Genomic DNA, 71735 nt, shown 5'->3' with positions numbered 1-71735 from the left:
CTACCCTTATCCCTAACTGCTCCCATTCAAAGTCTCTGAATACTTCCTCTAAGCAAGCTGTGAATAGTACTGAGGAGATTGTGTCTCCTTGCCTAACACCTTTCTTTATGGGAATTTTGGTACTTTCTTTATGCAGAACGATGGTTGCTGTGCAGTCACTATATATATCTTCCAGCACTTTCACGTACGGCTCGTCTACCCCCTGATTTCGCAATGCCTGTATCACCGCCGAGGTTTGAATTGAGTCAAATGCTTTTTCGTAATCAATGAATGCTATGTATAAGGGCTGGTTATATTCCGAGCATTTTTCTATCACCTGGTTGATGATATGGGTATGATCGATAGTAGAGTACCGTTTCCGAAAACCTGCTTGATCTTTTGCTTGATTGCAGACCGAAGGTTGTCCTGATTCTATTAGCGATTACATTAGTAAATACCTTATACGTAACAGACAGTAAGCTGATTGGTCTGTAATTTTTAAGGTCCTTAGAGTCCCCTTTCTTATGAATGAGGGTAATGTTTGCATTCTTCCATGGTTCCGGTACCGTCGAAGACCCCAGGCACTGCGTATATAGGGTGGCCAGTTTTTCTAACACGATATCCCCCCCCCCCCCCCCCGTCCATCAGCAAATCTGTAGTTATCTGATCCTCTCCAGCTGATTTCCCCCTTTTCATAGTTTCTAATGCTTTCTTGACCTCGTCCTTCGTCACTGGTGGAACGTCTGACTTTTTCTCTACCGCCAATCTCGTTACGGTCCTGACTTCTTTGGCTACTGTAGAAATCTGTTTAGAACTGCTCGGCTACTTTGACTATCTTGTCCATATTCGTGATGACGTTTGCCCGCCTTATCCCTTATCGCATACATCTGGTTTTTGCCTATGCCCAATTTCTTTTTTACCGCTTTAAGGCTTCCCCCGTTCTTTACAGCATGCTCAATTTTCTCCATGTTATACTTCCTTATATCGGCCACCTTGCGCTTATTGATTAGCTTTGATATCTCGGACAATTCAATCTGGTGTGTTGGATTGGAAGCTTTCATACTCTGGCGTTTCTTAATCAAATCTTTCGTCTCCTTAGACAGCTTACCGGTATCCTCTCTAACTATCCTACCGCCTACTTATATTGCACATTCAGTAATGATATCTCTGAAATTATTATTCATTGCTTCTAGGGTAATGTCGCCACCCTCGTTTAGAGCTGAATATCTATTCTGTAGCGAGATCCTGAACTTTCTGCCCTCACCCTCACCGCTAATTCGTTGACGGGTTTCTTTCTTACTATAATCTGTTGCATTCCTTCTTCAGATTTAGGCTAATTCGGGACCTCACCATCCTGTGGTCACTGCATCGCACTTTCCCGATTACCTCTACATCTTGCATAATGGCGGGGGTTGAACACATTATGAAGTCAATTTCATTTTTAGTCTCCCCGTTAGGACTTTTCCATGTCCATTCCCGGTTCTTCCGTTTGCTGAAGAAGGTATTCATGATTCTTAAGTTATTGCGCTCTGCAAACTCAACTAGTAACTCCCCCTGCTATACCTAGAACCAATGCCATAGTCACCTACTGCGTGGTCTCCTGCCTGCTTTTTCCCTACCGCATTGAAATCGCCCATTAGTACAGTATACTGCGTCTTTACTTTTCGCATTGCCGATTCTACATCTTCGTAGAAGCTTTCAAACGCCTGGTCATCATAACTACATGTAGGTGCATAGGCCTGTACAACCTTCAGTTTATATCGCTTATTAAGCCTAATTACGATGCCTGCCACCCTCTCATTAATACTATAAAATTCATCTATATATAATACCCCTGTCAAGAGCGCAAAATAAAGTGCACTCTACCGCTGCTAAACAGCGTAACATAAGTGCACTTGCCAAAGTGTGCACTCAGGTCGGAGTGCGTTCACAAAACAGGCTAGTTTCGTACCAACGAGTGCTTATGCGAGTGCACTTTGCTTTCCCGTTTAGCACTGCGTAGCGTAAAGTCTCTTTCAAGCTGCGAAGTGCACTCCGCGGAAGTGCGACCCGCTATATACTTATTGACAAGGAAACCTATCCTAGTTGTCCCTCTCTGGTAAACCTGGGTAAACCTCGATAACACAGCACATGCTCATCCTTCAGTACAGTATATGCCTCATTCAGCCTCCTAACCTCACTAAGCCCTATGATATCCCATTTCATACCCTCTAGTTCCTCAAACAGTACTGCTAAACTAGCTTCCCTAGCTAGGGTTCTAGCGTTAAACGTTGCCAGGGTCAGTTTCCAATGGCGGCCTGTCCAGCTTTCTTGACCTCGTCCTTCGTCGCTGGTGCAACGTCTGACTGTTTTTCTCTACCGCCAATCTCGTTCTGGTGACCAACTCCTGTTCTGGTGAGGGAGTGCGTTGCCGGAGGTGTTCACCGGCATCAGGTCGCACCCCAAGCCTGTTTATGCAATTCCGTCGACACGTGGATTTTTTTTTTTTTCATCCGGTGGAGAATTGCGCGGCACCAGGATTTGAGCCCCGGTCCTCTTGCATGCGAGGCGAATGTTCTACCGCTACGCCACCGCTGCACTTTTTTTTTCTTTATTGCCGGTCATCACCATGCACAAAACAAAACCAACAAAACCACGCTACAAACAAAATGCTCACAGCAGAGCGGTTACCACAAGCATGACACTGTTAATACAGAAGCCGGCAGGGTCATACGAGTTGCCTTTGTCAAGTTGAAATTCCTTCAGCTCGCATAGTGATTCGACTCTTGAAATTCAGTCTGGCACAGTGGTCTTCAGTTTGTGCATTTCAACCAATGCGTGTATACTCTCGCGAAAGTAGAGCCTTGCAGGGCGGGCGTCAGGGTCACAGTGAAAACCCGCCATTCTGGACCGCCATAGACTGTGCAGGCCTATTAGCATAACCGTATCAAGTGGAATCCCATCATTATTTTCAGTTGGCAGGAATCTGATCCCGTATGAGTCTAATGGTAATTCTTTTTTAAAAGTTCGTTGCAGCACATCCCAAAAATAGACGCCCTCCCAACAGTACAGAAATACATGGTCTATTGTATCTGGCTGTTTACATATTAAGCAAAGTGAACCCCATGGCAGATAAAAGCCCTTGCTTTCAAAAAACGTTTGTAGCGATAATGTTCCTGTATGCAACTTAAAGAAAAACGTCTTACCCAGGAGAAACTGGCATTCTTTTGACACGCTTCAGTACGTCTTGACCTAGACGGCCGCTATACAAGGCTCTGTACACAGAAACAGAGAAGTCGTCACAAACAGCTTTATACAGGTTCTTCTTTTTCACTGAACTTAAGTATTCTGTCGAGAAGCGAGCTGGCAGAATTCGAACACTGCTGACAACCTCTTTGAAAAAACTAGAAAGACGCCCTGGCATGCTTTCCGTGGCAACAACGGAATTGGGCAACGCCCGCGCGAGCCTCACTTGGCACACAGTGCGCAAAAAGGGGTCGGTAACGTCGCGAAAGAAAATAAATCTGTTTACAAGCTGGCGCACGAATAAGTGAGCAAGCCCGAGACCTCCGTCTTTAATTGGCCGGAACAGGTTATCCCGACTACATCTTTCCCAGCTTGATGCCCCTACAAACACAGCAAAGAATCGGTGTAGCTTTTGAACACTCAACCTAGAACAATGAAGTGCTTGCATGACGTACCACACCTTGGCAACAAAAAATAGATTACACACAGTGGCTCGTGCAAAGATAGACAGCGGCACTCCTTCCCACTTGTCAGCCTTCTCCCGTACTTCCTGAACTTCGGCGCGCCAAAATGGCTTGCTCTCTTCATAGAATTCTAGAGGTACGCCCAAATACTTCACGGGTGTTGTAACCCATGTAACGTTGGCTAAAAAGTCAGGCGTTGATGTCCACGCCCCGTGCCAGAAGCCAAGACACTTTCCCCAGTTTACTGGACTTCCTGTGGTCGCACTAAAATCTTTCACAACTTCAACTGCGGCCCGAATACTTCTTTGTTCGCACAAAACACTGCTACATCATCAGCGTACGCCAAAAGTTTGACCTCAGACATGTACAGTTGAAAGCCCTGAACAGATGGATTTTGCATAATAGACATGCATAAAGTTTCGATATAAATGCAGAATAGAAGAGGGCTGAGGGGACAACCCTGACGTACCGAACGCCGCACATTTATAGGTTCCACTATTACTTTATTAACAATCAATCGCGTTGTGCAGTTTCGGTACGCCAGGGCTACACCCTCTCTGATAATGGAACCAACATTGATATAATCCAATATTACAAGCAATGCATCATGTGGAACACAGTCAAACGCCTCTTCTAGGTCCAGCTGAAGAAGCGCGACCCTCGCGCAAGCAACGCCACCGCTGCACCCCCAATCGATATAATCGTTGATTACTTCCCCATAATTTAGCAAAAGCTCCTCGTTACTCATCGGGACGCCTCATGGCTGCGCAGAAGTAGTGCTCGAGCTAGCTAATGGACCCCTTCGTTGCCAGAGACGGCTGAGTGCGCAGGTGTCCAGATTATCTCAATTTTCCTGTTCAGTGGTTGATCTTTGTCGCCTCCGGCGAGATCCTTCTTTTTCAAAAATTTTGAATGGCAGCCTTACTGTCAATTATGATGAATCCTACTTTTGTGCGCAAGATAAAGCGATCGCAATACGTGCAGTTGGCACAGGCGGTTAGTCTCTCAAATAGACACATAGCGCGACTAATCATCATCATCATCATCATCATCATCATCATTATCAGCCTGATTATACCCACTGCAGGGTGAATGCCTCTTCCATATTTCTCCACTTACCCCGGTTCTGTGCTTGCTGCATCCACTTCACCCCTGCGAACTTCTTAATCTCATCCGCCCACCTAACTTTCTGCCGCCCCCTGCTACGCCTTCCTTCCCTTGGAATCCAGTTTGTTACCCTCAGCGACCATCGGTTATCCTCTCTTCACACTACATGTCCTGCCCATGTCCATTTCTTCCTTCTTAATTTACACTAGTAGGGTGCAGCGGTGGCGTAGCGGTACAATAAAGAAAAAAAAAAAGCGGTGGCGTAGCGGTAGAACATCCGCCTCGCATGCAAGAGGACCGGAGTTCAAATCCCGGTGCCGCGCAATTCTCCACCGGATGAAAAAAAAAAAAAAAAAAAAAAAAAAAATCCGCGTGTCGAACCGCGCATAAACAGGTTTGGGGTGCGACCTGATGCCGGTGAACACCTCCGGCAACGCACTCACCAGAACAGGAGTTGGCCACCCTGGCGCAGTAATTGGTCGCAACCTCTCATGATAAGCTCCACAAAAACTGGCGCGACTAATACGGACAGAATAATTCTTGTGAAAGTCCGAACAAACAAACCCGGAGAAAGGATTGAGAAAGAAAGTGAACATATAGAGGGAGATAAGGAACGCCCTAATAGCTAATAGCCCCCCCCCCCCCCCCCCCGAAAAAATAAATGCATCCGGAGTTTTAAAGGACGCGGCTGTGAGTCTGAGGCATTAAAGGTTTTCGCCTTAATATTCACTGGGGTATCCGCTACGCTTGTAGCAGAAAACGAGAACGACTCACAAAATTGCGCTAAACTACAGCAACCAAACTATAGCGTTGACTTGCGCGAACGCTTTTCCTCGAGATTTCGTTGGGTGGGTCGGACGACGAAGAAGTGGCTCGTGTCCGCGAGGATGTTGCAGGGATGAACGGAGAAGAAGAAGAGTGCAGTTTAACGCTGAGCAAGCCAACCGCCGTCGTAGAGCCTCTGCCAGCCGCAATATGGTGACGACGCCAGTGTTAGCGTATCTATAGCGTTGAGCGTAGCCGCCCGGGTGCGGCCCCTGATACCCCGGGAGGTGATAGACATGTACCATTCCTGCACCACTGCTGCCACTGCCGAGCCCCAGATCTGGGTTGGCGAAGGTGAAGCGTTCACCTTCGACCATGTCTTTGACTGCGCCTCTAAACAAGACACCATCTACAGTACGTGTGTGCGACCACTTATCGAGGGGTGTCTCGAAGGTTACAACGCCACAGTGCTTGCCTACGGCCAGACAGGCTCAGGCAAGACATACACAATGGGAACTGGTTATGACCTCCACGCGGATGCCCACAAGCAGGGCATCATCCTACGAGCTGTGAAGCACGTCTTCCAGGGCATCGCTAGTCGGCAACAGGAGGCGCCAGACCAGAGGAAGCCACTGCCCGATTTCAGTGTCAGCGTACAGTTTATTGAGCTGTACAACGAAGAGATTTTCGACCTGCTGAACTCCGGCAAAGCTGTACATGAACCGATTAGGAGATCTGTGAAAATCCACGAAGATGCAAAGGGCGGGATCTACACTGTTGGCGTGGCGGCAAAGGCTGTGCAGAATGTAGAACAGGTTATGAAGTGTCTTGCATGAAGCGGGAGCTCTGTCACGAACAGCGGCTAGCACCCAAATGAATGTGCAATCGTCCAGGTCACACGCAATCTTCACCCTGCACATCAAGCAGCGGCGACTTCTCCAGCTGAATGTGGATGGTATTAACAACGATGAAGACAGCACCGTCGACGAGGCCAATGGGGAAGAAGGGTCATCCACGAGCGAATTTGAAACGCTAACTGCCAAGTTCCACTTTGTCGACTTAGCTGTATCTGAGAGGCTAAAGCGCATGGGTGCTACTGGGGACAGGGCCAAGGAAGCCATCTCCATAAACTGTGGCCTCCTTGCACTCGGTAATGTCATCTCAGCTCTGGGTGACACATCGAGGAGGGTGTCACATGTTCCATATCGCGACTCCAAGCTCACTAGGCTACTAAAGGATTCCCTAGGCGGGAACAGCCGTACCCTGATGATTGCCTGCGTCTCCCCATGTGACAGATTTCATGGAGACGCTAAACACCCTCAAGTATGCCAATCGAGCCAAGAACATATAATTAACTAAAGACTCCACTTCGACCACACGATTTCCATGGCAAGATTCTTTGGTCTTCTTTCGCATACAACTGTTCTTTTTCGTCTAAATCTATTTCACCGCAATCGTGATGACAAACTCTGGGGACAAGCTCCTTCGAACATACCAAATTGACATTGCATACCATACCACAGCTGAGGGCTTCGCAGTCATCGCAGCAGCGCCGACCGTCGCTCCAACTGCTCGCTCTGCCAGTTGTGCCACGTGGTCACGCAGTGACTCGTCAGGTACGTGGTACTCGCCACAGAGAGGAGGATGAGGGTAGCGGCATCCCAGCAAATGTACGCGTCAGCGCTAGTACCGGTGCGGAGGAAAGGGTTTCCGCACTAAGCATGCGCGTGCCGCAGTGGAGAGCTGACCGAGGGGAGCGGGAAAGCGTCTGCCGGCATCGCATGCACAGGGCCGTAGCAGGGCATGAAAGTGGGCTCTGCATAGAACGGCGGTGAACTTTGGTGCGTTCAACAGAACGCTGGTTCTGTCCAATGCAATGCTCGGTCGCCCACAGCCAAAATTTTCGCTCCGTATTCGGTTTAGCAGCGTTGAACCCCTCTATTTTTTTACTATGCCAAACAAACCACTGGTAACGGAATTCTGGATTTTGTTGGTTGGATTTTTATTTCCATCGGAATAGGGCGTCCTCTTCCCCGCCCCCGGCACGCAGGCTGGAGAAAACGGGAAGTCGTGCGCCAGGTAGCCCTTGGCTTGTTGCAGCTTCTTCAGCCAGATGGGCGGTGCTTCGGGTCCGCGCTTCGCAGCAGGGTATCCCAGGCTTCTCTACTTGTTATAATTTTTGGTGGTTTTCATTTTATTTAGGGACTGTGGTAACTTTAGTCCTTCTTTTAGGGTGATGCTGTTTAGCTGTTACGGCGCGGTTCAGGTGTCCACAGAACAAGTGCGACAGATATTGGGCCTGAATTCCTTTCCTGTGAACCAACAGAATTGATTGTGTACTCTGTGCGGTGTCAGTGCACGTTACAGAAACTCAGGGGGTCGAAATTAATCTGCAATGATGATGATGATGCCCTTCACAACGGCATCTCTACCATTTTCTTTAGCTCCCGCCTCCTCTCCTCCCTTACAAAGCGGTTCAGGTGTCCACCAGAGTAATGTGCAGACATTGCTCCTTTCCTTTCTTATAAACAAATAATAATTAATAATAATAATACTAATAATAATTGGGTCACAGGAAAGGCGCAGTATTTGTCACACTTGTTCTGTGGACACCTGAACCCGGTAACGCACAAAGCAAGAAAAACATCCTAAATCGCGTACGCGCACAGACTTCACGCGGTCCAACCAAACAACACTAGTGGAAGCATAAACGAACTCAGACGACAGCGTCTACTCTCTGCGCCTCATTGCCAACCGAGACCGAAGTACATACGTAAAAACCGAATGCCCCCTTGCCCTCCATTTCTACAAATTAACGAGAGCGAAACCATATCCGTGCCGCTATTTAGACAGCTCATGGCCAATGACGGGCGAAGGATCTTTCCTGCTAAGTGCATTGCTATTAGTACGGAACCCCGTAAGCTGGCAAAACAAAACACGAAAAAAATTGCCTGTGGCTTAGCTCAGCTATGCCAGCATATACGTAGCGAGAGCTAATCGTTAAGCCTGGAGTTAACTTATCGTTATGCAGAATGTTAGCTTATTCTCCTGACATTTACATCAGAGGAGACATATTGCTACGCAGAAAGTGTGTTTATTTTTTCCTGTCTATTTCGCGGGGGTCTGAAGCCCCCCACTACGGCACCTCTTTCTATTTTCACTCCCACCTTCCTCCTTTTCCTTACGACTCGGTTAAGGTGTCCGTGGAGAATTGCGACAGATACTGCGCCTTTTCTTTCTAGTAAACCAATTTGCTTGCTCAGTGACTCAATGCACTGAGTCTGCTTCTTATGCTGTGTGGCGTTCGAGGAAGCGTCAAATGAATGTCGCCGCACGGATCGAACGCCCGGCGGAGACAACCTCGTGAATGAATGAAAACTTTATTTCCACCGAAAAGGAGCCCTTCATCTCCCGCCCCCGGCACGCAGGCCGGGGGGGCGCGTCAGGGGGGCCCCGCAGGCTGAGGTTACAAGAACACTTCACGGCCTCAGCCGCCAGGCGGATCGCGTGCCGCTGAACGGTGGGATCTCCGCTCCGCAGCCAAACCTCCCAGGCTTCTCTATGCTGTCAATGTTAATGCTGGCGCCTGAGCAGTCGGCACATTCCACATTACATGATCTAGTGTGCCTTCTTGGCCGCAATTTTTACATTTTGAATCGGCTTGTAATCGCCTCCAGATGGGTGCTTCATTGTTAGTGAGAGATCGATCTCGGGGGGGGGGGGGGGGGGGGGGGGGGTAGACTTTCGATCTAGTTTGTAAAATTCAATGATCTAATTGTATGTGATAGCGCAATCGTTTATTCATTTGCATTCGGGCTGTTCTACCGCTGCCCGGTGATAGAGATCTCGGGCAAGCAGGTGCGCAGCTTCGTTGCCAGGGACAGACTCGTGTGCTTGTATCCATATGATGGATATGGTTCTATAGTAATGGGATTTGTGAGAAGCTTTTTGGCCTCCTATGAGATCCGTCCATTTGCAAAATTCCAGACAGCCGTATTGCTGTCGCTGATGCGTGAATCGCCTGGTGACGTCAGCGTCAGTCGTGACGTCAAGACCGGATGTGACGTCATTGACATTGCTCCTAGTTATTAGACATGACTGGATGTGACGTGCTCCGTCCTGACGTCACATCCGGTCATGATGCCACAGCCGATTACGTCACCATGTAATATGTTAGCTAATCATTGTCATTACTCATGACCGTTTAGTCATGGCTAATGACTAATTATTATAAGTTAGTCATTAGTTAGTACTGGTTAGTGACTAGTTAGTCATTAGTACTACACCACTGATGTAGCTCGCTACATGTGATGTGGTTCCTAGACAACGGCGCAAGGAGTGGTGAGACCAGGGCGTGGCCACCGCCACAGCGAAAATGCGACTTTGCGGCATATGCGTCTCAGCGTTAGCGTCTCTACCCCGTTATCTGGCTAAATTCCTCTCGACGGTAACTGGTCAAGACTAGATATATACTCAAGACTGAAAAGTAGAAATGGTACTGGCAGCGAGGAGCGCCTCTATGGAAGACACCTGCTCCTAAGAACAATGCATGTTAGTCACGCGCTCGGCGCATTGTCGAGGGGGTCAGTTTTACGGCATTTTCAAATCGCAGTTCCATCCAGTTTGTTGCACGAGGAAAAACTATCCTATCGGTTAGTGGAACAGGGTAACAGCGGAGCGCGAGTGCGCATGCTTAATTGCCTCATCGCCCTTTCATCACATCATATTGTGCGCGGGTAAGCATTGTCGTCCCTATATTACCCCATCCGTCTAACCTATTTGGTCTCCCTGTTCTAAAACTCGATGAGCTGTTTGCCTTGCCAGCGGACTCAACTCTTGTGCTTTGGATGCTTTTGCAAGCATCATCTGAGTAGCGTCGGGAAAGCGAAACCGGAAGTTTAACAAAAAAGGCAGCAAATTCGAGAAAAGAAATAAATGCGCTAAAAAAAAAAGAGAGAGAAAAAAAAACAACGAAACGGGAAAAAAGCACGAGTGTTCAGCTAGGGGTAGTTGCTCAAGAAAAACTGAAATGGATGGCAGCGAGGAGTTTCCTTAGAAGGGACCCGTCTGGATAACCGCGTGCTCGTCGAGGGGTCAGTTTTATGGCATTTTAAAGTCGCGGTCGATCGCGCAAGTTTATTGCGGGAGGACGAGTTCGGTGATGGCTAAGGTCCGCTGGGACTACGTGCGATTGTGATTGTCCACGATGAGTTCGAAGGCTGCTAATGAGCTACTTGCCTTGCCAGTGGACCCCAGACGCCTACCTTGTGCCATATATGGCTTCTGTATTTGAATTTATAGCTGTTGGAAGTGATGCATGTGTATGCTTTCTTGGCAAACATGACTCAGAAGAAAGAGAGAAAACCGCAGTTCTATGCTCGCGCCCGGAACTTTTGCAGGCTCTCCATTGTCCATGATCTTTAGTCATTTACCCTCCTTCCCTCTCTTTCAGATTTCAGAGTATTGCGACGTTCAAGCCGCTCTCCGCCACACATAGAAGCGTACCCTATCCCCCTCTCTTCAAGAGAAGGTCGAACGAGCGGTCTCCACATTAGAGCCTGTTTTAAATTCGCCTCTTTTACAGACGTTGCACCTTTGAGGCGTAGGTCGTGCACGAAATGAAACATAAAAAAAAAAAAAAATAGCATAGCTTCCGAATAGTGTAGCGAATGGCTCGGTAGCACCGCCTGGCATGTGGTTTTGAGAGACGCTTTGGTCTGCTGTGATTCCGTGGATGGTGCGCTAAACTTGGGCGGCCTGTCGAGAACAGGGTTCACTTAATGCCTATATAGACATATTTCTTTGACCTTGTGCTGTCTGGGTTCCCATTGCATGCTGCCCTTATCAACGTTGATTAAATCGGCCAGCGAAAAGTCATTCGTTTTATATTCAATGCATATTGCAGAACAGATTCACCATCGCCTCTCATGGCAGCAAACAGTTCGACGTTGAAACAGAATACTGCTTGCCAGACTTCGATTTTTGTATCTCCTCTACAATCACCAACTATGTATTGATTCAAGATTGTTCATTCATCCACGCGTGAGCCGAGCAGCACTATCATCTTTACGGCCTGGAACCATTCTTTTTGCGTACTGTCAAATTTTTTTTTTTCCCCCGCAATATCTCCCAATGGAATGAACTTCCAATAGGTGCTTTTTTCCGCCGATATGTAGCTAATCTTGAGGAACGTTTGCGGAAATCACTGTGTTGATATTCCGCTTTGCTGCTGCCGACTCTGCTTTTTATGTTTTTTTTTTTTTTTTCAATGCAAATGGCTCTTTGCTTTCTCCTTTTTACTCCTTGCTAATGGTGGTGCTGAGTTGCATTTCTTTTGACTTATATTGCGCCCTATTGACTTCAGTATATTGACCGTAGTACTATCGATACTAACGATAGTTGAGCCACTATAGAGCTAGCTTTCGACAGTTTTATCGACAGCTCTATTATCGACCACGCATACATGCGATACTTAGTGCTATCGACAAAGATGTCGAAGGTTCAATGGAGTCTCACCCGGCGAGGGGAACTCATATCGGCATAAAAACAACAAAAAGTTGCACACTCGTTAAAGTTGAAAAACAGAAAGGGGGAAAAAAAAAAAAAAAACACGATTTCGGCGCCCAAACGTGTGGCTTGATTACAATGAAGCGAATCGCAGGAAAGTTAGCTATTTAGGAGCGGCTTTTCGAAAGGAGCGGATGTACACCTCTGGGAAATTGCCTCGTGTCCGATTTATGTGGTGTTGATTGGAAGTACAGTGAGCAATTGTTTCGGCAATTACTTTTCCTTGATAATCACCAGTGCCGCGTCCCAGTCGATGGTGTGGCCAGTGTCTTGATGATTCCCTGCTAAAGCGCTTGAGCCAGTTCTGCCTTGGGGACGCCGTGTTGCTTGAGCCTCGTCGTGAATTTTCCTGTTTCATAGATGTAAGCATAACAATCACGAGAGGGCATTTTGTACAACAGCAGTACTGCTGAGATCAACTCTGTAGAACAACCATCATAGGGTTCAGTTCTTGAACCGGCACGCACTAGCTCAATCGCTAGCATTGCATAAACATATTATAGAAGAGTTTAGGAAATTAACTTCTCTTCTTTTTCATTGTCATCATGTTGAAGCGCTGCTCGAAATTAAGAATTTATTTCAAACTGTTTTCAAGAAGATAGTAGCAACCAGGCTAAAAAATGCCCGGTTTCCTATAAAGGGGTAACGTACCATAAGGCTCCCCGCTTAAGCCATTACCAAAGTGAAGGCGTTCCCAGCATAATTCATTATTTGGTACAAGTGATCGACAGCAGCAGTGTGGCCCCCTGCTCCAAGTCAAAAAGTGAGCATAACCTCCGAAAATTTATTTCGATGGCATAACCTTTTACTAGGAACGGCCACACAGAAAACAAAGCAAAGCGAGACAAAGGCTGTACAAGCTCAGAGAATAAGCTCACTCCAGTATTTTTTCTTTTTGTTTTCTCTTGAATTCGGACTTTAAAAAGATTATGATAGGAAACCAACTCGCTCATCATCAGGCTCTTAAAGATCTTTATACAGTTACTCGCATTTTCCTTTTTTACAATGAATTAAATTTGAAGACGTGTTTTTTGCTGTTTGCGTATGTATTTGCTTGCAAATAATTGTTTAATATTTTCCTTTTTGTTACATGTCCCTCAAATTAAAAGAATTTGCATGATTTTCCTGTTAAAAAAAAAAAAAAAACTTGTTTCACTGAGTTCGCCTTTTTGCATGTTTCCAAACACAGTTCTTAACAAAACTCCCTGAATAGCACGTGCTTCACTCTGTAAGGCGCCATGCACACATCTGTGCACGTCTGTATCAGAATCGGCTACACGTACGGAGCTAATTCCTTGGAAAATGGCTTCACAGGTTAAACAAGGAAGTATAAGGAGCACGAATGTTTATATTGGACTTGGGATAGCACTTCTGCTAACGTTTCGCTCAGCCAGGCGGCTATTGCGCATGTTTCAAACGAATCACTGTTCGCGCGTATTGCGAGAAACATACTAGTTAAAAAAAGAAAAAGAGCTTTTCAGGAGCAATAAATACCTATCATACTGCTATATTAGCCTTGACTGCTATATTTTCAAAAAGAAAAAAGGATAACAAAACAGAAAGACTGCTTTGTAGCGCGCAGTGTTGATGCAGACGACACCCCTACTGCGTTGGGCCGCTACACGGGCCGCTCGGCAATAGGTGACGTCAAGTCACGTGACGGCAGCGGGGGACCGCTCTTGTGCAGGCTGTTGTGAGATCAAACTCCTCCCTGACGCTTCCGGACCTTTCCGCTAGCGTCCATGCAGCGTCTGCTTCCTTCGCCTTTGGCCGCTTTGGCTACTTTGGCTGGTGAAGTTGTGTGCAGTGGATGCCTTCATAACTGCGGCATCATGAGGCAGTTCAGTTTGTCAGCAGCTCAGTTCACAAGCCACTGGATGCGTATTTTCGCTCGTGCCGGAATCGACGCTGAAGAGGCTAAAGCTTCCCTCAACTGTTTCTTCAGCAGTGTGCTTGGCAGAAGACGAGCGTTGGAGGCCAGTTCTCTGCACTGCTTACGCATACACTCTCTCAGCTGTGCAATGCGTTTGATTTTCATCGCAGGCGTTTATATAATATATATATCATAGAGAGCCCGTATAGTAGCTCATCAAGATTTGCGTAAGGCTGTTAGTGCAAGGCTTGTGCAGTTTAATTGCATGGCTTCACATCTCGGCAGCCAATTAAAAGTAAAATAAAATAAAGGGAGCACGTGAGGCTGCGTTTAGCGTGAAACGGCGGTGGCATCCTTGTCTCACCACAGTGCTGTGTCAAAGGCTTGCACAGAGAGAGAGAGAGACAGCTGTGATGCTTTTAACGCCTCTACTCTTGCCGAAACCTTTATCTTTTTTTGCCTCAACATTGAACAGATTCAGGCGCACCCTGACAGCACTGTATCCATTCTACCATCTGAATTGAATAAGCTGAATGACTACTGCTGGAGAAGAGCGCAGAGGTAATTCTAATTCTCATTAAACTAAAAAGCTTGTAACGTGTCACCCCTTTGTGTAGGTTGCCTGTTCAATACATCTTGGGAAAGTGGAGCTTTCATGGAATATATTTAAAGATGTGCCCTCCGGTGTTCATACCAAGACCAGAAACAGAAGGATTGGTGGACATTGTTCTCTCGCACATTAACCGCAGCGAGAATAAAGTTGGACACGTTTTAGACATTGGTTGCGGAACAGGCGCAATCTGCCTAACTCTTGCTTCCCGTACTTCGAAGGTATGTACCATTCTTTTGTATCAGGTTGACCTCCACACCTGTGGCAGGAGTTCTTACAGCGAGTGTGCCTAATTCGTTTGAAACATGAGCTATGTTTTTGCAATATGTTTAGAAAATATTAATTTTTGATAGCAACAATGTAAAAACCATTCACATCTATTAAAAGTACTGTGTTGTACAGTCTTTGTCAGCTTCTAAGCGAAAAAGTAACAATCTTCAAAAGGTTAAGATTTGAGTAACTTGGTAGCACCCGAGGTAGTTGTAAAAAACCTGCAATTCTTTTATATGGTCCTTAGTATCCCACTATAAAAAAAACCATGCAGGAAACGAAACAAAAAAATATGCTGTCTCCTGGCTATTATTGCATTTGATATGCAACTTGATTTCTTGATAGAATATAGTAACGCATTCAAATTTGCAATAAATAGGCCACTAAATATGTAATGCCTCTCGTGGGCCTTTGAGGTACTAATAAAAAAAAATAAAAATAAGTGGATTTACTAGAGAGCGCTTATTCAATAAGTTTTGCATACATTGCTATGGCGTGCAAAAAACTTCTGCTTCGAGCACTGAAGAAGGAACATTGAACAGGTCCCATGCATACTCATTGCCTTGCTTACAATGCTCCCACTCTGGGCTATGCTGGGCATAGTTTTCGTGCTTATGGAACTCCATCAGCGGCAAAGATGGTTTTCACTTTCAAGATGGTGCTCATTTGTTGCTAGAGCCATTGCGAAAGCGTAGCTGCACAACTGTTTCATTGGGTAATTTTATTGAAGGTGAAGGAAAAGGATGGACTGTGTAGGCACACTCATTTTCTATGAAGACAAAACGCTCATCTTTCTTTTCCAATGCGACCCATGGCAGAGGAACATTGAAAAGAGCAGTAGTTGACATAATGCATCATTGAAAGCAGAGGAAAGGCAATAAACATGCCATACAGGCAGATTTAATGTCAATAAGTGCCTCATGCCACAGGCATAAATTTCTAACTTACTAAAGTTTTAAATCATTTGCCCAAGAAATGCATTTCTTGCACAAACATGTAATCAATATCACTAGAAACAGCCTCCTAGCAAGTGGAAAGTCTTATTCATAACTTTTGGTCAGGTGATACACCTCTACATGTGTCATGTTCAGGCTACCACGACGACTGCGTGTCAGTTCCACCTCTGTCGTCAACACAGACCATGTGAAGCTCTGCTTCTTCTCTCAAGCCTGCATGACAACTAAAATTCCACTTGTTTTTGTCTCTCAGCTCTCTCATTTAACTTTCGTTTTTTTTTTTTTTTTTACAGACAACTGAAATTTCTCCTACAAGTACAGCTCTAAGTAATGATTTGCACTTTAATAAATTATTCATGCTGGTTAAGTGACGACCATACAGGATTGCCACATTAAATACCAAGAAAAGTCAAAATTAATTTTGGACATAATATTTGCCAAAAGAAACAAGGCTACAGTCAGATTCAAGTTATGAACATGGCAATGAATACCCCTCAAAGAAGGCCCTTCTGCTAGTGGTGTTGACACACTGTCATGACGTCACAGTTAATTCTATTTCATGAACATACTTGCCGTTCGCCTGTGGTTTCACGCTAAGGAATTAACCACCACATCATGAAAACAGGTGGACGCTCATTAGGTGGAAGACATTTTCTACTACATTCTCGAGTAGTATCCAATTGTATAGTTGGATACAATTCAAGAAAAAAGTGGCAGATGCCCTTCAAAAGAGCCCCCCTGTGGCCAATGGCATTGATCTATTCTCGTGAATAATCCCCTTGGACCTGCTAGCGAGACAATGCATGGTGTGGCAGACGAAAGGGGTCCACCACACCTTACGATTTACCCACAGCGTCACGATGTAATGCCAACACCATTGGCCTCCTTTGAGAGCCGGCTATAGGGTTTAATACAAACACTGCAGAAAAAAAGTCTGCTCAGACTTCAATAAATAAAAACAGGAAGATTGACTTCTTAATTATAACCAACTAGCAGTCTGCTCTAAATGCGGTTGCAAGAAAGTACGAGTAGCAGTGAAGTGTGGTACTTACGGTATTGTCTGAATTTGATTTTGTGCCACACAAAAATTGAGCATTTAAGAGAGTAATTTGGTTTGCTCAGTTGTCAGTTACAAGTCAAGAATGCAGTGGCAAATACCCATGAAAGGTTTGAGTCTTTTCAGCCAGTGGCAGCAGGGAAGTTCTCCCATCCATTGGAGGGACAGCAGCCTTTGCCCAGGGGATTCAACACCCTTTGTCACCTACTAGCAGGATAGGGGGAGAACTCTTTTGTACCTCAGTTGCTGTGAGGTTCCGCTCTGTGGATGCTATTGGTTTTAGGGCTTCCTTTGAGGAGTTTTGCTGCTACATTCTTCGCTTGTAATGACTGTGGAAGATCAAGAGTGAACAACTAGGGAGGAAAAAAAAATATATATGTATATGTGTGTGTGTGTGTTGTGGGAACTGCTAGCTGTAAAACACTTTTTCTTTCTTTCTTTTGCTGGTGCATGGTGCTGCATCGGCTTTTCAGTGTACATGTATAACTACACCGTAAAAGCCCAGTTTTGCTTCCTACAGACCATTTCACGAAAGCTGGTTTGACTGGGCTATTAAAGCGGGCAGTCATCAACTCTCCTGTGCTACGAGAGCAGCCCAGTGCCCAATATGGCAGCACCCTTCACCCCCTTGTGAAGTTGTGTATGCACAAATGCTACGAACATTAAGTGGAAGCAGAACTTTGAAATTGCTGAAAATGGCCCAAAAATAATTTCCTGAAGATCAATTGTATTCGTGTTTATGGCTTGTATGCTGTCCCAAATTAAGTTTCATTGCTGAAATTCACCAGAAAGTACCCCAAAAATACAACTTTGTTAACAAGTGATTCTGCACATTGGAAAAAAGTTAAACCAATTGGCATTTTTCTCCATGCTGGTTTTCTGACCAGATGCTCTCCTTATGGATCACGTTTCGTTGTGACTGTTTTGTCTCTTTTTTACTATATTGTTTTTACTATACTTTAGGTCAAAAAGTTTTTTGTTTTCCAAGTTTCTTAGTTTTAAATTTCTGTACGTAAAGTTTTGTTCATAGTCTAGGCACGTGAGCGGACATTGCATTTCAATATTTGAAATAAAACTTTGTGCTTTGCTTAAAAAAAAAAAAAAGATAATAAAAATCTAAGCATGTCTAAACAATAGAAAAGAATGTTCATGATGTAACAGTGAAATTTTGAGAGAGTAGGCGCAAAGAAGTTCCTATGATGTGCTAAAGAAAGTTTTTGTAGTTACGTCAAAAATAAAGTAGTTGCAGAATGCCCTTAAGGTTCTAGTGGCGTTGCTTGTGAAGGTTGTTTATTGTTGATTTGAATGCATGACTCATAGCAAAAGAAAACATTACTGCAATTGTTATTGTGTGCTACATGCCTGCATTTGCTACCGTTTTTCAACTGTTTCCATTTTTAGGTACACTACACTGCTATAGACAAAAGCCCAATGTCTGTGAGACTCACAGAAGAAAATTCATCACAACTTGGCTTGCGTGAAAGAGTCTCATGCTACCTGGCAGAGGCTACGCCAAATGGCCTAAAATGTTCAGAGCCTGATTTGAATAGGTCAATATATGACGCTATTGTCAGTAACCCTCCATACATTGCCATTCAAGAGTCCAATACTATTGAGCCAGAAGTGTTGAAGTGAGTAACATTATATGTACTTGTATTATATGCATTGGTACGTTTTTGATGCAGGTTGTTAACTTTCATCTGATACACTGCCTTTATGTTTGTGCTTCGTTAACGAGCAACAAAAGTGAAAGGTGCCAACACATGCGTCCTTGAATCCTGCTACTGTTAAATTGACGAGAAAAGTTTGGCTTATAGGGTTTTACATCGCAAAGTGACTAAGGCTATAAGGAATGCCGTAGTGGATGCCTTCAGGAATTTTTATCACCTGGGGTTTTTAATAGTGCACTAACATTGTACAGTACACAGGTGCCTTGCTTTCTGTCTCCACCAAAAAGTGGCCGCCGCGGCCGGAATGGAACCTGTGTCCTTTGGTTCGGCAATCGAGCACCTTAATTGCCGAGTTACCACAGCAGGGCAGATTTATGGAAAAATAGATTTTATGCTGTTGGGTGATATGGTCCACTACTGCTGTTATAATGCTTTTTATATGCTTTTCGCATCTTCTCGGCAATCTGCGTGGACGTGGTGATTATTACCATAACCAGATTCAAAATTTTGATGCAGCAGAGGGTTGCATTGGCGTGTGCTGGACTTATCGGCTTGTTCCCGTCAGATGTTTATGTTGAAAGGAAAGATTAGGAGGCAGGTCCTGGTTGTGTTCGCGCTGATGATACATATGAAATCACAACCAACTAGTCCGGCAGACTGTGTTACTCTTGCTGTATTGTTTTACATTTCTGTCACACACACTATAGCATGCTTTCTTTCATGCCAGTTTCCGTTAATGAGATGCATTCATTTTTGAAGCCTTTCGTGTGGGGGCATAGAGTATGCCCCACCATCATGTAAGCAGTTAGCATTGTGTGCTGAATGGAAATTATGGAGAACTAACCAAATGACTTGTTGGCTAGCATAGTTTGCAAACTAGTCTTCATATGTTTCAATGTTGTTCTCAGGCATGAAGACCACACTGCCCTTTTTGCTGGCTTTGATGGGCTGGATGTTGTGCGAAGCATTCTACGGATGTCAAGGAGATTGCTCAGAGTCGGAGGGCATATATTTTTAGAAGTGGGGCTTTTGCATCCACCCCTCATTCGAGCTATGTTGGCAGCACAAGAGCACAGCCATCTGTTCAAGCTGGTGGCTGTGTACCCAGATTTCACTTCACGGCCACGGTTTGTTGAAATAAAAAGAATACAGTGAAGCTGCTGTGATGACAGTAGTAAATGAAAAGCCAAAAGCTGCCGCAAGGCATGGGGCATGCTTTGATGTCACTATTGCAAATCAGGTATGAAACAGCAGAGAATTGTTTGCAACCAACACTTTTAACTGCATTCTGTACACACTATTTTTCAACAATCCCTAGCTACAATTATGTTGTGCAGAATTAAAATTAACCTAAGCTACAGAAGGCATTTCCTAGGTTGATGCACCAGTAGCACCAGACAAGTTTTGTTGAGGTTTCCCATGTGGCCCCTCCCTCTCTGGAGATGACTTGCTGTTCTTTTTGTCGGGAGGATCTGGGCCCAAGTCCAGAACTTCAATGAGTTGCTTTTTGCCAAATGGAGGAGGCCCAATCAGAGCTTCGATGTCGGCATAATTCAGCACTTCTCGTTTCAGTAACTCTCCAGCCAACTGCAACAAGAATGGGTGAGCTTATGAAACTGGCTGTGTAAAGCTAACTGCAAAGCAGGTGTTAAGGTTAATACAGTACACTTCCAATTTTAACCTTGGGGGTTTAAAGTTCACAGTATTGGCAAGTCTCTTTCAGCCTTTGCAGACCCAAACCAGTCTGCAGTTCCAGCTATGTTGTGCGCTGCTGTGAAGTTCATTCTCACAAGAACTAACTACATACTCATTGAGAGATGAACAATGTCAATACCTGTTACAGGTGTGCAGGAAATTACATTAAGTGCTCAAAGCTACAGGCCAGTAATTTAATTTTTTTTTTCTTTTCAGAGTCAATTCTACATGTGCAGACAATGTTCCGAAACTAGCTGAAAATTTTCACTAGTGTTAAGGTGGGGTGAGACAGAAAATGAGTTTCAATAGTTGGATTTAGATCAGTTTTAATAAAGCTGTGGCTAAAATTTTGCTAGGAATTGTGAAGATAGATTAAGATGGATGCAGCTTGTATAAAAGCTCAAAACTAGTTCTAAAATTTATCATATTTTCTTTTATTCCCCCCCTCCCCCCTCCCACTGATGCACCTTTTTCTTAAAATCTGCTATCGTAGAGTGTTACTTTTTTGTTTGATTCTCTCTATCGATGCCAGTGTTGACACACTACACACAGAGTTCTAGGGGTGGCACCTAAATCCTTCAGTAGCCTTACTCGTGCTATATTTCCAACATTAAAGCACACAGTTGCATCACTGCCAGCTGTCTAAACTCTTTTTGAGACAGGCAAATTGGGCACCTCACCCAAATTAATCAGCTTGGTGTCCCATTTACATTTTGGGTCCTGCCATGAAGGTATCTTCAAAACAAAGAGCTGCAGCAGGAGTCCTAGTGATTGAAAAATGCACTACGAACAAGAAAAAATTCCAAATCAAACCCAAAACCAGAGTTTCTGACCAAAAACTTCAGAGCATTGAATTTTTGCAAGTATCCGAAACAAAGAGACTACATCGAGATGCACCTACTTTTCCGGTCAACATGTAGAAAAAGGACAAAAAAATTTCGAGACACTTTGGCGACTAAAGTGGTGAAAGGCTAAAGCCTAAGTGCCGCATTCTGCTACACACTTGTTGCGACTGTGGCGGTGAATGATGCTTTGAGTAAAGAGGGTGACTGCTGTTTCACATTCCTCTCTTCCTTTATGGCATGGTACATGTGTACGCGGAGAATTGTGACAGATACTGCACCTTTTCTATCCTGTCAATCAGTTTCAAACGCCGCTGATGCCTGCTGTACTAATACCTCCTAGACATCTGGGTCTGCTTCTGTTTGCTGTGTGATGCGGCGTTTGAGGAAGCGGCAAATGATAGGGCGCACGGACGCCCGGTGAGGTCTGCTTCGTATATGCATTAATCGCCTTTGACGTCATGACCTGCCGTGACGGCACATCGCGCGGCCCTTGTCGAACACAACCAGCATTTCATTGAACGCATTAAAGTTCACCGGCGTTCTATAATTCGTCTACAGGAAAGGAAAGGTCCAGTATCTGTCACTCGCGGAATCTCGCTATCATTCTCACTGTAGACAAGGGGAATTATGAAGAGCGTTTCACGAACCGGGGCATGGCGCAGTGGTAAAGCACTGGGCTAGGGATCCAAGGGATGGAGGTTCGACTCCCCGATGGGAGACAAGGTTTATTTTTTTAAGTATCAGCGCTGCCGCAAAAGCGTGACAGTTTTGCTGATGACAACGATGAGCCATTAAAGGCTTTCGCGTTAAAATTTTTGAATTCTCAAATAAGAATATATTCTGAAAGACAAAGAAATTCTCTATCAGATGATTCGTTTTATAAGGAAACGGCATACGAAATTAGTACTCTGGCTTTGGAATCAACAATTAAATTGTAGTGGCCAGTGTCATTTGTGTAGGTTTTCTGGCTGTTTCATAATTCTGCATATATGTGTACATGTACTCACCAATTTCAGCTTGTCACTGTTTTCCTGTAATACTCTTTCCGTCTCTTTATAGGCCCTTGCAACCACCAATCTTGCTTGCTAAACACGAACAGGAGAAAAATTGTTATAATTTTCAAAATAGTTGAAGACTATTTTAACTAGTGCAGAGTCCTGCTACAGTGTATCCTACAGTAAGTTCAATCAGAAGAGCAAATATATTTGCTGTCAATGCCTTTATTGTGCCAGCTACAGATGAGAACATAGATATAAGGATGCAGTGTTTGCCAATTACATACGGTGTTGGTGTAGAACAGAAACTCATCGCAAAATGTTTCTGCTAGCATGACCTCTTTTTCTATTTCTTTTCTACCTATCACTACATCACCTGTGTGATATGTTCTGCACTACAGCCATTATATTACATCTTCCACAATGTAGTGTCTGCCGCATTGCGGCCGATTACGAGGCTAATGGAAATCTTGTCTGAAGGACGTTTTGCGCACGCCTGCCCTTCCTTGCGCTATCAAGCATGCCTCGTCGCTTGCTTCCCCGAGATACTTTTGATACTTTTGACACTCGTTGCTGCCACTGAATCGCTGTGTCATCATTGTTGCACAGGGCACAGTGTGAAAGGTGCCAGCGAACTCTGTCCATCGCGCCTGAAAAAGTAGACTGGTGGTGAATGTCACACAGCGCGCATCAGCAGCTTCTGTGAGTCTGATAAGTGTGTCACAGAGAAGCAAGCGACAAGGCATGTTTGATAGCAATGATAGGGCAGGCGTGTGCAAAGCATGCTTCAAACGTAATTTCCGTTACCCTCGTCAACGGATGCAATTGCGGCAGATGGCGCAACGCGCCAATGTGGTCATCTTTAAAGCTGCAAGCTTCACAAATATGCGTCTGCCTGTGCACATGCCCACACTGCTGGACATCTTTGCATATCTTCACACTCAAAACTTGTGGCAAATTATTATTGCATGTGATTTCAATTCTGATGCCCTTCTAGTTTTCCTTTCCTGTTCTCCTTTGAATTTGTGGACAAATCTGTCCCTGTTCGTTTGCAGATGACATTGTAGCAATTAGCACCAGTTAGCATGCCTGACCTGGGCTGGCTTGTTCAATATGTGGCTATGCTCATTACCAGTGGCTATGAGCAAACTGGTACAAAAGGCTGAAGGTTGAACACTAAACATTTGTCAGACCATCACAGAGAGAGAGAGAAAAAAAAAAAATATACTAAAGCTGTAGAAAACATATGCAACTATTATTACACAAAAAAAGTGTGCATGTATGTATTCAGTGAACTTTCAAGAACATTCACAAATGGGAGGTCAAGAAAGCAATAATAAATTTTCTTGGAGGCAAACTGTCTGCATGGTAATATTTAAAACCATGCAGAGCTAATTAACTAACATGTATGACTCAACGAAATTACCTTCAATTAACACAAACTGGTGGTAAGTGCCAATGGTAGGTTTGTAACCACAGACTGTATCAGTTTTTAAAACAAATAAGAAGTCAAATTCAATCTGTCTTAACTGCTGTACTGTAGCATACACTTTTCTCTTTCTTTGCTGAGATATTCTAAGGCATTCTTTTTTTCATATTCATTCTCAATTCATATCAGAAAATTTCACTATTTGCACCCCCTTATTTGTACTGTATTAAGAAAATATAGTAAATCAAGCTGATTAAACAGCTACTTAGGATAATTTTCACAATTATTGACATTCACCACAGGTGAAAGCTTGTTACTAAAATTTTCTTCCTTTCTTGACAACTCTTGAGTAATAACTGCTTGAGTACACCAGGATTGAGTAAACAAGCATGTTTCTTGTGATTTAAAAATTATGTGCCAATGTGAAGAAACTACGCATCCTGGCAGCACCTCATCAATTTCTGGCTCTTGCTTTGGGAGAAAAAAATGCTGCGTCCAACTTGTTTTACATGCAGATAAAGCAATATACAGTAAAACCCTGATATTTCAATACTGGATAATTCGTAGAATTTCTGCGGTCCCATAAATTTATACAGCAAATATTACGGAACAATTCAAGCCAGAAGGCCTGGTTAACTTGATGACCTCGAGTGCTAAGCAGGACTGGCTGAGCTCACCGCAAAATTGTGAACACCCTAGTTCCAACCCATTACGCAGTGTTGCACCGCTTATAATAGGCACCTATTTGGACTCTTCAATGCCTCATCCACCACAGTGCAGTGAATGGCAACACTCCGAGTTCACCAGCTCCTGATCTCCAGTGTGCACAGACCACGCTGGCATGCAAATAGTGACTGGTTTCTATTTTGTGATGCACCATGCAGAGCTTGTAAATAAAACATACACTGTGCCATGCCTGTGTTAACTAGACAGCGTGTGCACTCTTTTCGCCTTTTTTTTTTTTTTTTTTCAACCGACAGCTGTTCTTCTGTGTATGCACCTTATTAGATCTGACCTTATCTTCTGACAATGAGCAGGCTGGAGTGGTAAAGTGCCAGCGAATGGCGAAAAGCTTTGCCAATGATTGACTGACATTGAAAGTGGTTGCAACCATGTTCTGCGAATGCAAAACCAGTGTTATTGAATTTCCAGCAACCTGAAGTGATGCAGCGACCGCGACGAGTCTCTTCTAGCTTTCTCTGTTGAACACAGAATGCAGCTTTGTTTGGTAAAATTTGAGACTGTAGAATACTGCAAGCAGTAGAATCAACATTTTTACTACTTTTACTACAAGACAGACTGAAGCTCAGCTCCAGTGTGTTTTGCTGTCCTGAACTGATACTTCTTGTGATTACCTTAAAGCAAAACTGCTGATGAGTGTGGACTGGAAGCACAAAATAACATTTTGTTAAACTGCAGTTACTCTTCCCACCATACCACCACCACCACTTCCTGCCATTTTTCTGTCTGAATACTGACTATAATGTGCAAGTAATGATGTGGGACAATGGCAAATCAAGAAGGTATTATATATAGGACATAGGAATGGGGATGGGGAGGTCCTTTTACAGCTAGGCTTCAGCAAAATGAGAAACAAGACCACAGGGAACTTGCCAGCAGGGTTCCACTGTGTAAATAGAACAATGTGACAAAATTAAAAATTCTAATTGGCATATCTGATATAAACAAAAGAAAAAAAAAAAAAAAAAGCACCTCATCAATAGTGTTTGCTAGTCGACGGCTGTACGGCTTCCTGCCAACCATAGTCTGGCCCTCCTCTTCAGCAGGAAAAGAAAGTGGCCCAATCACAGGGTCCATGCCATACTGGTGAATCATGGCATAAGCCATTTTGCGCACTTTCTTCAGGTCATCTTCAGCACCTGCATACACCAATAAAGAGCAACCCTTGCTCGCCTGTACAAAGTCAATGTTGAAAGAAAAACATACATTTTGTTATTAAATCCAAGAAAAGCTAAATGCCTTTACTTATTTCACCTAGCACTATGTCCAACATCCAAGGAAAGTAATGAGCCAACATTTTAAAATACTGAAATTCTCAAGTGAAGCATGTTAATCACAACTCTCAATTTGGTGAAGTCCAAGGAAGCGTGATGACTAGAAGCCGGATTGTTCGGCACTGAAAAAGGTATGTCGTAGGTTCCAAAAAGGGTTTTTAAAAATGCACTTTAGGCAATGCAGAAAAATAGGCACTATTAACTTGAGCACGAGTGAAAGTGATTAAAGATCTAAACATATGCACAGTACACCTGCCACAAAATAAAAGGAAAGAAATGATTTGGAATTAAAAATAACGCTGCGAACATTAAGGGCAGCTTTTTTAAGGCTGTTCTGCAATATATATATGACAAATGGTTCACACGTTTGAAACAAAGGAAAGGGGATGGTCAATTTCAGACGTGAGAAATGTTTGGAGGAAATGGCGTTACCAGCCCTTCTATAAACACCTTGGACGCACCCTGCACCAGGCAATAGGAAGCAAATGTAGTGGTTGAAAATGCTTGGTGTACACTCTGTCAAAAATCTGGCGCCTAAGGAAGTTTGCTTCCGAGCCAGACCATGTGGCTCATGGTCTTAATGCACCCCCCCTGTTGTGAATCCCTTGAAGGTAAGATTTTTGGTCCTGCCATCTGCAATGGGTAGAGCTTCCACAAATGCTGCAGGAGCCCCACAACATGGCTTAAAAGCAAATCCCTTGGGCTCTGAGCTTATGACAAAAGGTCCACATATTAAAAAATGAGTTGTTCTATGTCCAGCACCAGAAAATAAGTTGTTTACTTAGAAATTGACATAACGGTGTTTATTTTAAAAGCATCAGGCATATAAGCTCAAAATCTTCATTCAAACAGGACTAAATTAGGCTTTTCTATTTTGCACATACGCAATGCTTTGACATTAATAAATATGCTGCCACTCATGGAGGCAGTGCTTTGCAGTTTGCATCTCAAGCCACACCGCCTTGTAGTGGAGCTTGTTTTTAGAAGTGTCCAGACACCAGAAACACCAGACTTGAAAGAAAGTGCCCACACACTGCTGCTTGATGCTGAATATCGCAGGTACAGATTTACGCAGGTCTCTATGAATCTGCATACATGTACAGAGGGCCAATGCCAGCTACTCTCCCTCTCTCTGCAGAAACTATGAAAGCAGTAGCTTACACGCACCATCTTGAGACTTATGGGCTCAAGGTTCTCTCTCTTATCGCTCAGACAAGCTTGTAAGCTGAGAAGAAATGCCTGAAATCAACAATGTTATGGGAGCATGCTTGTACTTCAAAGCATTCGATGCCTTTGCATTGTTCAGTATCCTAATATGTTCACCGGCGAATACTTCCAAAATTTCAACGAGGATAGAAAAGCCCTGATATTTGTCCAAGCCAGACTGAAACTCGATGCAGATCTTTTCAGCAACATTCCTTTGAGGAAGAACAGTAGTCTGATGATAGAGGTGAGGGGTTCACCTACCCGTTCCAGTTCCAGTTTCTATATAGAACTCGCGAAAAAAAGGAAATTGGCACACAAGTACTATGCGACGTCTCCTTGGACGTCGAGAGAGGGCAGGTTGAGTACTGTAACCCATTTCATATACTTTCCCCAACAAAACATGCCTGGTGACCACTGCCAAGTGCTACAAGCTTCCGCAGAGGAATGGGAAGACAGCAGCATGTAAATAGTTGTTTCACAATTTTTTGCTGATATTGTTGGGTGTTTTGTTTACATAGCCGGCGTAGATGCAGTGCTCGCCACAGCCAATTGATGAGACATGGGTACTCAAAACCAAAATGGACTCTAAAGTTTAACAGCACTGTATTTTCAAAGCCCTTTAAAAAAAAAAAAAAAAAAAAAAAAAAAAAAAAAAAAAAAAAAAAAAAGCATTTTTAGGCAGCAATGCTGGAAATTGCCATGTATATGTGTTAACGCCAAAAATATGCATTTATCAGCACTATACTTTATTTAACATATCAGCAACACTTAATTTGTGCTCATATATAAGAAAGGTGCGGCCACAACACATAAAAAAAAAAAAAAAACATGCATATGCCTAAAATCCGGTCTCCACTGATGAATGATCCTACTGTTTTTCCATCTGGTTCTAGTTGGCTTTACTGGACCAAAGCCTCCAAATGGGGCTGATTCTTAACAATTACAAATATAGTGCCTGCATCTTCTTTCACCTTGGTCTGGCTGAGTGCAGTGTTCATGAACAGCTAGTGTGCGCAGACTTCACAGCACACTAGTGATTGTGTGAGTTAAGAAGCCAATGCTCAAACCTGAGCACTTACCTATTTCAGACAGGCCAGGACAAAATATGGATATACCATATTTCATCTCATACATGCTGAAGGTTTCTGCTTCTACAGCCGTAACACACACACAAATGAACATATCCTTAAAAAAGCACCATGGAAGTCTTTTTAATTTTTAAATAGTACAAGGTTTTCATAATAAAAAAAGTAAGAATTCAATAACTGCAATGGCAATGAAGCAAACAAACACTACTACATATTCAACCCAACACATACATATCTGCACACATACCCGTACTGATGCGGTTGAATGTGAGTGACTCGGCGACCCTTCCTCCCAGTGCCATGCACATTTTCTGGAACAACTGAAAATGACATATTAGGTTTTATTGTGTGTTCAATCTGTGCACTGCCAGGCATACAGACATACATAGTGTTTGGAAGACAGGAGTAAATATTCCAAACATTTAACAATAAATGGCAAGGCATCTCAGGAGTGCTCTTAGCCACCAGAAGTATTAAAGCAGCATGAAGTCTCTGAAAAGCTAATTACCTGCTCATAAGAATAGAGCTTCTGGTCAGTAGGCAAGTATTGTGCGAATCCCAAGGCATTTGATGTCCTTGGTACAATGGATACCTGCAGAAAGGAAAACCAAATTAAAACTTGGGTCACACATGTACCAGTGCCCCCAAAATAAAACGGAGCACACAAACTAACAAAACTTCGTTTTGCGATGTACCCTGCAAGCAGATGCGCATGTGTATAACTTGGATGCATGTGGGTCACCTGGATGTTCACCTCGACACTCTTGGTGTTCACGTGGTCAGCAGCCAGGAAGAAGGAGAGCACTTTTTCCACAGGGCCATGCTCTATTTTATTTTGGGGGCACAAGTATATGCTTAAGCAAACTGAAACAGACACACCTAAAAAACTGCACAACAAAGAGATACATATTTTATGTGAGGAGATCTTAGAATACAGTCATGAAATAACATTATGGCTAGGCTTAATGCTGCATTCAAGGAGTCATGCTACATTTTATGCTAAACTAAAGGTGAAGGGAAAGACGGAGTAAGAAAGGGTCCAAGCATCCATCAATCAGATCTTGCGACACTTTACATACTGAAGACATGCTTAGCTTTATCTGGACACATACGCCCTATATGAAACTGAAAGCTAGCAGCTATCACTTGTCAGGCTAGGTGCCCTTCAGGTGGAATGGGGGGTATGTAGTTCATGATGAATAAGCCGATAGTGATTACTTTTTCATCGGCGATTAATTTTTCATTTAAAACCAGAATATGAGTCTCTCTGCATGCGTTCAATCTGAAGTGAATAATGGTCTGGAAAATCGCCAGACTGAACCTCAAGCTAATTATATAGAAAAGAAATTCTCTAGTGGTTTTTTGGAAGGAGCTTCCTAAACCAGAATGACCATTAGCTTCACGTAAGAAGCACCAACTAAAATAATACTGCCTTTCCTTCAGCATGCTACCAATCCCAATGGAATTATTGCATGGATGGTAAAAATAAACAACATAAAAGCAAAAAAACAATACAAAATAAAAAGAAAGACCAGTAACAATTACAATTTTCACACTATGATGGATGGAAGTAGGCTTGAGCATTTTGGAGCAGCTTCGGGAGCAGTAATAAAGTCATTTTGGAGCAGCTTTGGAGCAATAAAACCAAATTTTGGAGCATTTGAATTATGTTTGGGAGCAGGTTTCTAAGGTCAAACGCCTCTGATGATTACAGTTTTCTCTTTTTGAAATAAAAAACCTCCAATCTGATTCCTTTTTATGCAAATTCAATGTCTTTCCAACTTCACACCAATCTCTGACAGGACAAATGGCCAACAAACTTGGAACAGACTAGCAGCAAAAGGAACGCTTCCTGGTGCACTTCATAACTGAACACCTCAAGTGACCTAAAGCATATGCCTATTTTGACTTGATAGATTCAAGTCAAGTCTACCACTTCGATGTGCTCAAGCAGCGCCACTAATTTGGAGCTCAGGTTATTGGGCAAGACATTTCTGCTCTATCTTGGGCACATCTGTTTTGATCCTGTGCTTGTGCTGATCAATTCCCGAGCACTGGTCAGTAGCTAATGCCTTCAGAAAAGATTGATAGCACTGAAGGGTGGCCTCTTCATCATTCAGCTTTTTTTCACTTCATTGCCTCCTGCCAATAGGTCATCATTCTTTACTTGAGCAATGCGGGGGCTCATTTTTAACATCTTGGCATAGGCCCCGATTTTGTCTGCCATAGGCCTGAAAGCTTGTCATTGACAAAGAGGCTCGATGTATATGTTTGCTTGCTTTTACCAGAATCATTAGGACAACTCATGCAGTTATTGCAATCGGACAAGTTTCCGAACGGCTCACAGAAGCGAAAGCAGCAAGCGAAGACGATAGGCGCAACCGCCTATCGTCTCCGCTTGCTGCTCTCGCTTCTCTCTCCAAGAGCTTTTCAAAAGGCTGGGAGGAGGTGCTACATCATATGCATAGTGCATTTTTTTTTTTTTTTTTTTTGCAATTATCATCAATCGACGGTGGCTCATACTAAATTTACTTGCGAACATATATATGTTCCATGCTTCAAAAATTTCATTTGCATTAAGCCCAGTGCAAGATGCATTATATCTTGCTGTGACACTGTTCCCCAGTTCCGCCAAATTTGATGGCAGAACATGGAGGCAACCAGTTTGGAGCAATTTTGGAGCAATATTGCATTTTGGAGCAGGGAAAGCAGTTTGGAGCAGAATGGAGCAAATGGAGCAGCACTTCCACCCCTGCACCATACACAATTTCATTACCGCAAGAACAGGATACCTGTCAGCATAGATTAAATATGGTATTGGTGGCTGAGGCTTCATTCTTATGGAACAGTGACACTGACAATATTGAGCTTACATTTTTAATGATTTAGGCATCAAATACCTACATTCACCTGCAGCCATTTGAATTCAAATGCGACAAGTGTGTCAATGACGTGGAATGAGTGTGTCCCCACTCCCCGAGAAGCTAAAAAAAGAAAACGTCAGAAATGTAAATGACGCCATTTCTGACACGAAATGAGATTGTTTTACAAGCTTGCTACCTACAAAACAAGTTATATTCAAATACTGGTGCAATTCCATAGCTCATACAGAAGCTTTACAAAACAGTAATTTGCATGCCAACCTTCATGAGGGCATCTGTGTGCTCCAGCAGCCATCCAACGAGGGCATGCCCACACTCGTGGAAAGCAACCACTTCTTTTTCTGTCAAAGACATAACCTGGCTCCTTTTCTCCGTTCCTAGAAATCAATGCCAGAAAAAGTCACATTTCACAAAAAACTTTTTGCAATGAAAAAAAAAAAAAAAAATCTACAACCACATCTTTTACACAGCAAAACATTTATTTTGCATATCAAAAGAAACACTCAAATCTTTGTGGCAATGAGACCCTCTGTAAAACTAAAACAGTTTTACAGTAATAAGCCTGTTTCTCTCCTGCTGAATAAAAAAAAAAAAAAGTTTTATTTAGTTAGTTCCACCATCATGTCAAGGTCAGCCCTTCTGTGACACACGATGATCATCTATATCTTAAAAGAAATGAACAGCTAAGTATTAAGGGCTGTAATTTTATTTTTTGGTACAAAGGAAAGCGTAGAGCCCAAGGAGACCTATTCTGTAGCAGTTTATTTAGAAATGCCACAGAAGACTTTCTACAAAAACCTTTTTTTTTTTTTTTTGGTCAGAGGATGCACTTATTTGAATGTACTTCGAAATTAAAAGCTGCGGTCCAGGAACAAGACAGCAAAAAGCGGCTTCCATAATTTGTTGGTTGGCTTCTTCATGTTGCATTTTTCTCTAATCACGCCACCACTGGTCATTAGCAAACGGGGATAAAGTGCTCAACTTTGATGTCACTATTTCACAAGGGCAAGTGGGTGTTGTCATGGGAACAATGCTAGCATATTCTGCTGTTACATGTCACACACAAACTGTGGCCATAATATTCTGCACTAAATGCTTGCTGTTCTGTCATTAGTAAGGCCTGCTGTACAGAGGTGAAGCCAAATTCCCCACTATGAAAGGAGTCCAGTGCAATGCTGGCAAATGTAGGAAACCGAAAAGTATTTGGCCCTAGCAGCCAGATATTATTTGAGCCTCAACGTGCTGTAGAGACCACTCACAATTCCAGGTGCACTGTTACAGCACACTGTCAAACTTCCTGCCAACAACAGTTTTAGAGGACTGCAGTTAAAGCTTTGACCAGAACAATTGTAAACAATGTGTCAATATCTCGTGACAATTCAAAGTATTTTATCAGTGACGCTGTAACATGCACAGTACCACTTTTGACTTGTACCTTTTTTTTTCCCCAATGAAAAGCACACTGAAGAGAGAGTAAACCACAATAATACGCAAGAAACACCTGAGAGAGAAAAAAAAAAAACCTTTGGACTTGACACCATGCAGTATGTTATATTTTAATAAGCTAAGTATCGCACTATAGATACATTAACAGCACAATTTTAAAGCAGCAGAAAGGTCCTTTGAGTTGTTTTATGCAAATGCCTCAAAAATAAAATATCCTTGTATCATCAATATCACAATACTCGATTGTGTCAACATGAGGCAAGAACTAATTTCTACCAAGACCTCACAACACATTTTGGTCAGCTGTTACAATCCCCTTGCAATCTGGTCTCTCTGACAACAGGTAAGTGAAGATACATGTACACAGCTGTTTGCCTTTGTGCACCACTCTGAAGGAGATGTTAAAAGGACATAGCATACTATAATCTCAAACTACGTACCTCCAACAACTCTCTCAACAGCATACTCCAGGTTTCCTGATGAGACAACTTTTTCTTTGTTGCGTGCAGCATGTAGTGCCGCTTCGTTGCACACGTTGGCAATGTCTGCCCCTATTCAGAAGACCATAAAGAAACAAACAAAATTTCATCTTGCTCAGATGCGTTATTTAAGGGTGTGCAAATATGCAAAATTTTGACTAAAACTAAATATTTTTGTTATTCGATTTGTACTCATAAAACCGACAGGGGTTTTTGAATATTCGAAAATTTCCGAATACAATGAAAATTTTCGAATTCACCATAGTTACACCACACTGCATGCTTAGCCGCAATGCTTCATCGTCAAAATGCGATGGGGTCATTTTTTGAAAGAGGCCTTGCCGACAGTGCACTTAGAGTGAAGCACTTGACGAAACCAGGAAAAAAACGCCGCTCCCACTTGGGTTTCATCTGAAATGCAGACAACCATCGTGCAGGTGTTGATAAGGTAAATTTACTACGATGTTTTTGCCAGTTTTTTCAGGCCTATTTGACAATTCGAGCTTTCGGTTATATCGGAAATTTTTTTCTGGTCCCTCGATGGCCAAATTGACGAGTTTACTGTATTCAGCAGCAATAGGACAGCTCCGCTCAGCTTCATGCAGGTCCATACTAAACAAAAAACTGGTCATATGAAATCCTGTATAAAATGTATACTAGTGGGTTTTTCAGTTGGATATATGCTTCTGAGCAACTGTAGTTTCTTTTTATTTGCAAATGACACGAGAATTTCGAAATGAACAAAATGAACAGCATTTGCCACTTTCAATTTTCCATTCTTTTTTCCCTGATCAGATATTCGATATTCGAAGGCATTTTTTTCCCCATATTCTTATTCTATTTGTATTCAAAAATTTCAATATTTGTACACCTCTAGTTATTATTTAAAGCAAAGAGAGAATAAGGACTTGCCACTGAACCCTGGAGTGAGCTGAGCAAGACGCCGGGAGTAGTGCGAAGGAGGGTTGTCCAGGTTTATTGCTTTCAAGTGCTGCTCAAAGATTTCTTTTCGCTCTGCCAGAGTAGGCAGGTCAATCAGGATATGGCGGTCAAATCGACCAGGCCTCAGAAGGGCCTGCAAGCGATGATGCAAAGATGGCTTTTATAGGCAGACTGTCATCAATACTTCCGACAGTAATAAACAGGCTGCCCGATGACTGCTTATAAAATTCACTTTGGGATTACCTCACTGATAACGGCAAGTAGTTTTCCACAGTGTGCAACAACACAGGCATGGCACAACACAGCAACATGTAAAACATGTAAAATGATCTGTAATTCCCTTTGAAAATTGGCAATTTCTGTTAGCACACAAACTGATTAATTAACACAAAAAAAGCCATATCACCCATAAGAGAGCAGCCAAATGGTTCGAGAAGACGGCTACGTAACTAACTCCTCATAAGAGAAGAAAAATGCCCCCTTGTCTAAAACTGAACTGCAAGTAACTTGACTAGGGCAGTCACATTAGAAACTGAGTACGGCTGGGTTAACTGCACTCAAGAAGGTCTTCGAAAGAAATTATTCATATTTCAGAAACCTAGCATAATACCAAAAAAACTTTAGACCAACGCTTATTTGATAGAAATCTTGCCAAGTATCCAGTACTGAAATGTTCGAAAACTGATTAGATAACTGCAAACTTGGCTTGGGAAACCTATTTAACTTTTGAGGCCACGAGTAGCATTACTGAAAAACACAAGCACAGTAGATGATGCATGTCAAAATACGAGATCTTCACAAGCAGCAGCACAGTAAATCTCATTAATTCAACCCCCGTTAACTCAGAAAAATTCTTACTAAGAAAGCAGTCCCATGTGATGCCCATGTAAGTCTATGGCGCTGGACGCTCGTTAATTCGGACATGCTGGAGCTCACTCTGGTTAATTCGGACTGGTGACTGCACAGAGATACGACCCAACAGCCAGTGATCACTGAAATAGACCTCCCCAAACCTCAGTTGCATGAAACAGTGGTGCCCACGCACTTCATGCACACTATGGCAGCCACAATGATGATCGAAAGTTTCCCATTTTCAATATATATAGCCAATTCTCATAGTTTTGGTTTTGCTTTCCTTAACCTTCACGCCGTTGCGCAGCTGTGATTGGACACATGCATTAACCAACCAGACCGTTTCGGACGCTGTTTGGTGCGTTACTGCTCTTTGTGTGCATCCACATACTGTTTCTGGTACACTGAAACTACACACAGAAAACGAGCAATTTCTGCACACTGTGAGCTTCACTGTGATGCTTCAATGCGTTGACTTTGTGTTGAAGCATCCTCAAAACGTGATGGGGCCGCTGTTGAAGAGGCACTGCTGCTACTGCGTCGCACTGTGAAAAGGGTGGCAGAGGTCTTTATGATTTTGGAACACTTCTTCAGCATTCCTCCCGACAGTGTGTGTAAAGTAAAACACTCGACGAAACCGGGAAAAACTGCCGTCCTCAATTGGGTTTTTTCTAAAATGCAGACAACTGTCCTACAGATGTTTAATAAATAAAATCACTCTGAAGGAAACGCTTTTCGGCTGTTTTTTTTTAGGCCAATTTGATAATTTGGATGTTCGATTACCGTGAACATTTTTTTCGCTCCCTTGAAGGCCCAATAACTGAGAGTTTAAAAATTCATAATCAGAAAGGCTCCTTAGCCTGTCTTATTGTCATGCTGCCATGTGTGCGATCTGTCACACCATCTGTGCAGCCTGCCCCAGCCTTCTTGGCACTGCCACTTCCACGTGCTTCGAACATGTTTGGTCATCTGCTTGCAATAAGAATAAACTGACGAGATTTCATAGACCACTGTGCCATGCTGAGAAATAGCACCATCATATGTACTGGGCTGCACCACACCAAAGTTTAAAGCAAGTTGAACAATTGTAAGAGCAGCAAAAAAGTGATGATGTCATGCTGAAATTTAAAATGATCTCTCAGCATCCAGAACAGCTTGCCCTCTCACCAACAACCATGTTTTGCAAAAGTTAAGATCACCACAATTAGAAGAAATCCAGGCACACAGCACATGCCTGCAGCAATCTGATTAACATTTTTCTTTCAACACTGACAGTTCCAACTAAAGTGATAGCCTGTAGCAGTTACACTGCAGGTAACAGGTAATTTTTACCTTGTCTAACACCTCAGAGCGATTGGTTGAGGCAAGCAGGATGACACCTTCCTTTGTGGCCATTCCTGAAATGGTGGATTGAAACAGACAGCTTCACTGAGACATAAAAAAAAAAAAAAAAAAAAAAAAGAAACATGTGCACTGTGAGGAATACGATACAGATTAATTTAGACCATTTGGGGTGCTTTCACAACTGCAGAGGCTGTGTACCACATGGGCATTTTTTGCATTTTGCCTCCATCGACCGGCGGCCGCCAGATGAATGGTGCAAGCAGGACACGATTTTAGGGCGATTCTTTACCATTTGCTGCTTTCCCTTTTTCGCAGCAGTGGCTTAGTGGTTTGAGCACCAATATTGGCTGTGGGAGGTGGCTGGTTTGAAACCCACCACCGTGACGCTCGCCGGTAAGAATTGGTACAAGATCCCCCCCCCTCTCGGCATGGTCTTCCTCAGGTGTTCCTTTATTCCTTTACCATAAAAAGGACCTTGAAAATTCCATCCAATTATTAAGAAGAGAGAGAGAAGCGGGGGGAAGGGGGGGGGGGGGGGGGGGTTGGAGGGGAGGGAGGTTTCCAGCTCTCTATGGCCATGCTGACATTTGTCTTTGTCTGATGTAGCAATACACCAGTATGAACAAGCAAATTTGATATAAATACCTTCCCAGCAGTTGATTTAAACTCCTGAAAACCTTACCGAAAAGGATGGGTTGCCACCATATTAAAATTAACACTGGAGTCACGTAACCTCTGGGATCCATGCAAAAAATTTATGTGGGTGCATGCTTTTATTTGTGAAACCAAGCAGTGATGGTGACACCCTTATTTTGTTTCTTTTTACCTTCCTACCTCATGAAACCTTGGTCTTCAGTCACAGTGGTCACTTTGTGATTAAAATGTGATATGCTATTGATATAGGCCACCTTCCATTCATCCTCAATGTCCCCTTAAACAAAACGTTTCCGCAATAAAAGAAGAGTAAAGTATTTCCAGGAGAACAGCGCGAAAACACGGGACGACCAAAAGAAGCACACACACGAGCGCTAACTTACAACTGAGTGCATTTCGTGCAAGAATGCAAATGAATCAACTAGCTCAACAATCCTCCCTTTTGCAGTTAATTTCCAGAAGTGAAAAGAAATAGAAAAAATAAAGTACACCCTTACCATCCATTTCAACCAACAGCTGATTCAATGTCTGCTCCTCTTCACCTGTTGATCCTTCTGCACCACTATACCAAATAAAAAGTGACAAAGTGACAGAAGTTACAAATGATTTGGATTAAAACCAAATTAAAAATGACTAATTTTGCTGCTACTCAGTAAACTTTGGGCAGACTTTACTAGCCAGACCTCAACTAACTTTCCGGTGTTCTGCCTCGCAAAGGGCCCTCACCAACAGTGGACTACAAGTTCAGCCTTGGGATCAATGGCAAGATACCGCAGCAAGTGCTTTTGTACAACAAGCCCGGTGTGTAAATACGAATACTGTTTCTCACAGGGCATCCTGAAGTGCACATTGGTGGTTTTCATTATGAAATCGTCCTTAACCGAAATCTAGAGCACTAGAAATGGGAATGTTACAAAAAGAAGTCGCTCACACATTGCTTCGTTTTCGACCAATGGCATCAATTTCGTCTATGTATACAATGCAGGGTGCTCGCTTTCTTGCTTCTTTAAAGAGGTCTCGGACACGGGCTGCTCCAAGGCCTGCAAATCAGCAATTCAACAGGAAAATAATATCACCCCAAAGTGCCATCTAAAACACTGGAGCATGCAAAAAAAAATTCCAATGTCATGACCGAAAAGAATCACTCACTCTCACAGGTTCAAGTGGCACAAATTATTAGGAAATGTATGGTACAAGGTTTAAAAAGCCGTACAATATTTGCATCAAAAAGACGATTTTGACACACTTTATTTTGTTATTTGATCTGTAAATAATCAGCATTTACTCTGCCTTCAGAGCCCGGCTAGAAAAACTATAGGTGGGATTCGCCATCTCTGTGCTCATTAGGTTCTTTGTTTATGTTTGAAAATTTTTAGGTGACTGAACGTGCATCTAACCTCTGCACTCCACCAGAGCAGTTACAGCATTAAGAGAGCAAATTTGGCCAGCTTAAAGAAGGAATTTTCCTTGGAAGCATCCCTCTACTAGCTCACTTCACAGAATGCAGCTGTGCCCTCACGGCTGTCTCAGCTGTCGAGAGTGGGTTTCTTCTGCTTGCAGGTGACTGGCAGCGATTTTTTTCTCATGACACTCATGATTTCCATAAGGGGTGTCGATGATCCTTTAACCACACAAATAATGCTCATCTGCAACATCCAGTACCCAGTCTCAAAACTTAGTGTCCTGCTTTCCTAATTTCTGCTCATATTTGACAGATCCCAGTCCACTGAACCACATGCCTGGCAACAATAGACTCGAAGATGGCACTAAATATGCCGCATAAATTAATTTGAGACACACTGGGCGTGTTTGAATATTTGCCACCTTGACATATACATGAATGACTTCATGTGCTCACAGTAATATTCTCTGGCAGAAATAAATGTAATTTTCAACAAACTACACTATTCTAAACAAGAGCTGTAGGATCGCTGAAAACTGCCAATAAAAGTGACAAGAGGACCTAAAAACTGTTAAATATCCTGCCTCTGACAATAAAACATTTTCACCTGTTAAAGAGTTTTACTGTAAAAACCTGCTAACTTCGAGACACTGGCTGTGAGGTAGACAAATCACGAGCCAAATAATTAGGATCAATATAACCCTGTCTACAAAAAGAACTTTTTTTGTGAAGAATAAAAAGAAAGTAATAAATTTGCATGGATGTTCAAGAATAAGATATTCGCTCTTTGTCTATAAAATTTATTGTGGGCCATGAATGCGTAAATTTTTCATTCAACTTAATAGCACCAGTGGACACTATGATGATGTACACCATCTTTTATACAAGAATGACAGCTTTCAAACTCTGGCACAAGTGACTAAAGAATGCTTACTAGAACACCTTTTGCTTCCATGAAGTTCAAATTACTTTTACTGTATACTGATTTTGGAAATTATTCTGCCATACTAACAAATGTGTGAGCTTAGCTTTTCAACGTAGATATATTAGCTTACATATTGTAGCAAAAAAGGTTCCATGGTTCAAAAAGGGGGAGGGAGCTTGCACACTATGAAGCGGTCCACATGTTACGAATTGAGTGCTTTTGCTACCCTTTGTTAAGTCTCATTTCAAGTAAAGCTACCATGCAATAATGTTAGCTCTACCGTGGCCATGTGAAACAGCAATGGATAGGTACTGTAAAGCAGAGAAGATTGGAAACAATAACAAGGCTTGCCTCCAATCATTTCAATGAATTCAGATCCAGCCATGGCCAAGAATGGAACGCTGGCTTCAGTAGCAACTGCTTTGGCCAACATCGTCTTTCCACAACCTGGTGGTCCTAAGAGCAAAACACCCTTGGGTATTTTGGCACCTAAAGACTGGAAAAACCCAGAATAACACTTCATTAGAAGTATGAAGCAAGATCTAAAAGCTGAAACAAGTTATGGTTTTGCAAACTGGACAAGGATACAGAGGAAACAGACACAGGCAAGACAAGCATGATGCAGTGCCTGTCTGGACTGTTTGCATTTTTCTTCTGTGCCATCACCCAGTTTGTGCAGCCATGTCTTACTGAAGTTCTCTACTAACTAGCCCCCGCAAAATATTTTACTCCACAGTTTACAAATGCTTCCAATTTTTAACTAAACATAAATTTTGACAAAGCACCCGAAATATCCTGCGACCTTTCAAGCATGTCCTTTGTGAATTGGGGCAAGGAGCTCACTCTTTTTCCCATAGGTTTGTGCTGCCAATATACTTTCTGGTTTGCAATGATGCATATGGACTTTGCCGCTCATTACAACACATACCAAGGTACTTCATTCATGATAAAACTAGAAGAAAAGTGCCATGTAAACCTCCTTGCCATCGAAACCTCAAGATTAATTACACTGTAGCTGTCAATCGGCACACAGGCACACACTGTGAACGTAATACTCAACAATACTCTTTTACAATGAAATGCTGAGACCTGACATCTGCATCAAACAGTGGCAACAAACTCTAAAGAAAAGCTGCTGTTATGAATGGTGCAATCAGTGTGGCCTGCCCCATCCTTGACGACTTGGATAACTGAAGTACAGCTCACAAACACTTCTTCCAGTAATGCGGGGTCCTACAAACTATTTCACCACTCTTTCATAAACTCAGTAATGCTTCGCATATTCCAGCCGAAATAACCTGATATATTTATTCAAATGTCGGTCAACCTTCTCAAAAGCATTGTCCAAAAATAGGAAGACTGACCTGCACATAAGCTTAAAGCAGTGTGCCAATATAGGTCATCCACTCTTAGAGTTGTTAAGTGGGGATCCAGGCACTGGTAGCGGGCACTGGTAGCGGGCAGGACCGGAGCGGGGGTGGCCTAACTTGCAGTCAGCTGGTCCGCAAAATCACTTCCTCTTCCTCTTTCTCGGTGATCTGCCCACTTAATCGGAACTTCTTCTTTACAATCTGGCCCCCGCAAAAAAGAGGAGCCATCCTGGCGACTCAAGGAGATGAAAGGAATGCGGGATCGTAGTAAGGCTTCAAACGGTCGACGTGAACAATCTCACGCCCACGGCGGCGAAGGTCGGTGGAAGCGGCTAGCAGTTCAACTAGGTAATTCACGGGAGAAGTCTGTTGGAGCACTAGGTAGGGTCCGTGGTACTTGGAAATAAACTTGCTAGTCAGACCGGGTGATGTCGATGGGACCCAGAGCCACAAGTAAGCACCGGGAGAAAATTGGTGGACAGAGTGGCTGCTGTCACTGTGCGCTTGTTTCTGGGCTTGCTTGTCCGAAGGTTCACGCCCGTACAGCAGAAAAAATGGCGAGAATCCGGTAGTTGCTTGAACAGCGGTGTTGTAGGCGTAGGTTATAAATGGGAGAATCTTGTCCCAATCGGAGTGATTGGAGGCGATGTACTTGGACATCATGTCACCTAGTGTGCGATTGAAGCGCTCTGTCAGTCCGTTCGTTTGAGGGTGGTACGCGCTGGCTGTCCGGTGGATGGTTTGACATTCGCGTAGGAGCGCTTCGACAACCTCGGATAGGAAAGAGTTGCCTCGATCACTTAGAAGTTCACGGGGGGCACCGTGCCGCAGAATGAAATGATGAAGAAGAAAGGACGCGATAGTGGGTCCGGTGGCATCCTGAAGTGCTGCTGTCTCCGCATAGCGAGTAAGGTGATCGACGGCCATGATTATCCTATGATTTCCTGCAGGTGTGTACGGCAGAGGTCCATACAAATCGATGCCAACATGATCAAATGGTCGGTATGGGCACGGAAGGTGCTGTTAATGGAGCCGGCTGATGGAGAGGAGGCGGCTTGCGATGTTAGCAATCGATGCACGAACGCACATACTTACTGACGAAGGTATACATACCGCGCCAGTAAAAGCGCTGTCACAACCGTTCATAAGTCTTAAATACACCCACATGGCCACACTGCGGATCGTTATGGTAAGATGCGCAGATATCACTTCGGTGGTGGCGAGGTACGACGAGCAGCCACTTACGGCCATCTGGCATATAGTTGCGTAGATAGGGAAGACGGTCACGAAGGGCGAAATGCTGCGCTTGACGACGAAGGGCACGAGGAGCCGGTGAAAGTGACGAGTTTGTAAGAAGATCGATTAGTGATGTAAGCCACGGATCCTTGCGCTGTTCTGATGGCATGTCGTCGATGGACAAGGAAGACAAGGAGGAGCTGGAGGCAGAGGACAACGGAGCGTCAGGCGACACTGGCGAGCGAGATAAAGCGTCTGCGTTGGAGTGCTTACGCCCTGTACGATAGATGACTCGGATATCATACTCTTGTAGTCTAAGCGACCAACGGGCGAGACGACCGGTGGGGTCTTTTAGTGAAGACAACCAACATAAAGCGTGGTGGTCCGTAACAATATCAAATGGGCGCCCATATAAGTATGATCGAAATTTCTGAAGCGCCCAAACAATTAATTGCCAAGCATTCCTTTTCTGTCACCGAGTAGTTGGTCTCTGCCTTGGTCAGCGTTCGACTTGCATATGCCACAACGTATTCATCAACACCGGGTTTTCGTTGGGCAAGAATAGCGCCGAGGCCGGCGTCGCTGGCATCGGTGTGCACTTCGATAGGAGCAGCCGGATCAAAATGGCGCAATACGAGGGGTGAGGTAAGTATCGTGTGCAATTTCGTAAAAGCAGTATCGCAAGCCGGCGACCAGGCAGAAAGATCTTTGTGGGCGCTGAGAAGTCGCATCAGAGGAGCAATGATGGTTGCAAAGTTCCGAACGAAACGCCTAAAATAGGAGCATAAGCCTATGAAGCTGCGTAGTTGCTTGATAGATGTTGGCTTCGGGAACTCAGCGACAGCGCGGAGTTTAGATGGATCAGGAAGGATGCCATCCTTGGACACTGAATGCCCTAAAATAGTAAGTTGGCAAGCGGCGAAATGGCACTTTTTCAGAGTGAGCTGCAGACCAGCGCCGCTAAAACATTGCAAGACAGTTTCAAGGCGAGTTAGGTGGGTCGCGAAGTCGGATAAAAATACGACGATGTCATCCAAGTAGCAGAGTGTGTGCCACTTCAAACCGGGGAGAATATTGTCCATCATGCGTTCAAAGGTGGCGGGTGCGTTACACAGGCCGAACGGCATCACATTGAACTCATAGAGCCCGTCGGGAGTACATTCAAAGAGGTAGTAAAGAACTCTTCCCAGCATGGCCGCACATCGAAGCAAAGTGAAGCACGCACAAAGGGACCTGGAGGTGGTCCTTGGCAAGTGGCTGTCATAAGGCTTCGACGCGCAGCCATGTCGGACAAACTGGCGCTCTGAAAACAATGTCACGTGCTAGCGCTTTCCCTCTAAGAGTGGACGATTCTGCACACACTGCAGTGGCTGACAAGGGCCCTGCAATATGCACCAAGTCCGAGATGACAGAGCCCTCTGTGCATTGAGGGGCAAAATGAATGAACCAAGTAAAATATATTGACACTAAGGCTGATAATACGTATATGCCACATAAATTCTGTCAGCATGAAAAAAGCATAAGGAGCCAGTCGACAACAGCTGGCTCCTAACAAAATGGAGCACAGTGGCTTTAAGAGAACACAGTGAACAACCAAGAATCCATGTTCTTTTCCAGGCAGTTTAAATTAATCTGGAACCGTCTAATACAGCAGCTCTCTCACCTCGTGCACATCTTTGGGACACCTAACCCTATATACCATGATTTAAACGCACACAGACTTGGATAACAATGATTTAAGGGGCATGCGAATACTTGAATAACCGTACATAAATTGAACAAGTGCTCAAATTATTCCTTTGCAAACTGAATGCCTAGTATTTGAATGCCCTGAATATTCAATATATTTTGTGACATGCTTGCTGCCAGTGCAGGGAAGACGAGATACAGTAAGATCTCGATAATTCTTCCCCCGTTTTTTCGGAAATTCGAACAAAAAGCACATTCCTGGCCGATGCCCATATATACAACTGTTGCGTCAGATGTTCGTTAATTCGAAGGAGGGTCATATCAAGGCATGACCCGTGAACCCAGCGAGCGTCCAAATAGACCTTCCTGGATATGAATTGCTTGGAACAGGTGTGCCCCTGCAACATAGGCCTTGTAGGAGGTGCAATGATGATCGCAAAACCACCCATTGTTGAAATATAGCCCAGCTGCATAGTTTCAGTTTCTCTTCAATTACCCCTTTCGCTGTCGGGCGTTTCTAGCCGTGACACACCCCCAGTGTCGGCTTGGTTTCAGGGAACTAGCATAAGCATATCTGGGAACGAGCATAACGATTTATTTTTTATTATGATTGCTATACAAATAACATAGTCAACGGAATATGCACATTTCAGTGTTCTGTAGGTGTTAATGAACATCATCATCATTATCAGCCTGATTATAAATAAGATAAATGAGGATAATATAAGAAAAAACTGCTCGTTACTTCTCTAGAGACCGAATCCGAGCTCGACTTGTATTTATAATCAAAAGAGCCATCGCTCTAGTCCGCAGTCGAAGGTCCCGCGCGGTCAGCTATCCGAAAGTAACCGCGCGCACTGAGTGCATACTTTCGGTGACCCGCACAACAGAGATAAACAGCATGTTGTGAAATCAAAATGACAGAGAGAGATGGACAGCCTCCTTTTCTGCTGCTAGCCACAAGCAAGAGTGCGGCAAGAGAGAGCGAAAGCAGCGATCTAGTCATGTGTCGAGAGGCAACGGCGCGAGCCCCTGAATGTGACGCGTCATAGCAGACACGCCAACAGAATAAAAATAAAAACCTGCAAACCTGTGGAATATGGCAGAACAACCCTTGTACCCGTAACCGCACGTACGCGCCGTGAAACGCGCACGCTGCAAGATTGCTAGCGCGATAGAGTAGCGCGCGCGGAGCGACCACGCCCCCCAGCAAAAAAGGTGGTAGGGGTGAGTGTGGTCGCTCCATACTCTTCAATATATACGTATCAACACAACGCGGGGCAAAAATACGAACGTGTAGAAAGATTTGACAGATGGCGCAGCCTATCCAAGCGCGCCAGCTTCGCACTCAGGCGCAAAGTTTTGAATGCACGATAGAGAACGTACCGGTAGGTCGGTGACACTGTGGGGGCGAAGGGCGAAAACGTACCGGTACGTTTCTGACAGCGAAAGGGTTAAATTCACATCATCCTGCCACTGCTATCAGGCGCGCGTGCATCAAGCAGTTATATTAGTGTTACATTGCTGCCTCAGACAGTGCTTAGCGTGTCACTGGTCTTTTAGTTCTATTCTGGAATGCCATCATGCCTTTCTAACACTTACGGATATTTCCCTCTCTTACAACCATATGCTTTGTCGCGCTTCAAATATGCCTCCTTGTCACGTTTTGAGGATGCCTCACTGCCCAGTCCACGCAGTGAAGCATTCTCAGAACACGACAGGGTCATTTGTGATGTGCAAAGGAATGCGGAGGCACTGACAATTGTGGCCAACATTCCCGATAGTATGTGCAAAGCAAAGGGCTGGAAATAGTGAAATACTGTCGTCGTCGATAAGTTTTCATCTCTTATGTATACACACACCTATATTCAAAGCACTCAAATGAAAACAGTTCTCAACAGCTCTTTAACGTACATAATTCGATAATTCGAACATTTTTCCTGGTCCCTTGAAGATGCTGCAAATGTTTTGCTCTGCTGACCAATGTTTGATACTCAAACTATTCAACATACATTTTCTTTTCTTTTGATTAGATTTGACATTCAATTCAAGTTACTTTTTGGCATTTGCACACTCCTAATTAAAATTACTTTCTTAAAATCCTTCTGTTACTCACAGTGTAACGTTCTGGTCTCTTTAGGTAGTCAACAAATTCCATTATCTCCTGCTTGGCTTCCTGGAGTCCCGCAACATCCTTGAAACGCACACCTTTTCCAGATCCAGTCAATGGGTCAACAATCGTGAAGCGAGCTCTTCCCATCTGAGACTAATAAAACACAAAACACAACAGTACAAATACAACAGTTTTTCTCATGACCGCCTCTATGGTTGTAAATGTGACAAATGGGCGAGAAGTCCTTATTAAAACACTCAACTTCTGGCACATTTCAATGCCAACTCAGCCAAGCGATGCATTGACCTCAAATCATGCACAGCACTTGGTTCACGAAGTGTGAGCAAATGTCTGAAGTAAAGGGTAATGCCTGGCTATCCTATACAACTCTAGATTAAGCTCATTCCTTGTTTAGTGTTGCTTCCCCATTCTGTATGTCTTTGTGTTGTTTGGCTACAAGTACAAGCACACTAGACAGCTTCAAAAAAAAGGCTTCACCTGAAGAGACTATTAATGCTAGCTTTATTTAAAAAACCTTTTTTTTTAATTCAAAAAGAATATACAAAGTATGACAAACTAAATCTTCAAAAGGCTTGTAGCAAGGCAACAAAAAAAAAAAAAAACCCCGGCTTCACATTTCGATTTAATTTTCTCCCTACAATGTGCACAAATACAATTTACATACAATTTCCTTTGCTGAAGAAATAATTTATTGTGATTCCTAAACAATTTTCATTCCTAAACAACATCTACTAACATGCCACTACACTCTACACAAATAAAGGCTCCTAGATTAGCTTCCCCACACCTATGAGCAAATAGAGAACACAATTGTATGGCCTCATAACCCTAGCATGCACATTTTCTGTGCAATACAATTTGTGGCTAGTATTTATTTAAACTGTAGCATTAAAGATGAATATTCAATAAGTACACAAATCCAGCGGTTTAATTTGGCCTAAGCATGTACAGCCATAAAACTAAGACAGAAAGAAAGCACTAACATGGAGATCAGCACTCCATGTCCTGCGTTTATGCTCCTTTTCCAAGTTCTGTGGCTGAACAAAGAGCATGTATAATAGAATTGAGCTGACTTTTAACTAACCTGAAGGATGTAAAGATTTTCATAATAAGTAGACTTGCCATATTACAGCCAAAGATACAGAGAGAGGCTCCCTAGTGAGCTGCTTTAGAGATAGGATAACTAACTGCAGTTACAGCATGGACAGAAACTGGTTGCAGGTCGGCTTTCTTGCATAGGAGCCATTGGGGCCAGTTGTACTCGACTGGTCCAGCTGTTCTGCTTCCCCTCAATTTCATTCTGTACCTGCACTCTCCACACCCCAGCAGTAACACCTTTGTTACCTTGTCTCAACCTCTGACAAAGTTAAGAAGATGGTGCCACGAAGCTAGTGCAGAGTAAGCACACACAGAATGTACTGCCTGCACGCAGCAGCAGCAGTACCCAAAATAGAGAGCCAATTGAGCAGGTAATGCACGCAGAATGACCAGCTGGGTCAGGAAGGCATGCTCCGTGGCTGGTATTCAAACTTTACAGATTGCTTGCCAGTGATCTAACTGTAGCAGAAATTCCTGTTTAAAGTTACATATGTCTCGTGCACTCCATGCTTTTGCTTCGCCCAGTCAGCACAACCCCCCACCCCCCTTCCCCACCGTGGTGGTGCAATAGTTAGGACGCTCGACTGCTGTGCCCAAGGATGCGGGATCGAATCCTTGCTGCAGCAGCTGCTTTTCATCCCTCAGAGCCTGAGTTTTTTGGGTTGTTAAAAACCACGCACAAAACCAAACACATGCAACCACTAATTGACCTAGCAGTCTGCTGACATGCACTTCATTGATGATTAATTGTAGTTTGAATGCCACCTATTCAATAGCTGTGTTTTTTCTGTCCCTGCATATTCATTAGCGGACATAGGGATGGACAATATTCTTAGGCCTTCGCACTGGAGGGAAGCAAGCACGAATTTTTTTAAATGCAGGGGCAACTTTACGACGCGTCCTTGTTCGCTTCAACCGATTGTGGAGTCATGATTGTTTGCTGTACCTGAGACAAAGCGCCACTGCCCTAATGGATATTTTATATGGAAGCACTGCCTTCCTTCATAATGAACAAAGTTTTGTCATAGTTGCAGCTGTTGTAAGTGGGTTTGACTCTACACCAACACCAGGAGAAAATGGCAGCATGCGTCAGCATAAAATTGGCACAAACTGAGACTCTGAAAACTTGGCTTCTAAAGAACTTACGAAGAAGTCCATTGCTTGGGGCGTTTTGATGGTGCCACTGCGAAACATCAGCAGGATCATCAGGGCCACTGCAATGAGGGAGGCCAGCAGCAGCCAGGTGCTCTCCTGGTTTCGCTCGTATACCAGTGGAACCCCAGCATCAGCATGGATGCCCAGGCTTTTTTCAGCCATCCGTAGCTTTTCTTCAAAATGTTCAACATCAACAATGTTCATGTGAAATGTCTTGTGCTCGGCCTGCAATATCAAAAACGAACATTACTGTACAAGCATAAACTCTTGACGGCCAAGAGTGCCTAAAAATTTAGATGAAAAGTTAGGTTAGAAGAAAGCAAAAAAAGGAACAAAATTTCTTAAAGCAAAGTTAATTTTCACAACAGCTCCAAAGCTTAGATTTTGCACACATTTTTTTTAGAGACGCTCCAGAAATAGCACACACAAGATGGAAGTGAAGCTTAACTGGCAATTAAAGTTATGTAGCATTTTGAGCAGTGCAAATGCCAATCCAAGATAATAAATCAGTGTTTTCTATACAAAGCAGCCTCCACAAACACAATACAGTAAAACCTGGATACTATTTCGACATCACAGACAACTAGAATAATTTGTGTGGTCCCATAATTTCTTAAGTTTGACTGGATAATTTGAAGCAGCGGCATGCACCATGCTAGTTCATTCAAAGAATTGGGAATCTATACGGGAATGCTCGATACCAGTTTCACAGCAAACCAATGATGCAATGGCCCCCCGGGGCCATGAAGCAGCGCTGCAAAGTGATGCTGATGCATAATAAACAGTACTACCCCAGCCCAAGGACTCTCAGGACAAAAAAACACTCAGTGGTATAGCTTGTGGAGCGTCGAAACACATTTCTGCAGAAGAGAAGATGTGTTTCAGTGCAACGCTGTTAAATTTTTCGTGAAGATTTAGTGAGAAAGAGAGACCCTTTAATGAAAAACAAAGATTTTAGACGGCGTTTAAATTTCGCTGACATGCTACTCTGTGTAGGAAGGGGAATTCGGGAGGGAGATTGAAAAAGAATGGTGAGGAAATTAAAAGAAATGAAGGAAGAGATAAAATAAGGTCATTAATTGCATTGTAAGGTGCATCGTGGAGTAATGGTATAAAATGAAATGATGAAATGCATAGTCTGATAAATGTGCTTATAGAGTTAACAGCGTGAAAAATGCCTGAGGGCAGCATTCAAGGTGAACTTAGAGTTTGTCTAAAAGTCCAATTTCTTTTAAATACGTAAATAAAAAGTTCATTGCTAGTCTCTGTTGCTTAGGGCAGGCAAAGAGACCTAAAACAATGTCCATTGTTAAAGGCACAGGGGAGAGCTTTTCCATGCTATGTTCGTAGTATGCACGCTCGTCAGCGTACGCAGGACACTCAAGCAGGGTATGTTGCACAGTTTCAACCGAACTACAGTTGTCACAATGCGGACTGTTCATTTGACCAAAACGGTATCGCAAGCCATTTGTGTATGCACAGTTCAGGTGAAGTCGGTGGTAAAGAGTTTCTAGTTGGCGAGGAATATAGTGTTCTAGAGTCAAGGTATGGCGATACTGGAGGCAGTGGTTCACGCTCCTGTCGATCCTCTCCAGCCGGCCAAGGCAGCGTGTCGCGTGTGCACCTCACCCCCCCCCCCCCCCCCCCCACAGCAGGGGCACTGCGTGTCCCGCAATGCAACCATTCTTGTTCCGTGCTCATCACGCGGCAGGGTGGCTGCATGCAACACCAGCTTACGGTGTTTCTTTTCATGACTTGTAGTGGCTAGAATGTTAGGTTATCGGCATGTCAATTATTTCAAGTACTGTTGTGTAAGTCGACCTTCGTAAAAATGACCACCCAAAATTTGGCCAACCATTTTGTGGGCTGAAAGGCAGCCTTGTAGGAGCGGCGAATAGTATGCGCCCTGTGACGGTACCCAGTCCCAGCAGGATGTACACCCGCCCACTTTTTTAACCTGAACGCACGAGCGTCGACCATTGAGTCGATAAGCGCCATATGACGGGGCACAGCGGTGAAATCAGCGAGAATACGCGCATGCGCGCAATGAGCACTTCGGTGCAGCTGTCCTCTGCGAGGCTGTTCTGGGAAAGGGACCTCACTCCTGCTTCTTTTGAGCACCGTTATCGTCATCATCATTTTTCTTTTCTGAACGCTTCCAAGAAGTTAAATAAGTGGTCAGGAGGTAGCACTGGATGGAATGCGATATATGCCCGCTGATTAACTACATGCGTATCAGCATTCTGTTTCTTTTGGCTATGGATCACGTAGCACTTTCCCGTGGCAAATTCTTATCAATTCATTTCGCTTACTTCGCTTATAAATTCACACCTTCCTCTCATAAAGGAAAGCAGGCGGTACCACGTGGCCTTTTGTAATCTTTTCCCAGCGGCATGTAGAAAACAGAAGGAAATGCGATAACGCACAAAAAAGCAGGTGGGGTTGGATCCGGTTCCCGTAACAGCCTGGCAGAGGACAGCTGCACCGGAGTGCTCATTGCGCGCACGCGCGTATTCTCGCTCATTTCGCCGCTGTGTTCCGCCGTGCGGCGCTTATCAACTCAGCGGTCGACGCTCGTGCGTTCAGGTTAAAAAAGTGAGAGGGTGTACATGGGGCCCACGCATAAAAAGAGCAGTTAATTCGTATCGCAGCATATTCTCGCAATAAAGTTTAATGCCTGGGCCCGATTTTCTTGCTTTCAGATAATTTTAACATTTTTACCGGTCGCACTAAATTCGAATCAACTACGTTTTACTGTAGTCAACAAGAATGTGCAAATACCATGACATATGCAAAGGTGTAGGCAATACTCTTTATGAAGTTTTGTTCAACAGCTATGCCTATGTGCTTTGAGATCAATCAGTTAAAATTCCCTTTCACCCTCAACTGGAAGCAGAGGTGTTTGCTCTGGTAGATTTCCCCTATTACATGTGGCCATGTGACCTAGACTGTTAAAACAGAAACGGAGCATGAGAGAGTAAACATATTCCTGCTCGCACAATGATGTAGCATCTATCCACTAGACTATGCCTAACAGGTGAATGAGTCGGAGGAAGGTTCCTGGGTGGGGAACGGTAATATTTAGTAACTTGTAGCTCTTTTGACATTGGATAGTCAGGGCAAATTTGTGCTGAAAGGGAAGCTCCAGTGGTGACCTTTGTTCCTCAACGAGTCCTTGGGACTGACAAACAGTATTTCAGAGATTCCTTTTTCTTCCACCTCATCACTCAAGGATAGCAAAAAGCATTAACACCTCAGGTACAAGTTTCCGCACCTCGATGCTTTACAAAGCACACTTTCCAGTCGACTTGTTATGTGATTTTTTTGTACATATAAGCATAAAATTCAAATTAAAGAACAACTGACCTTCCTCCCTTTGATGATGGCATTGTCATGCAAGTAGATGGTGACCAAATCCAGTTCTGGTCTCACAATGATTTCTTCAACCTGCAGGAACAAAAATCCCAGAGAGCAAATTAGTATGATTCTTGTTCCATTTTTTCAGAAAGCATAAAAAGTCTCTGATATTGAATGAGGGGGCTGAGGGGAATGCAGCAATAAGACATATGCATCAAAGAATGATGCCAAATGAATGCAGTGAAGAATTAAGTGCAAATATTCAGTGTAGTATACATTACTACATGGAATGTCGTATGCAATAACGTAACAACAGCTAGGCAGCATGAGTTATAGACAGCGTAATATTGCATGGTGAATAAAGGACACTGTAGTGGTGGGCTCCAGATTATTATCAATCCTTTGCAGTTTCTTAATGTGCATTGACATTACAAAGCACATGAGAATTTTAGCATTTTGCCTCCACTAAAACGCGACTTCAGCAGATGCAGATGTGAGGTTACTATATTGTCCTATGACCCTAGGCCTCAGCAGCCGAACAACAAAGCCATTAAGCTACTAAACACACAGCATGTACGAAAGGAAAGTGACCTACAATTAAATATTGTGAACTTTGTACAGTCACGTCATAATGAAATGCAAGCAGTGCCCGTGAACAAACATTTTGCCAGCGTACTATCAGCTGCAATGCACAACTAGCTTGATTCGTGTTTCCCAAGGGTCAACACAGGTACACACCTCACTGCACTGTAGAAAAGCGACACATTTGTTTGCATTTCATTCTGTCCCGACTGAAAAGGGTCACTAAATAGGAAAAAGATTGGTCAGTTCACACACATGCACGCACATGCACGCACACATACATTTGATATTTCTCTACTAAAGATGATGACCTTCGGATATCATATTCCAAGACTAATTGTAGTCAGTAAACAGGAAGAAATTTGCTAGTCAGACATAATTGTGGCATAATCCTGTATTGAATGTTTAAACTATGCTCCCTTGCTTAATGAGTGATCTTGTGACTAGGCTTATGTCTTTAAAGATTTGCAATGGAAGGTTATTCTATTCAATACAATACTGGTGCCAGTACACAACCTAGCGTGAATGTATTTGTCACAATGGTAGTAGCAAATGACAGACATTAATACCATTTTGTGTGCTTTGACACAGTGTCAAGATGTAACACAAATAACTACTTTTTGTTTTTTAATGTGACATGCTTGTGACCACTCGACTGTTCACTTTATTACAGGCGAGTGTCTGTTTATATTTCATGAACCAGGATGTAAGAAAGCAAATTTAAAGTCCCATGCAATGAAATTTTTGCTTCATAAAAGTTTTTTTTTTTCTAAGTAGCACATCAAAAGAGAGCACTAAAAACAAAAAATGGCACTAGTTATAAAAAAAATTTCAGAAATCGCTTGCAAAAACTGTCATTTTTCAGACTAAAACTAGAAAACAGTGGCCATTGTCAAGAGCCAAAAATTATGTAGATATGGGCACACTTGGAACCGTGTAAGTGCTGCAGCTGCAGTTTGGCAGCTTGCTGCTCACAGAAACCACAGCAAGCATGCATGTGTTACGTCTGTGTACCGTAAGCAATGCAAACACAAACCTCATGAATTTACAGCAGTGCAAGTGAACACCTGTCAACTGGGACAACTTTTTCCTCGTGGCATCTGCTTTCATCCTTTGGTCATCAACATGAGATTGGGCTGCTAGTATAGGTTTTGTGAAAGCTGTTCCTTTCTTTATTAAGTAGCTCCAGACAACCAGAAGCTAAGATCAATTCTGGTTAAAGAGACAGAACACTGGCCAAAATATGTCACGAGATTATGGTGGAAATGAAAAGATGATGCCTCATATATAGTACAGATTGAGCACTACAAGATATAAAAAAATCGGGATCTATAATTTTATTTTGGCACTGAAATTCACTCTCTCTCACTTAAACACACACACACATGCGCACATGCACGCACGCACACACACAAAATTATAGCAACCTATTGTGGCAAAACCCTATCATTATCATTCTAGTAGCCCAAATGAACGCATCCCGAGAAAATTCAACCGATTTTGTTAAAGGAGTATAGACACCTAATTTTGGAGTTCGAGGTTTATCCTTTGTAATGATGTGTAAGATATTACTGTACAGGAATCATCACGTGATACTCGCCTACGGCCAAGTGATGGCTGTAACAGCAAATACAAGTCTAGGTCAAGTGAGGGATGAAAAAAACAAAAGAACAGCAATATAATAATTGATGTGTCATTTGAATTCACTAAAATGCTAAAGCGAGCCTGCCTCATGAACAGGAATCACAACAAGCGAAGAGTCAGCGATTATAGCGCTGTTTTTCATGTCGCGTATGACCTAGACTTGATTGTGACATCACAGAAATCTCTTCGCTGCTGAAAACAAAATTGGTGAGAAAAAAAAATTTAATTATAAACTATTTAGCGGTGGTAGGTGAAACCACGTGGAGATCTATATACAGGAATGCCTTAGGCATCTCTAACAGGAAGAAAAAGGCCAATAAAGTTTGCTGTCTATAGTCCTTTAAGTGCATAGTGTTCTTTGTTTTTTCAGGAGTGCTTGTCTTGTTTTATTCTATTTTGTACTCTCTCCAGTGCGCCTATAAATAAAAGGCACCCCTCCTTTCACATCGCCTATGATGAGCTTTTAGCATTTGTCACCAGATAGCCACCACAATGTTTTGAATTTCTTGGATGAAGCGATGACCACAGCTCACCAAAACTTTTGTAGTTGAGGCATACATCCCTGTGATATAACAGACTTCAGTGTGGAGACTGAAATGGATGCTACTCTATACTAGAATTGAAAAATTACTGTCTGGTGGGCGAGATTTATAGTAGTAAGTACATCACTTTTGTCGATGCTCAATCGTCACCACAGTAGCTGCTCATGGGTTCCAGCATCGGCTTACATAAAGATGAAAGGTGGGTACATGCACTGACTGAAAACTTCTCTGTAAAATTTTATTCTCCAGTGTTTCTAAGAAAACTGCTATAGAATTGACCACTTTAGATAGCCAGGCAAAAACATAAAAAAACAACATGAAAGAAAAGATATCGCAGTATATGGCACAAAGCTCACTGTTTGCCATACTCTGGAAATGCATGAGGTGTGTTGGTTTATGGGGTTTAATGTCCCAAAGCAACTAAGGCTTTGAGAGATGCCGTAGTGGAAGACTCCAGAAATTTCGATCACCTGGGGTCTTTAATAAGCATTGACATCGCACAGCACACGGGCACCTTGCTTTTCACCTCCATCGAAAAGTGGCTGCCGCGGCCAGGATTCGATCCCACATCCTTGGGCACAGTAGTCGAGTGCCTTAACCACTGCACCACCAGGGCGGGGCGAATGAGGCATGTGTGTTTTTGTCTACATTTCGTTGCACAGCCATCAGGAGATGGCTGTGCAGCGTTCTGGCATAATTGCATCAGAAATTATAAAGACTTTTCTTATAAAGATTTTTCCACTGTAGTAATTCTGGAACTACCAAGCCATATTTCAGCCTTCATACTTAAGCAGCATGAAAAAAAAAGAAAGAGAAAGTGGAATATGGGAAATCACACAAGTGCATTGCAGTCAAAACGACATTCACCCCATACCTCGCCCAAACCTTCTTCAGACTGGTTGAAATGCCGTGTACATGGAGGAAGGAAAGAACTTAGGAGAGGCCCTGACGCCATTTTTTTGAAGCTGGCGCGGCGACCGGACGCTGTAATGTCTCTCCCCCTCCTTTACCCTCCGCATTCTCTTTCTCCGCGACGCTCACGTACCTAGGACCCTTAGCAACGCTGTTGCTAGTGGCCCGAGTTTTCATAGCAACAGCGTCGCCGTTGCTAATGGCCTGACTTGGCTAACCCCAAATTTTGACGTCACTTCCGCCACACTATCTCCAATGCATTGGGAATGGCAAGGGCCTCTCCTAAGTTGTTTCTTTCCTCCATGGCCGTGTACATATCAAATCCCCGGTGAAGGATTCCCTTCTATCAATCTGGTACACTTCGAAATACACTGCCTCGGCAACTGCGTGTTGTCCAAAAGATGGCTGGGGTGGTATCAACTATGAAGGGTGTTTCTCTAATGCTTTTAAAAAGATGACATGATTTACCATGTCCATACACATTAAGGTTTTATGCCTTTTTTATGTGTGTTTTTCACTGTCTGCTGCCTATACAGATGTCCTTTAGGAAAATAAAATATCAGGTGATAGTCTGTGCTTCTGCCGTCTCCTGCCTCCTGCTCTGTCCTACTTTTTGGCACTGCTTAAGAAAGAATCCCTACCAACTTGCCCAGTTTTTTGTTCTCCCTCCAGTCTTCAACCTTTTACTCCATACAGTCTACAATCTGTTCACTCCCATAAGTTCCCAAATGTGCGACACACGGCCACATGTATTCCGCTACATAACTTTTTAAATGCCAGTAACAGTAACAGTACAGTATTAGTTTCTTAAAAAGCACAGGACCTTGTTTAGTTTTAGGACACAACCAACACACCAAGAGGCATCGTAGCCAAAGTAAAAATTTGTCGCGGTTGACCCTCCACACTTATACAAGCATATTCTCAAGTATGCTGCAAGAAAAGTTGCTTACAAACAGTTCATGCTTCCTGGCTGATGTTTACCTGCCACACATACTGCCACACATACAGTGTCCTTTCAAGATGTTAGACTGTCGCTGTGGTCATTTTTGCGGAAATATGAAAATGAGACCACATCGACAAAACTTTTGTGCTCATTTTCTTTGGCACCCTGCAAAATCTGCCGCCACAAACAATGAAAAATAAGTTTTTACCACCAAAAATTGACACTGGGACAGATAAATACATGCAAAAAGTTGTAACAGATATGCGAGAGCAATACATGCAGAATACGTAACACTGGCACAGCTGTTCATGACACTGGTGCTGCAGTGTTTTTTCACCGCCTTTCGACGTTGCGCGACGTCTACAGTGCGAGAGATAAATCCTGAGGAATAATTGTGCCAGTGAAAGAAAATGTGAAAAAAAAAAGAAGAAAATTACAAAAACAAATGGAAAAAGGACGATCATTCTCAGTATTAACCATTAAAAATGCTCATAATGGTAAAAATATGCATGGTGATTGAAATGAATTACTTCACAATAATTTGCATTTCATTACTCAACAGCAGAAGATGTGGGTTGTGATTGTGTCATTTTAACGCCCTGAAGCAACTCAGGCTATGAAGGATGCTGCGTGCGGCAATTCAGATTGATTCAGACCTCCTGGAATTCTTTAACATGTGCTGACATCATCCACAACAGCACCGATTGCAGTTACAAATAGAACAAAATAATGGAGACTAGCATATTAACATGCTTCCTTGTTTTTATGGGACAGAACAAATGGTGAAACAAACTAGTGCGAGTTGTGCGACTAACACACAGGATAACAAAGTCGATTTTACCTCTCCTTTCGCCAGCATTTGGTGGTAAAACTCGTTCCAAGACACATAGCGCAATACATCTGGCTGGTTGCTTGTTGGAAACAGGAGGGACATGAGAGTGATCACTATATAGGCTGTCATCATCCAAATAGCAGCTTTGGCGAGCAGCGAAACCTTAGACTCCTCTGCAAAATGAGTACCAAAACGAAGTGCACAGTTATTGGCTTATTTTTATATTGCTCCTGAACTAATGCATCAAAGAACCCTTTACCATCGTCTTTATCCTTGTTGTTCTTGCCATTATGGTCTTGTCCACGAAATGAACTTGTATGCAGAGCCCTTGTGCAGCCTGGTAAAAGAAATCACGGAATAATGCTTTCAATTTAGCAATCATCCTACATTAGTGACTTACCTAGAAGATTCGAAAGAGTGTGCTGGTTGCCGGCGAGAATGCCAGATCTTTTTAAGAGCCCTCTAACAGCTTTCAGTTCAGAATCAATCTGCCTGTACAGCTGAAAAGCAACAATACAGTGGATTCGTCCAGTTGATATGATCTACTGTGACAGTCACAAATTTCACGCACCCGTTTCGTAGCAGGCGGCCCAGAACAGCAGCAAAGTGAGCGCATCGTTTGTGCCTTCAGGAAGCCTCGGAAGGCAGAGGCGCGCAGATGCGTGCCCATGAAGTTTACTGCGTACCTCACGACTTGGTATTGTCGATGGTAAGTAACTTTTCTAGCGCTGCCGATCATCATCATGCCAATATCTTCCGATATGAACGTTATCCCTAAGTGCTAAGTATCGCAGAAACCAACACCACGGTGCACTGCAAAGTATTTATCGCTGGAATCAACACGAACTTCGACATTCATTTGATGCATACATTGCTGCATCTTAAACTGCATGCTATTCCATGCCCAGACTTGGCTTTTGGCTACGGATACAAATGGTGTGAATGCGGCTTTTCCAAGGTCAATGTCTTTTCTTCTCTTGGACATTTATATTCCGGCTTTTCTAAGCATTATTATTAACAGAGCCTTCTTTTTATAAAGAAAACATAAATGTACAGCGATTTTTTTTTATTGTAAAGCCAGTAGAGCCGCTCTCTTTTGTTCTCTCTCTCTCTGTGCTCTCTCGGCTGCTCTCGGTTGCGCGGGATCTTGACGGTCATATGGATACGTTTCGTTGTCATCAGTGTGTTTCAAGACTATTTGAATACATTTGTTAAGTTAATCGTTAGGTAATGTTTTAGTGAGCGGGAGCAAATAGTACTGGTGAATTGTTTTGTGAGTGACAAGGGCGGAATGCATCTAGACGCTAATCGTGGTGCGCTTTTTTTGAGCGTAGCTGTGCGACTGAGCGCGAGACAAAATTATTAACTTCTTTTTGCAGCATTACGAACCGTCCTTGCTGTAAGCAAAAGGTTTTTTTTTCTTTTTTTTTCTGCTTACGCGTAGAATTGCGCGGCAATGACATGATGTGCGTTCTTTGTTAGACCGTCTGACGAGTTCACAGCGCTGGTTGCTCCTACCCAGTGTTCACTTGCGTCTTAATTGCCCCGCCGGGGTGGCGCAGTGGTTACGGCGCTCGACCACTGTTCCCAAAGATGCGAGATCGAATCCCGGCCTCGGCGGCTGCCTTTCGGTGGAGGTGAAAAGCAAGGCACCCGTGTGCTGTGCGATGTCAGTGCACGTTAAAGAACCCCAGGTGGTCAAAATTTCCGGCGTTTCTCATTTCCTGAGTCGCTTTCGGACGTTCCGTCACTGTGGCGGGCAGGATTATGATTTGTTCCGTGAAGCTACTGCATCCTTATGATACCTTTGCCCATCATGCAATCTGAGTCGCGTGTTTGCGAACTTCTCAATTCATATTTCGACACTCCTACTCTTGTTCGCTCAAAACTGATCTTAGGACCTGGGCCCGAGTGAAACGTTGAAGGCTACAGCCGCACTGAACGATCTCTGAAAACCAATGTGTGTGAAAAGGCAAAACTGTGCAGTGGACTGCTGCGTTTTTTTCTGCTCGTGGCAACGTGGATGCCATTGAGAAAGCAGCTTCAATGATTGTCCAGCTTTTGCAGTGTTTGGGTATCGAAGTTTGACAAGAACTGTTGTGGAGGGGCTCGGATTGCCTAAACCACAAAGAATACTTGCTTAATTTTTACTTTGCTTCAGTATTCTTTGCAACGGACCTTGGTCATTGCTTATTCATTAAGAAATTATTTTTGGTTACATTTCTTTTTTATTGGTAAGAACTGCGTGCTGAATGGAGGCAGGGTAAGGTGGCAAAAATTACAAACCAAATGCTGTCACATCTGCTCTTCAAGTGTTGTTTCACACAATTTTTAATATTTTAACTCTGAACCAACGCCTTGGAATTGTCAACGGGAAATATGTGCTTTATGTGTGTTTCAGTGTTTATGGCACCTTTGCAAATGAATTCATATGCATAACCAACTTTTCATCATTTTCGCATTGCACTAATCTTAGCAAGATGTTATTGGTGGATGTTGTGCTTTCCGATGACGTCTTGCATTGACTATGTCGCAAAATTTCAACTGCCTACTCCACTGTACTGTGGCATGCACTTTCTTTTGCTTCATTCCTGCTGTAAAAAATAATGATCATGCAGTTGGCAATGCCTTTCCTTTTCCTTGTAGCAAGTGTTGAAGTAATAAATTGTACGTAACATGGTTAATGTAGCTCCAGCAAGTTGAATTTGGGGCCAAAGACATTGCAACATGCCAGCGAATATTGTGTGCTGTGCGCTGAATTTTTTTTACGCTGTAGAGCTTTAGAGAATGACTTTTTCTTTGTTTCAAAAACTTGTGCATTGTCTTGTGCATGGCTTCGAGCTCCTGGTTAGCACTAACTGCCAGACTGTATTAGTTGGAGAATAAGGAATGTATTTCAGGTAATTAGCTACCTAATTAGGATGATTTTCATAGTAAAGGATAGCAAGAAAAACATTACCATAAATGTAAAGTTTGCAAAAATGAGGCTTATCTTTTAGTCCAATGCATTTACAGAAAACAGTTTTCGTACAATCATGCTTATGTGAATACTAATGAGTAATTACTCTAATTGAAATATGCTCCACCTTGGAGCTTTCCCTATTGGACTAACTCCAGTTCTTTTTATTTTGAACAGATTATCTGTAGTAGTTTTTGAGAATTTGCTAAAGCACCCAGTATACTTGAGCATCACAGTTGAAAAAAAAAAGTAACCCTGGTCTGAAAATAAAACCCTGGACAACTGATTGCCCAGTGCACCCACTCTGCCAACTAAGCTAACTAGGAGGCTAGCAGATGGTAGAGCAAGGCCGAATCGGTCAGGAACTCTGAGCAGAAATGATGTTAGTTTATTGTTTCTATGGAAAACCCGCAAAGCAGAACATATTTCTATTAGGGAGTAATTGCTCATTAGCACTCACTTATGCTCTGTTGTACTGTAGAGTTTTTTCTAAACGCATTGGACTGAAAAGTTAGCCTACTTTGCTAACTTTACTTTCATAGTAATTGTTTTATTTAGTCAACATACATAAATGTATAAAGTTCTTGCATTTTTATCTGTGGGAACAAAATGCTGGGGACTAAAAACATTTACTCATTTTTATTGCCTGGGCTAAATATCTTAGCAGGTCAAAATTCATTCAGTTCCCTTGACTGCACGTGCTTTGTAGACCGTGATGAAGCTGCAGCTTGTAAAATTTGGCAAGAGTGCTTTGGCTGTGCATGACTTCCATCATTACATTTGTTTGTTTTTTTCTCACCTTTGAGGCGCTCGGAGTCGTGGAAAGAAAAGCACTTAGCTCTTTGTTCAGCCTTTGTATGTATGTCGAGAACAGATTAGGAAAGACCCGGCTAAAAAGAAATTTTGTCTTTATACCTTGTGGAAATCTAAGAAGCGTACGCACTATTTTACTGACCATAACATGTTGGTGATAGCAGTCAAGTGCTGACTATTCTTGCTGTGTTCTTTGCTGTCTTCCACAGGTCTCCAAGGTTGCTTGACATTTTGCTCCTAAGATGGGCAGCCTGGCAGTGCGATGGGAGAAGAGAACCAAGAAGAGTTCTCTCATCCCTACAAGCCACATCAGTGCCTTGACGATGAGTAAAAGCTTTGATTTTATTTAAGTCTTGCACTATGCTTTTGCTGTTAATCATTTAGTAGTCCTGATCATTTCATTATGTCGTTCTATACTTTGATTAAAGCAGGGATTCAGCTTGCTGCTACATAATGTGCTGGGTCTTAATGTTTTTTTGGGACATCATTCATGCATTGGAAACATTAGACGTTCTTTTGTTTGCTATATGTAAAAATGAATAATGGTATGGATTTGTTCACTTTTGCTCTTGTTGGCCTTGTGAAAATCGTATCGAGAAATATGGAGCAACTAGTGATCATGCCAAATGTATTGATTCATACTTTACACTTTTTTTTGTAATTTTGTGTTTGCTTAAAATTGCTACTACATTCATCAATAGATCAAAACGATTGCATGCTATGATTGCAAGTATAACACATTTTGCACAGGGAATTAGTGTCATTTGCTTGTATGGTCGAGCCCGTGTCAATAATAATAATACAATATTTTATTTCCGGTTTCATTTATGCAAGTTATACTCTGCGCTGCTTAAGCATAATTCTGCTTGAGTTCGGCACAGGCAGCCAGTAGCTCACAATACAATGAACACACATAGATCATTGTACATAACAAAACATACATATTGTAAGCCACCGCTTCAACAAACGTCTGACAATCTGGCACATAGCAGGCGATGCTCCGAGCAGCGGCGAGCGATGATGATGATGGGTCTCTACAGATGAAAGAAGTGAAAGTTCGCATACCGTGCTCTCACAATTCCCCCCGGCAAGAAAGCGGCCACCATGGTCACTGATTACAGGGAAGAGGAATGCCGGGCATAGGGCTTCATGCGCGAGATGTAGACGACCTCTTCGGAGTGTCGACGCTGATCGGCGACAATGTGTGAGGTAACAACGCAATAGTTCACCAGAGACGTTTGTTGTAGTACAGTGTAAGGGCCAATGTAGCGATGAAGGAACTTCACGCACAGGTCAGGAGTGCGGACTGGTGTCGACAGGAGAACATCATCGGGGTAGAAGGAGGTAGTTCGGTGGTGTTGGCCATACTGGGCTTTGCGTTCTTGTTGGGTGACTTCAGTGTTGAAACGAGCAAGTTGACGACAGTTGGCCGTACAAGTAGAAAACTGTTCGCCCAAAGATGAAGATGGAGAGGCGGGAGCAGAGAAGAAAGTAGTATCGAATACCGTGGATGGTTGATGGCCATAAACTAAAAAGAAAGGGCTATAACCAGTAGTGCACTGAACAGCTGAATTGTAGGTTTAGGGGACGAAAGGTAAAACGTCCCAGTTCTGGTGGTCAGGAGCGACATACATGGATATCATGTCGGACAACGTGCGGTAAAAACGCTCGAGTCCATTGGTCTGATGGTGGTAGCTAGACGATGTCGTATGGACAATAATGTTGGCGGCGCGCATTACTTCCTCAAGGACTTGAGAAAGAAATGTCTTTCCACGGTCACTAATGAGAATACGGGGAGCTCCATGGCACAAGACTATCTCACGCAGGAAAAAAATCGGCAACTTCAGAGGCGGCACCGGAGCGAAGGGGGCCGGTTTCAGCGTACCGCGTTTGATGGTCAATGGCGGTAACAACCCAACGGTTGCCATCTGATGTGAAAGGAAAAGGGCCAAGCAAGTCAATGGCGACCGTGTCAAAAGAAACAGGTGGGCATGGTAGAGGTTGCAGTAGGCCAGCAGGAAGAGACGTTGAACGCTTGCGATTCTGGCAAGATGGACAGGATGAAATGTATTTGGCGACGCTGGCAGAAAGTCCAGGCCAGAAATAGCAGCTCTTGATATGGTCGTAAGTTTTATGGTGACCTAAATGACCAGCAGTGGCGTCGTCGTGGTAGGCCTCCAAAATTTTAAGATGAAGGGAGCGAGGTACAATGGGTACCCAGCGTTGACCCATAAGGTGATAAGCGCCGCGGTAGAGTGTTCCATCTTGAAATTGGAACTTATGAAGCTGGCGTCGCAAGCGACTGTTTGGTACCACTGATTCGCCACGGAGAGGCAGAGATCCAGGGGCTGGATTGGGGTGGCCGAGAGCTCCTCTCATATCATGGTATGTATGAGCGAACGCAAGTTCCCATCTATAAGGGCGCTGCCATCTCTGGGGTCTTGCATGAGGCGGCATGACTGAAGCTCATCCAGATGTTCACAGGTCGATGTAATGCCAGACACAGAAAATGGATTCTGCACCAGTAAGGCGTGGAAAGTAGCAGTGCTGATTTCCTTAAGTATGTGGTGAACACTCTCAGACTCAGGCATAACAGCATTGACATGGCAGCAGAGGGCCAGAACGTCCTCAATGTACGATGTATATGACTCGCCTGGCTGCTGGAGATGGGTGGTGAGTTTTTTCTTGGCCAGTTCTGAGCAACCAGCAGGAGTGCCGAAAATCTTCTTGAGCTGGTCCGTGAATGTCGGCTAGCCACCGATGTCATCCTCATGATTGAGGAACCAGGCTTTCGTGACGTCGGCCAAGTAAAAGACGACGCTCAACAGTTTGTGAGGGTCATCCGAGCGGTTAAACGCACTGACCCTGTTGCAGTTGTCGAGCCAGTCGTCATCTTCACCGCGAAGGCCGGCAAAGATCTGGGGATCGCGTTGGCGGCTGGTGATGGTCCAAGCAGCTGGGGACGCTGGGGGTGAGCGAGCACCGTTGCCCTCATCCATATCAAAGGGCCGTTGACGCAAGCAAAGGCCAGAACGGAGCTCCAGAGAGGATGGTAGGTGGGTCTAATGTGAGAGGTTGGGGACACAGAATCGCACCTCCACCACTTGTAAGCCACCGCTTCAACAAACGTCTGTTCTTCAAGGACAACCTGGCACACAGCATGAGATGCTCGGAGCAACGGCGAGCGATGATGATGATGATGGGTCTATGCCACGGTGGAAGAAAGAGAGGTGACCCGACAGTGCCCGCTTAGTGTGACTTTTACGCATGACGCGGCCGCCAGGGGCAGCACCGGTACTGGGGGCCTGTCTCATCGCTCGTTTCGCTGGCGCTTCTATGGGCGTGCCTGGAACAGGCGCTTGATTTTTACTTATAGGGGCTTTCACCTGCTTGAAACAATATTTTTTTGGTTGGAGGTTATCCAAGTCTATGCACCGACCACTGCTGCTGAAGAAGCTGACGTTGAGAGATTTTATGCGGACCTACAATGCCTTTTAGACCGCACCCCATCATCAGACGTCGTTTTTCTCATAGGAGACTGGAATGCTAAGGTCGGGAGTGAAGAAATATCCGGAATTACAGGCAAGTTTGGTCTTTGTGAGCCAAATGAAGCTGGGCAGAGGCTTGTAGAGTTCTGTCAAGAAAACAACCTGACCATAGCGAATACTCATTTTCAACAGCACAAGAGGCGCCTGTACACATGGATTTCACCGGACGGTCTGTACAGGAATCAGATCGATTATATTATTTGCCGGCAGAGATGGAGAAGCGCTATACAAGCAGTAAAAACAAGGCCTGGGGCCGATTGTGGCACCGATCATCAGCTTCTTGTTGCCAAAATTAAGCTTCGATTGAGGAAAACGCAGAAAACTAGAAGGCCTTTCAGGTATGATCTGGATCAGATTCCATTAGAATATGCTGTGGAAGTGAGGAATCGATTTCAAGAATTAGATCTAGAAGACAAAGAGCCCGAAGAGATGTGGACTGATGTTCGTGATATAATACAAGAAGTTGCTACTAAGGTAGTTCCAAAGCAAAAGAAATGCAAAAAAGCAAACTGGTTATCTGAAGAGGCTTTGCAAATAGCTGAGGAAAGGAGGATGACAAAAGGTATGGGGGAAAGAGAAAGATACAAGGTTCTCAATGCGGATTTTCAGAAAATAGCAAGGAGAGATAAGAATGCCTTCCCGAACGTACAGTGCCAAGCAGTTGAGGACAACAGCCAATTGAGGAACACAAGAGCTCTGTATAAGACAATCAAAGATATCAAAGGAAGCTTCTGTGCTAAGCTGGGCGTGATAAAGGACAAACGAGGCAAGGACCTCACTGAAGCCTCAGAGATAAAGAAGAGGTGGCAGGAATACACAGAAGAACTGTACAAGAAGGACCCGGATGTGCAAACCCAACATAGGACGGTTGTGATTACTGATCTCGAGCCGGGCATCCTGAAAAGTGAAGTTGAATGGGCCTTAGCCAGCCTTGCTAAGAACAAAGCTAGCGGAATTGATGGTATTCCAGCTGAGTTGCTTCAAAACCTCAACCACGACGCTGTTAACACACTGCATACATTATGTCAAAAGATTTGGACAACCCTGCAGTCGCCACAGGATTGGAGGAGGTCAGTTTACATCCCCATTCCAAAGAAAGGCAGTGCCAAAGATTGTTCCAACTACCGCACGATCGCGCTTATTTCGCATGCTAGCAAGGTGATGTTAAAAATCCTGCAAGGTAGGCTGCAGCAGTATGTGGATCGGGAGCTTCAGGACGTGCAAGCTGGGTTTCGCAAGGACAGAGGAACTAGAGACCAAATTGCCAACCTTCGCTGGATCATAGAAAAAGCAAGAGAGTTCCAGAAACCCATTTACTTCTGCTTTATTGATTATGCGAAAGCGTTTGACTGCGTAGATCACAGCAGATTGTGGCAAGCTCTCCAAGAGATGGGAGTTCCAATTCACCTCATCTGTCTCCTCAGGAACCTTTATGAAGGGCAAGAGGCCACAGTCAGAACTGGGCATGGTCTTACTGATTGGTTTCCGATTGAGAAAGGGGTGAGGCAAGGCTGCATACTGTCGCCCTGCCTATTTAACCTATATGCAGAGTGCATCATGAGGAAGGCCGGTCTGGACGAGTCTTCAGCTAGAGTGAAGATTGCTGGAAAACGTATCAACAACCTTAGATATGCGGATGATACCACTTTAATGGCAGAAAGTGAAGTGGAACTCAAGAGACTTCTGATGCGCGTACAAGAAGAGAGTGAGAAGTTTGGGCTTAAACTGAACATTAAAAAGACGAAGATCATGGCGTCTTGCCCTATCAAGTCCTGGAGCATCAATGGACAAGAAGTGGAAGCTGTGACAGATTTTCTGTTCTTGGGCGCCAAGATTACCTCGGAAGGAGACTGCAGCCATGAAATTAGGAGACGCCTGCTTCTGGGAAAGAGAGCAATGGTTAGCCTTGACCACCTAGTAAAGAGCAGAGACATTAGTCTGCCAACCAAGATCCGTATAACCCGTGCTATGGTCTTTCCAGTTGTGATGTATGGATGCGAGAGTTGGACTGTGAAAAAGGCTGACCGCCGAAGAATTGACGCGTTTGAATTGTGGTGCTGGCGAAGACTCTTAAGAGTTCCTTGGACTGCCAGAAGATCAAATCAGTCGATATTGTCGACCATAAACCCTGACTGCTCATTGGAGGGTCAAATTCTAAAGTTAAAGCTCAGCTACTTTGGTCATCTGATGAGAAGAGAGGAGTCGCTGGAGAAAGATTTGATGTTGGGAAAGGTTGAGGGTCGCCGGAGAAGGGGTAGGCAGCGAACGCGATGGTTAGATGGCATTCTCGAGGCATTGCAGATGAAGCTATGTGATGTTAAGAAGATAGTGAGAGACCGGAAAGCGTGGCGTGACATGGTCCATAGGGTCACGAAGAGTCGGACACGACTGAACGCCTGAACTGAACTGATGTACAGGGTTGTCCACTTTTATCTATAACACTGTCATTATATTCAAGGCTTCGCTGTGTCCTACCGGGCTGTGCAATAAAGCTAATTGGCAGGTCATGTAAAGCACCATCTCTGGGTCCATCTGTGCCTGTATCGCTTTGCTTCGATATGCGCCTGCGGCGAACACAGTGTTGCTTCGAAAGCAGTGACCGTGCTATAGTTATAAGTGGATGACCCTGTACCTTTATATTTCTGCCCATTTTCTGGGTTATAATTTGACCCGGGGCAATTTCTTAACTGATATGCAACTTTGAGGTTTACGCGATGTTTGGGTAATGTAATATTTGCTGAAAGCACTCGAGTGAGCAACACCTAAAAGGCATTTAAAGGAGTGCAAGAGAACTAGATTAGCCTCCACAGCTGTCAACATGCGCAACTTATCCAAAGCTATTGGGATAGAAAAGCAATGCGGACACCGTGGGGCGCCTACGAGCTTCGTTATTCGGATTTCTTCTCATCGCGCTTCTACCACCCGGATAGAAGCGCGATGAGACGAAATTTCGAACAGCAAAGCATGCTGTTCGAATAATTCGCTAACCACTTCAGTTACAATACGGCCGACTCTAGTGCTTTTTTGCTGCCACCCAGACATAAGCATAACGACAAGATATTCAGACAGGAGAGCCCGTAGGTGCTCCAATGTGTTCGCATTTCTTTTTTATTACATAGTGAAGCATTATGACACAATTTCAAGCTAGGATGGTACAGTCGATTGTTTTACTTCTATCAACATCATCAGCCAGACTATACCCACTGCAGGGCGGAGGCCTCTCCCATATTCCTCCAATTAGCCCGGTCCTGTGCTAGCTGCATCCATTTGACCCCTGCGAACTTCTTAATCTTATCCACCCACTTAATTTTCTGCCGCCCCCCCGCTACGCTTTCCTTCCCTTGGAATCCAGTTTGTTACACTAAGTGACCATCGGTTATCCTCTCTTCGAACTACATGTCCTGCCCATGCCCATTCTTAATTTCGACTAGAATATCAGTAACTTTAGTTATTTCTCTGATCCCCTCTGCACGCTTCCTATCTCTTAATGGTACACCTACCATTTCCGGTATCCATAGCCTTCTATGTTGTCCTCAACTTATGTACAATTATATTGAATGTGTAACCAGAGAAAGATTTGTAGTCCTTAGTTCTTTTCTCATATTTTTTATTTACAAGAAATAACGTACGTTGGAGGCATATAGCAGGTCGCTGATATCATTCAAGGCACCCGGCACCATTCTACTTGAATGCTTAAAACAAAACAAAGTGCATAAAAACTAGAATCAAAACAAAGAGCTACAACCAGCACTTTAAGTTGTTGTTCTTGATAGGCAGACGCACGTATACACGGCGACCAGCTTGGGCCTTATCAAATACCGGCGAGCATACTTTGTCGGTTCAAAGCTACTTTGCAGCTGTAACTTTGCATTACCGAGCGCTGCTGGACATATAAAGCCTCACAGCAACCGTGGTACATGTGCCGTCATTCGATTGTTTGATAGCCAGCTAGCTGTTTATAACAGCTGCTTTTTTGTGTTTTTTTTTTTTTTCAACTACCACATAGCATATAGCGGCTTACGCGGGCTTTCTCAAACTGCGCGACTCTTTTATTTTCGACCGTCTTTGTCTGTTGAACAGTTGAAACCTCACTGCAACGTAGTTATTTAGCAGGTGCGCTGTCATATTTATGCTAAGCGCATGGAAATGTAGCGCGATTCGTCATGTGAGGTAAACATAAGTTTACAGCATATTTTCAGAAAACTGTTTCTACTCTCTCCAGCATTTGACAAATACGAGCTGCCGGGTCGAGCAAGTGGCCTTCTTGCTTGAGGTGTACAAGAGCACCTTCCGGTAGCGAAATGCATGAAAGGTAGATATCGGGTCAGAGCATGTGCATCTCTGCAGTCACAATGTAAGAGACTGCGCGAGATGGTCTGGCATATCGTTGTACACACATCAGCTGAGCTGCCAATCACCTGTGAGGCATTACTACCGGCAATTGCCATGACACTGGTTGTTTTTGGCCACACGAATCAGCAATTCCTTAGAAGCGCATTCAAAGCGCACTCCGAGGCGACGAGCATAAGGCGTCATCTGCTCGAGCAGACAACGCTTCTCTCTCCTCTTTCGAAAATTGAGTTATTTGATCAGTAAGCGGTAAGAAAGCTTTTGCCTGTTCAGAAATTGGCGTGTAAATAACAAAAACACAAATGCGTCGATGTTATGGTCTTTTAGCTCTGATTGAAGGGGTAAATTATCAGCATGTGTGCAGCTGCTCCATAGGCACGCCAGCAGAATTGGTGGAGAGGATGGCCCCCAGAACATGTGCTGCCCCTAGCGGCTGCCCTCTTCCGGTCACACTAAGCGGCCGCTCTCTCGCCACAGCACGTTCGTGTGGTTGGAGCACCTCTCTTTCTTCCACCGTGGTCTATTTATTTACTTGCAATACTGCCAGTCTAGTTGAGACCATAGCAGGTGGGCATTACACTCATAATATCGAAAAAAATGATGATGGAAAGAATCAAAGGAGCTGCAGAAATACAGTATTAGGCAATTCTTACAGCACAAAAAAACTGAACAGAACAGCTCACAAATAAAGAACACATACAAGTTCAAAAACGAAACAATGGGATAGCAGGCTATCGACTGCGTTAAACAAGCGAATGAAAAAAGAAAGCGAAATTTGTAACCGAATAATTTCAGCTCAAACCGTGGCCTGTATGCAGATGAAGGAAGTGAAAGTTAGCAAACTGCGCTCACAATATATTGTCAGAGCACGACTTGCATTGAAAATATAACCATATTTCTATACAGTGAACTATAAGAAAGAAAGCAGAAAGGGCACGCATGCTTGCATGGCCTTCATCTTATGGCTCCACCAAGGGATGGGCATGCGTGATGCAGCTGCACATGCCTGCAGTGCATGATTTGCAGCCACTCAAGCACTGTGCTCACTCATGGTGGCTGTTATCAAAGGAAATTGTTATCTCATTTATAGGATGTTTTTATGATGTCATTTTTGTTATCCAAAAAATATGTTTCTGAGCAGTGGTCCCTCTTGGCTGCCAAGTCGCAGATTGCTCTCCAAAGAAGAGTGTGCCTGCCTGCTACTGCTGCTGGTGCTGCTCCTGCTGTTGCTCCTGCTGCTGCTGCTGCCGACTGTGATGAGAGAAGCCATAGCATGTGTGGCAACATGGTGGTTTTCCGGTGGCTTGATTCACCTACTTGGAAGAACACTTGTTCCACTCACTATCTGTAACAGATTGCAAAGGTACTGCTTATTGGTAGAGATATTCGATGATAAGGGAGAACTTTTAGCCTTAGTGTAATCCGCCTTTTATTGCGAAAGCTATACTACTCTAGCTTTCGAACCTTCAACGTGGCGCGGCCGCACCCACGTGACGCTGTGACGTCGCACCCCACGTGACACTAGGGTGAGAGCTGGGCTTCCAACTCAAGCGGTCCGCGTAACGCGGCCACATCCACGTGGCGCTGTGACGTCACACCCTACGTGACACTAGGGTGAGAGCTGGGCACGTTCATACGGCTTGGTTAAAGCGGGGCTTTATATGTGGGCTGGCAGGAGCTGCCAACTTGGATCTCTCGTTTCACATAAGATGGTTATGCCAGAATCAGCCTGCTAGGACCCTGGCATTCACGTTACTCCTATAGGCCACTAAGGTACGTTCATACGGATTGGCTAAAGCGGGGCTTTATGTGTGGGCTGAGGAAGAAGAAAAAGAGAAGAAGAAGAACACTCGGTCACCCGCAGCTAATGCTTTCGCTCAATATTTGGTTCAGCAGTGTTGAACTCTTGTAATTTTTTTTCATTTTGCTGCTCTGTGGATGCATGCCCCTCCCCTGGTTAAAAACGAACCACCAGCCTAGCTGCGCATGCGCAATTCTTGGGCTCCGCGATTGACGCAGACGGAGCTAATCTCGTGGGCCATGCGCAGTTCATATTCATAACAGGCGTATGCGACAGATGGCGCTAGCTGTCAAGTACACATATTGCTACTTCGCACGCGGCTGTGTTTCTCAAAGACGTTTTTAACCAGTAGCAGATGAATTTTCAACCACTCTGTAGAGGGTACCATATCTTGTGAAAAAGGCGGATTGGTCGGTGCAAGACAGTGTCACAGAAGATTGGTTTGGTTTGGTTTTATGGGATTTATTGTCCCAAAGTGACTCAGGCTATAAGGGAAGCTGTAGTAAAGGGCTCTGGATAATTTCAACCTTCTGGTGTTCTTTAATTGGTACTGACATTACACTATACACGGGCACCTTGTGTTCTGCCTCCATCTAAATGTGGCCACCATGGCTGAGATCGAACTTGGGTTCCCCAGCACAGTTTTTGAGCACTCTAACTACTGAGCCACCTCAGCAGAGCTAGCTGTCACAGAAGATTAGATATGTAACTTCTCTTTCATTGTTATAAACCCTCTTCAACATTGTATCGGAGTTATAGCAGTTGTGCCTCACCAAAAGCTGGTGGTCCATGACCAGAATGAAATGCTGGCTCAGCAAACAAGAAGTCATGGCTGAGAAGTGCCATGACTTCTTCCTCGAGCCGGGAGTAGTTCTGTTTTGCTGAAGTTAGTGTATGAGATAAATTGAAATTAGGATGTGACATCTGCATTAGTGAAGCATCTCTCTATCCGTATGATAATGAGTAGAGTTGCAGCACCCTGATGTCACTTTTCATGCTGCACGCGCTAACTATTTGTTGGAGTAGAGGTCTTGTATTAACCGGTTTTAAATTTGTGTTCATCTCGTGCATTTTCTGTATTTGTTAGCAATTTTCTCGAATACACCTTCTATTTTAATGTAACACCAGGCTAGCCTCACAAATCACACTTCTTAATTAAAATGCTAATCTGTCTAACTCATACAGTTTATCTGTACCAGCACCCGGAGTAATTCCTCACTGGTTATGAACTTGACTATTGGGCCGGGAAGCCTGGGTTCGATCTCAGGCATTGCGGGATTCTTCAACAAATTGAAATGTTATCTTTTCCTGTAATTTATGCCAAAGGGCCAATTTGAGCAGCAAAAAAGAAAAAAAAAAGTTTCTGCACAATGTTCCCTGTTTAACCACATTTTATTCTTTACGGGTAGTCCTTAGGGAGGCTCCTTTAATTAAGTGACTCGCTTTGTGCCTCAGATTTATAGCAACATTCACAGCTGCTTTATAAATCTGCACTCGGAGTGTAGCAGTGATTTTGCTGTAGAAGTGTACGTTTCCACTATCTCTCGTCACTAGCCCTCTGCAGCATATCGGGCTTCATACTGTGGTGTCAGATGCAGCTAACTCTTTTTTTAGTGAATGGGCACTCTGATGGATCTTTTGTGCTTGCTCTTTAGTACATTTACTTGTGTTTTGTCATGGCTTAATTTGCAGGTAAGGAAACAGCAAGACAAATTTAAAGGTGTCCTTATGCTACCTGATTGCAAAAATGCCTTCGAAGGAAAGCTTACTGAAATGTAAGTTCAGAACTTATATTATATGATCGCGTGCTTTATGTTCATCGCAGACCTTGATTTCAAACTTTTCTTGAATTATGAGGTGCTATCAGTATTTTGACAGTTTTTGATGCCAGCACCAGTCTTTCATTGCTTTGCAAATTTGTGTTCTTTTTGTTTGTCATTATTATTCTTCATTAAGAAACTCGAGACTTTCAATAAAAGCTGAAAAAGCATTTGTCAAGTTTTGTAGCGATGAGCAGTATGATTTTCT

The 71735-nt window shown here is 43.7% G+C and overlaps 3 protein-coding genes and 1 pseudogene across 5 annotated transcripts in view; 3 read left to right on the top strand and 1 right to left on the bottom strand.

Annotated features, from left to right (window-relative positions):
- Nucleotides 1-6891, top strand: part of LOC146205854 (kinesin-like protein KIF21B) — a 12905-nt pseudogene extending 6014 nt beyond the window's left edge.
- A 6915-nt stretch (nucleotides 6892-13806) lies between these two features.
- Nucleotides 13807-19699, top strand: HemK1 (HemK methyltransferase 1). Its single transcript, XM_084590503.1, has 5 exons — nucleotides 13807-14083; nucleotides 14456-14541; nucleotides 14598-14811; nucleotides 18275-18504; nucleotides 19452-19699. The coding sequence occupies exons 1-5, from the start codon at nucleotides 13850-13852 to the stop codon at nucleotides 19696-19698; spliced, it is 1011 nt and encodes a 336-aa protein (XP_084446629.1). The 5' UTR covers nucleotides 13807-13849; the 3' UTR covers nucleotide 19699.
- Nucleotides 19700-19799: 100 nt separating this feature from the next.
- Nucleotides 19800-57167, bottom strand: Spg7 (SPG7 matrix AAA peptidase subunit, paraplegin). 2 transcript variants are annotated; one of them, XM_084590501.1, is made up of 20 exons: nucleotides 56808-57167; nucleotides 56637-56736; nucleotides 56496-56573; nucleotides 56246-56409; nucleotides 50791-50871; nucleotides 47416-47649; nucleotides 45154-45303; nucleotides 39094-39238; nucleotides 37347-37455; nucleotides 36913-36977; nucleotides 35750-35814; nucleotides 33536-33698; nucleotides 32585-32695; nucleotides 30960-31075; nucleotides 28325-28408; nucleotides 28064-28136; nucleotides 25221-25387; nucleotides 22091-22168; nucleotides 20919-21021; nucleotides 19800-20130 (listed from the first exon to the last, which is right to left on the bottom strand). In XM_084590501.1, exons 1-20 carry the CDS (start codon nucleotides 56979-56981, stop codon nucleotides 20036-20038), a joined length of 2355 nt encoding a protein of 784 aa, XP_084446627.1. In that variant the 5' UTR covers nucleotides 56982-57167; the 3' UTR covers nucleotides 19800-20035. The 2 variants fall into 2 exon arrangements, with proteins under 2 accessions (XP_084446627.1, XP_084446626.1); XM_084590500.1 differs by lacking the exon at nucleotides 20919-21021 and having other exon boundaries at nucleotides 56808-57166.
- Nucleotides 57168-69135: 11968 nt separating this feature from the next.
- The window catches only part of LOC146205851 (uncharacterized), a 45022-nt gene continuing 42422 nt past the window's right edge, over nucleotides 69136-71735 (top strand). For both annotated transcript variants that reach the window (XM_084590486.1, XM_084590485.1), the window contains exons 1-2: nucleotides 69136-69269; nucleotides 71400-71482. The gene's annotated coding sequence lies outside the window, so the exon portion shown is untranslated. The remainder of the gene's footprint in view (nucleotides 69270-71399; nucleotides 71483-71735) is intronic.

This window comes from Amblyomma maculatum, chromosome 1 (genome assembly GCF_055883805.1).
Source record: "Amblyomma maculatum isolate TAMU_Amacu chromosome 1, ASM5588380v1, whole genome shotgun sequence".
In the NCBI taxonomy this organism is placed as follows: Eukaryota; Metazoa; Arthropoda; class Arachnida; order Ixodida; family Ixodidae; genus Amblyomma; species Amblyomma maculatum.
This window is presented reverse-complemented; position numbering and strand designations above follow the sequence as displayed.

Excerpts from the sequence above, each read along its gene's own strand:
- Spg7 (XM_084590500.1), bottom strand. The coding sequence starts at position 56,981 with ATGATGATGATCGGCAGCGCTAGAAAAGTTACTTACCATCGACAATAC. Across the intron at positions 37,456-39,093 it reads ATTCATTGAAATGATTGGAG|GCCTTGGAGCAGCCCGTGTC; the intron begins GCAAGCCTTGTT and ends GCTGATTTGCAG. Across the intron at positions 31,076-32,584 it reads TGTTGAGAGAGTTGTTGGAG|GAACGGAGAAAAGGAGCCAG; the intron begins GTACGTAGTTTG and ends ATTGATTTCTAG.
- HemK1 (XM_084590503.1), top strand. The coding sequence starts at position 13,850 with ATGCAGCGTCTGCTTCCTTCGCCTTTGGCCGCTTTGGCTACTTTGGCT. Across the intron at positions 14,812-18,274 it reads TTGCTTCCCGTACTTCGAAG|GTACACTACACTGCTATAGA; the intron begins GTATGTACCATT and ends TTCCATTTTTAG. Across the intron at positions 18,505-19,451 it reads ATTGAGCCAGAAGTGTTGAA|GCATGAAGACCACACTGCCC; the intron begins GTGAGTAACATT and ends TGTTGTTCTCAG.